The sequence below is a fragment of the Schistosoma haematobium genome, chromosome ZW (assembly GCF_000699445.3).
Source record: "Schistosoma haematobium chromosome ZW, whole genome shotgun sequence".
NCBI classification, from domain to species: Eukaryota; Metazoa; Platyhelminthes; class Trematoda; order Strigeidida; family Schistosomatidae; genus Schistosoma; species Schistosoma haematobium.
In genome coordinates this window covers 74,913,362-74,970,291 of record NC_067195.1, presented here as the reverse complement: position 1 = coordinate 74,970,291, position 56,930 = coordinate 74,913,362, and the positions used below count along the sequence as shown (strand labels likewise).

The 56,930-nt window shown below is 36.6% G+C and overlaps 2 protein-coding genes across 3 annotated transcripts; both read left to right on the top strand.

The window, feature by feature from the left end:
• The first annotated feature begins 14,666 nt into the window (after nucleotides 1-14,666).
• Nucleotides 14,667-21,491, top strand: MS3_00001266 (uncharacterized protein). The gene is made up of 2 exons (XM_051208735.1): nucleotides 14,667-15,038; nucleotides 15,071-21,491. Exon 2 carries the CDS (start codon nucleotides 16,223-16,225, stop codon nucleotides 17,297-17,299), a length of 1,077 nt encoding a protein of 358 aa, XP_051072468.1. The 5' UTR covers nucleotides 14,667-15,038; nucleotides 15,071-16,222; the 3' UTR covers nucleotides 17,300-21,491.
• A 233-nt stretch (nucleotides 21,492-21,724) lies between these two features.
• Nucleotides 21,725-44,227, top strand: MS3_00004381 (uncharacterized protein). Of its 2 annotated transcripts, XM_051212296.1 has the most exons (19): nucleotides 21,725-23,159; nucleotides 23,199-23,322; nucleotides 25,130-25,323; nucleotides 25,356-25,435; nucleotides 25,477-25,555; nucleotides 25,592-25,677; nucleotides 26,664-26,708; nucleotides 26,748-26,810; nucleotides 27,754-27,922; nucleotides 30,508-30,601; nucleotides 33,236-33,360; nucleotides 34,641-34,710; nucleotides 35,949-36,013; nucleotides 36,674-36,773; nucleotides 38,357-38,448; nucleotides 39,245-39,343; nucleotides 40,390-40,662; nucleotides 41,950-42,054; nucleotides 43,317-44,227. In XM_051212296.1, exons 3-19 carry the CDS (start codon nucleotides 25,141-25,143, stop codon nucleotides 43,398-43,400), a joined length of 1,812 nt encoding a protein of 603 aa, XP_051072467.1. In that variant the 5' UTR covers nucleotides 21,725-23,159; nucleotides 23,199-23,322; nucleotides 25,130-25,140; the 3' UTR covers nucleotides 43,401-44,227. The 2 variants fall into 2 exon arrangements, with proteins under 2 accessions (XP_051072467.1, XP_051072466.1); XM_051212295.1 differs by having other exon boundaries at nucleotides 21,725-24,326; nucleotides 24,372-25,323; nucleotides 40,790-42,054.
• The last annotated feature ends 12,703 nt before the right edge of the window (nucleotides 44,228-56,930 follow it).

Here is a 56,930-nt window from a genome sequence, read left to right as displayed (position 1 = left end):
GATGCTGTCCAAAGAAGCACGTATAGCACTTATAGGATGTGAATTTCAGGGAGCCAGAATCATCGAAGCATCTTTCAGGACAAAGAAGGAGGGAAACGCAATGAATGTTATTCAACGTTATGCACCCACCAATTATAGCAACGACGAAGATGAAGGTCAGATTTACGAGTGGCTTCAATCAATCAGAGCGAGGTGCTCAAGAAAGGACCTGACCACCTTGATGGGATATCTAAATGCAAAAGTACCAATGGACAACACCGGATATGAAGATATCATGGGACGACATGGACTGACTGGGAGGAAGGAACGAGCAAGGCAACGAATTTGCAAATTTATGTGTATTCAACAAAATGGTCATAGGCGGCACAATATTCCCACACAAACGCATACACAAAGCTAGCCACATGGGTCTCACTGGACCGGATTACACAAAACCAGATCGACCGTATTTGCATAACTAAAAAATTCAGAAGGTCGATAGAAGACGTGAGAACAGGACAGAAGCTGACATAACTACGTATCACCACCAATTGGTGGTTACCAAGATGAAACTGAGGCTAAAGGAGCACTGAACAACTGGGGAAACATAGTTCAATACAGCGTTCCTTAAGGATACTGTCAAACTCAAACAATTCAAGAGAGCTGTCAACAACAGGTTCCAAGCCCTACAAGATCTACTGAAACGAGAAGAAATCACCATGGAGGATAACTGGAAAGGCATCAAGGAAGCACTAACTCCAACGTGTCAGGAAGTGCTCAGCCTCAACAATCATCGTCGAGGCGTCCAAGTAACCCAGATTGAGATACGCGCAAAATCGAAGTTCTAAAACAACGATTTGTCTACAAAAGCGGTTCTTTATTAAATAATACACAAAATTTAGCTACAAGCCTCAACTTGTGAGGTGTCTAGGCGTTTAAACGCGATATGGAAACTATTGCGTTTAAACAAATGCAGAAAACTTTGGATAATGGCTACAGTGATCAAGATACAGTAATTATAATGATAAATACAATGATAAGTACAATAAACGTTATAAGTATGTGTGAACAATTCAGAACAACCCGTCTTACAATATAAGTTTGAAAATTGTTAGGAATACGACTGCTTACTGAATGTGAATGAGTAGTATAAAACAATATACAGAAGAGTAGAAAGGGAATGAGCGGGAACAATGTAAAACAAACTTAACACCGCCTCCCAAAGACAGCATGTCTTTCCTTACTTTCGCTGATTAGATATTAACGTAAAAACATCTAGAGGTGACAATGGTACGACTCACTCTAGCCACAGTCACTCTGAAAAGTCTCTCCATCCTCTACTTTTCGGTCGTCAGCTCCTTTTAATAAACAAATTTTACGTATGTCTCTAATAATTGTACCTTTCCACGTTCTGATCTTCGCTTGTCTCCATAGACCATCTCCTCCTGGGTCAAAACTTACCACGAGGCCTTTAGGCTAGTTATTTCGTGCATAGGTGTCTCCAGTAATCAAGGCTAGACCGTTAACTTGTAAATCTCGTCTTCTTTGTGCCCATTTTGTTCGCGTCTGTAAGAGTGGTCTACAATTAGGTATTCTTTCTACTTCAGTCAAACAGGTGGTGAGTGTCTCGTAGGACATAGATACTGCGCTCAAAAGTCTCAGTATGCTTCCTATTAATCTTTCCCATACTCGATGATGACTTGTGTAGGGAGTGTTGTGGTGCCATTATATGTTCCGATGAGTCATTTCATTAGCTACTCTACTATCGTTAAAGTCTGGTAATAGATGTTGTATCCCCTTCTCTAACCCAACTAAAGGAGACACGGATGTAGTTGTCTTAAACTTCTTATCGTCATCAGCAGACTGAATAAAACAATCATCTTTCTGACTCTCTGTTTCACACTTGATTCCAATAGAACTCTCAGCAGACGCCGTTACAGGAGATACAAGTTTCGTATTTGCAGAGAACTGAGTTGTTGTTGCTTTGACACTAATTGATGACTCGTGTAGTAGTATCACAGACTTAACATTATCGTTTACGTCAGAAATACCAGGGAGATCTCTTTCGGCAGAGCACATAACAGATGTTTTCGATGACATTAACTCGCCACTATCTGTTGGAAGAATTTTGTCTGGAGGAGAAATACATCTAAGGTCAATATTCACTACTGTATCGACACGAAAATCGTTGGCAGTTTTTAGAAGGTACTCATCGTCAACAGCTGGTAATGAAATAACTTGTCCTAAATCCATTAGATTCTCGTCTGTCGCTTTAGATACAGAATCAAAGGTGTCTATAGGTCGGTTACTTATTGAATCAGGTGGAGTGTTTCTTTTCTTTCTTTCTACAATTTTATACCCTCTCTTATCTTTTGATTTGCTATTAGTCCTTACTTCTTTAAACCATTAGTTATTTTCATAGCAGTGTGATATACTATATGGACATCTAACCCAAACAAAAGACTTTTCAACTATCTGATTTGCTTGTAACATGGAACTAGTAGAGACAATGTATTCCAAATATGGGCTTTGATTAAAGCAGTATTCATACTTACCACAAACGTAAGAGCCTAACATCACAAAAGGAGGGAGGGTGGCGTTACTGACCAGCAAACATGATGGTGGGGAGATAAATTCAATCCACCCATGTCTGTAGGGTAGAACATTTTGTTTAATTACGGCTCCTTATGGTTTGGTGGGATGTCACGAACTTATGGTATTGGTGCTGATTTATCACGCAAAATACCTTTTTAAATCGTGTTACGAACGTTGAATTGGTTTCACTTCCTATCCAGAAATCCTATTACAAGCAAACCAGACAATTCGCTAATATACGAAGCCTACTCAAGACCCTATAATACCTGAAAAGATGATACAAAAAAACGAAAGGGGCTCGAATAGCTTCGATAATAAAAGGAAGACAGACAATTGTATATCACAATACTCTTTCTAGCACTATATTTTATTTTATAATCACACATAATCCCATACTCTCAGCTCCTTTCCGAATCGCCTCCATTTGTCAGTTGTATGTCCACTCACATCTTGTTAACACTTATTTTCTTTAACCTATTAAAATGCTCTTCCTTAACAAATACCTTAATAAAAGAAAACTAGAGTAAGTAATCATACCTTAAACATTCCTTCATGAATATTGGCTACTCTGTCCCTCGTGTTTTCTTTTACTTGCTACCTCTTTCAACCCCCTTGTGATATGGAACGAAAGATTTTATCCTGCACCATCCTCAAAGTCTTAGACATTCCAAAGGGACATAAGGTTGCGACATTTAGAAGCTCCCACCTTCAATGGACCTATCCTTGACCATCAGTTGCACATTCGCAACACAACTTTCGTGAAGCGCGCCAACTGTAGTACTGATTAAAACCATCTACACTCATATCTTATAAATTATCAACCCAGCTATGTAATTTACCACAGTGGATATTGTATCAATTTGATCTTGCCTGTAAACTGGCATGCCTCATGTAACAAACTGTTATTTGGGAATAAATTATTATTATTATAACAGCGGCTGCTGCTACTATGAGTGAGCGTACATCATCATCGACTAAGGGTGATACATCAGGAGAGTGTTTAAGGATCATCTATGAACGGCAAGAAACGATTTGAAGAATTTTCAGGCGCTGCTGTGGTCAAAGAGAGGGGCGGCGTGGGTCCGTCCTCGATAGAACTCTTTGCTTCTAAACAGTTTATGAAGGCTGAGGTTTTACTGACTTTACCCGCTGGCCCAAATAAAGCCCACCCTAACATGGTTAGTGAAGCGTAAGGTTGTTGGAGCTTTCCGATACGTTGACCGATAACCCAGTGGGCTTGTGGAACGTCAACTCCAATTAACAACCCCACTCTGTCGCGTGTGTTAGTAGGTAGCTGTACACCTTTCAGATGTTTCCACTTTATCTGGAAGTCGGTCTGTGGCATTTCTGCTTTTTTAACAGGTAGGTTATCGACAGTGTATGCACCTTCGATTCTTATTCGGTTAGTCTTATCTAAAGGTTCAATTTCGAAATTAGCAAATTCAACGTTCTGAGATGACGCTCTAATTACAGAGGATATGTTTAATCGAGTTACTGTACCTGAAATTTCCACCTGCTTTGCCACACCACTAAGCAGTAGTGTCGTGTCTGATCCGTTATCTAACAATGCATATGTATCCACGTGTCCTGTGGGGCCATGTAACCTGACTGGTACAAATCTCAAATACGTTCCAGTAGAATAAGTAGAATTACAGCGTGCTTGTTTAGCATCAGGTTCTGTGTTGTGAAGAATTCTATGATGACGTCGTTTGCATCCATCGATTTCACACAACATGGGTTGTCGGCAGTCTGTTGCTCGATGACTGGGTTTTAAACAGTTAAAGAAACGTTTAAACTTCTTCAGTAATTCTAACCTTTCGTTGTGATTTACTGCTAGCAGCTGTGGGCAAGATGCGACTACGTGGGTATCAGAGCAAATTACACAATGAACTGTTCCTTTACTCGACAATGTATGGATCTTAGCTCTAATAGAAGCAGACCGGTTGTCCGATGTCGTTTGAGCTTTGTAGCTTCCACTTGCTAACTGTCCGTAAGTGATCGTGGCAACTGACACTTTCCTTTCTAAGAATTGCAACAAATCATCAAAATTGGGTCCTAGCCCCCTTCCTAAAATATCGTCTGCGGCTTCCGCCCATTTAAACTATACACCTCGTGGTAGTCGTTTCACTATTCGTTTTATATCGGCCGAACAATTCAGATCGGCATTTCTGCCCATGTGTGACAAGGCTATCTTACAGTTGCTCATGAGTCTCGTTAGTTTCTGTAGCCCCGTTACATCGTCTTGATTTAGTGGTGATACATTTAACAATTCTGTTAAGAACGCTTCTACGATGTCATGTGGTCTGCCGAACTGTCCGTGTAGAATATTAATTGCTTTAGTATAACCCTCTTCTTCTGTTAATAAAACACAGTGCTCTATAGCATCCTTTGCTATGCCCTCACAATAGTGTATCAGGTACAATAATTTCTCAGTGTCAACATTTACCCTATCTGCTATGTTAGCCTTGAATCATTTTATGAACGTCCAAAATTTCAGGGGACTTCCGTCAAATTTCGTGACGTCTATCTTCGGTAAACTGGCTGTCATAAATAGTGACTTGACACTATCCACGTGTGTTTTGAGTTGCATTTCATCGCTAAAATGTTCATTAGTGTACCGGCGACCTGATTGAAGAAAGGGAGAACAAGAAGACAGCGAATAACAACAGCCGAATAAGAACAGAGCAAGTAAAGCAAAAGCTGAATTCACTGAAGCAAACAAGCAATTGAGGAGGAGATTTAGAGCCGACAAGCAGAAATACGTAGAAGACCAAACAATGGCTGCGGAAAAAGCTGCAACAAAATGAAAAATCAAATAGCCATTTGGCACGACGAAGAAACGAACAGGAAAATATAATAAACCAGAGACACTGGTCAAAGGCAAAGAAGGCAAGCCAACCACTGAGATTCAAGAATGCAGAAAAAGATGGGTAGGACACCGTGAGAAAATCTTGAATAGGCCAGCTCCATTGAATCCACCGGACACCGGAGCAGCACACACACACACCTTCCTATAGATATCACTCTACCAACGATCGAAGAAATCAGGAGTGAGTAAGCAGCAGGACTTGACAATATACCAGCTGAAGCACTGAAGTCACACACAGAAGTAATCGCAAACATGCTTCACGTTCCATTCAGGAGGATTTGCGAGGAAGAACTAGTGCCTCTGACAGACTGGAAAGAAGAATATCTCACCAAGATACTCAAGAAGGGAGATCTGAGCTAGTGCGAGAAATACACAGTCATCACACTATAGTCAGTACCAGGAAACTTATTCGACAGATTGTTGCTGAACATTGGGAAAGATTCAGTAGACGCCCAACTTCGAGATCAACAGGTCGAATCCCATAAGGATTGGTCGTGCACAAACCAAATCGTGACACTACAGGTCATCGCTGAACAATCAATTGGATGGAATTCGTCACTGTTCATCAACTTTCTTGACCAGAGGGAAGCATTCGGCAGTGTGGATAAGAGAAGTTTATGGAACCATCTTCGACACTATGATGTACTTGAGGGAATCCTCAACACCATCCACGTTCCATACGACGGACTACACTGCAAAGTGGTGTATGGAGGACAGCTGACAGATGCATTCCAAGTAAAGACCAGAGTCAGACAAGGTTGCCTACTCTCCCCCTTTCTCTTTATTCTATTGATTGACTGGATTATGAAGACCTCCACATATGAGGGGAATCACAAATCACATCGTGACACTACAGGTCATCGTTGAACAATAAATTGGATGGAATTCGTCACTGTTCATCAACTCTCCTCACGTGAGGTCAGAGATGTACTTATGTAAGTGGGTAAGAGGTTAGTGATATTGACCACCAGTAATCATTTAGCTTCCAATAAATACAACAAATAAATTCTAGCGATCTCTCCAGACCGACTTGCGTAAGTTTATATTGTTTGGCTCTATGTTGATCCCGCGCATCTTATTCTGCTTTCTGTACAGACCCAACCTATTCATTCTTCCTAAACAACATTTTCATCTTGTAATTCATTTGTTTATGAACTCTGTTTCTATGTAAGCGTAGGTGTGTGCATCTCCTATCTGATTCATCACATATAACATATTTTTGTCTGATTATAGATATCAATTCACGCGTGGTTAAATCGGGTTGGCTCACACGCCTTCTCCATCACGCATCATTTCGCCTCTTCCTCCTCTCTTTGCCTGGTTTCTCCTATTGTTTGGTTGGATCAACATTTGTTTGAAATATGAGTGTGCAAAATACATTCTCGTATTTGACTTATTTAATTCCACTGTTCATTAACGCGGTTTAGGTCAATGATTATATACTTTGCTTGGCGATATGCATGAGCCGATAACGATAATCACGCGATACTATTGGAGTTGAATAAAGGGCTCACAAAAGAATATTGATCCAAATCAATCTGCATACAAAACTAAACAGCACAATGAATTATTCTGCTGTCGTGCTCCATATAATCATTCTTAGTTTGTAACAACGTGATGAGTATATTCGGTGTGCGTTTGACTACTAGCTGTAGATAAGCGTTGAGAATCTTTTTAACCACTGGAATTTTGATTTTATCAAGCAATAATTTACCTCGTACACCTTTCCATAAAACGAGACGCAAATATATTAGAATAAACAAGTGGAGGCAAAGGATAAAAGCTGTAGAATACGGCATTTGACACATATTATTAACAATATGTTGGGCAGTAAAACGTCTCAAGCACTCACTCAGCTACACAGTGAATATACGACGATAATTTCTTCCTACGTGTCGTGACAACTACCATCATTTCTATTTCTTTACATATATTTCATTTTGAGGTATAGTATTTTCATTGCTGATCAAGTGACCATGGCCAGAAACTTCAAATCTTTTATTGATAAAAGTGATATCGATGATGAAAGATCCGTTTATTAGAAATTTTCATCAATTGCAAGTTTTTGCATATTCAGTTCGAAAAGATCAATTATTTAAATCGTTTTTATCTTGAGTGCTATTAACCAGTCTAATTATTTATTATCTGTAAGAGAAAAACTTTTCATGATCATAAGTAATAGAAGTAAATGGACCGTTGATAAAAAAATTTATGTTAACTTGAAAGACATTAATGATTTATGAACAATTGAACAAGAAAATACTTCAACGTTTTATTTTGAAACATTGTTTCAGTAACAGGGCTAAAATATCTTTGACAAACACACGCCTATCACTCCGTTAATGTTTAAGAGAAATATGACAACTGGTTACAGACGAATTGAATATCCAATATTTTTATTAATATAATTAATATGTGTACTCACAGCAATGAAATCAATGTTTAGCGATTTACTATATGCATTATCAGTATAGATGCTTACTCTGTTTCCCGAATCCAAAACCACAGATAACTGGAACTTATTGTTCTATAGTTATGATGCTTTTAAAATCATGTTATATAAGAAAATTATTTGTGCATGTTAATTAAACAAGAGCATATTTTTCCACTTGGATTACTTTTATATTAGTCGTAGTATTGTTAAATGTTTAAAAACTAATTTAAGACGGGACTATACCCATTATTTTTATAATGTTCCATCTTCTTAATAATGAATAAACTGATCCCGAAAAAATTGAAACCTAATCATTAAAACTGAGAAGCTATTTACCAGCTTAAAGTCTAATAGAAAGAAATGATGTAAACAAGTGGGAATATTAACAATTTTATCATAGAACAATGAGAAGACGGAGTTGATCTGAAAAATGTGATGTATTTGCGCTATACATTTCGAACAATCTGGTCACACATACACTTGTATAGCGCAAATACATCACATTTTTCAGATCAACTCCGTCTTCTCATTGTTCTATAGAAATTTATAAAAGGGACTAATTGCTTTAAATTTTATCATACGTGGGAATAAATGAATGATTTTTAGAAATTAATCACTTACTTACGCCTGTTACTTCTTGTGGAGACTCATAGGCCGCTTACCAGCATTCTCTATCCAACTCTGTCTTGGACAGTCCTTTCCAGTTGCTATTTATTCTTTCGATGTCTACTTCCAGTTCCGAGTGCAATGTGCTCTTTGACCTTCCACTTTTCCGTTTTCCTTCAGGATTCCAGGTTAGTGCTTGCTTCGTGATTCATTTTGATGATTTCCGAAATGCTTGTCCTATCCACTTCTAGTGTCTGTTCCTAATTTCCTTCACAGTTGGAAGCTGGCTTGTTCTCTCCTACAGTGGGCTGGTGCTGATGGTATCAAGCCATCGGGCATTGCGTATCTAACGTAGACAATTGTTTATAAATACTTGTACATTTTTGATGATGGTTGTAGTGGTTCTCCAAGTTTCAGCTACGTACAGTAGAACTGTCTTGACGTTTGTATTGAAGACTCTGACTTTGATAGTGTTTGGCAGTTGTTTTTAGTTCCATATGTTCTGCAACTGTAGGAATGCTGTCTTTGCTTAGCCAATCCTTGCCTTCAAGTCTGCATCGGATCCTTCTTGTTCGTCGATGATGCTGTCGAGGTGTGTGAACGTTTCCACCTCTTCCAAAGTTCCTCCACGAAGTTTGATCGTGTTGGTGTTCCCCGTGCTGTATTTGAGGATCTTGGTTTCTACCTTCAATATGTTGGGGCCTACTGCTTCAGCGGCTGCTACTACACTAGGTGTCTTCACTAGCATTTGTTGGTGTGCATAGAAGAGAAGAGCTAGGTCATTTGCGAAGTCCGAATCGTCTAGTTGCACCCATACTCTCCGTTGTATTCCGTGCTTCCCCTCATATGTGGAGGTCTTCATAATCCAGTCAATCAATAGAATAAAGAGAAAGGGGGAGAGTAGGCAACCTTGTCTGACTCTGGTCTTTACTTGGAATGCATCTGTCAGCTGTCCTCCATACACCACTTTGCGGTGTAGTCCGTCGTATGGAACGTGGATGGTGTTGAGGATTCCCTCAAGTACATCATAGTGTCGAAGATGGTTCCATAAACTTCTCTTATCCACACTGCCGAATGCTTCCCTCTGGTCAAGAAAGTTGATGAACAGTGACGAATTCCATCCAATTGATTGTTCAGCGATGACCTGTAGTGTCACGATTTGGTTTGTGCACGACCAATCCTTATGGGATTCGACCTGTTGATCTCGAAGTTGGGCGTCTACTGAATCTTTCCCAATGTTCAGCAACAATCTGTCGAATAAGTTTCCTGGTACTGACTATAGTGTGATGACTGTGTATTTCTCGCACTAGCTCAGATCTCCCTTCTTGAGTATCTTGGTGAGATATTCTTCTTTCCAGTCTGTCAGAGGCACTAGTTCTTCCTCGCAAATCCTCCTGAATGGAACGTGAAGCATGTTTGCGATTACTTCTGTGTGTGACTTCAGTGCTTCAGCTGGTATATTGTCAAGTCCTGCTGCTTACTCACTCCTGATTTCTTCGATCGTTGGTAGAGTGATATCTATAGGAAGGTGTGTGTGTGTGCTGCTCCGGTGTCCGGTGGATTCAATGGAGCTGGCCTATTCAAGATTTTCTCACGGTGTCCTACCCATCTTTTTCTGCATTCTTGAATCTCAGTGGTTGGCTTGCCTTCTTTACCTGTTTTTGGAATCGTGCTCTGAGGCCACAGCTACGGAACTTCTGACGTCAGGAGCGAACTTTAAGTGCGCGTTTTCTCAGTCATAGTTCACACCATGCGCTCTACAAGTCTACTTTATAACAACTATAATCTTAAAAATTGTTATTGCATAAATACATAGCGCGACCGAAATTCTAACACAATTATGCCGAGATTGGATCTGGTGTGTAACGTGTACGCGATGCCACTTTTGAAAATATTTTGAAGACTGTACTCAGTATAATGCTAGAGCATAAACCTAATCATTGACACTCCAAAAAATCTGCACGAACGTACTGTTATTCGATTTTGTTGATTATATCTATTTAACGACCTTACTCGGGAAGCATACTGTTGTAATTTGTAGATCATGCCTGTAAAAATGGCATGTACCTGCCCTTACAGAAATACGTTATTAACATTGCCAAACGGGGCATCGGCCTCGTGACTTCTAAAGAAACTCGGCTTTCACCATGAGGCCGCATCAACTATGCAATTATACGGAACAGTCTTTCCTCCGAAACGCTCGTGGCAGATGAATTACGTACGTTTGTAAAACTGCTTGATCAAGCTCTCACTTGCACTGATCTAGCACGCACGAACACATCTGCGCCCCACTCAGACATCATAGGCTCTCTACATGTCTAGACCAAAATGGACTTCAAGTTCCGTTTACTTTATTTTTCCTACTTTGCAGTTGTATTATTTACCTTTTCAACTCCGCCTAGAGCCCCTCCAGGGATACTGCCAGTCCCAATCCCGTATAAAGGAGGAGGGTTGGGCATAGAGTTAGCGACCCCATCCTATAGAAAACTAACTCGCTAAAAAAACGTTAACCAGAAAAAATATTCAAACCATTTAAAATTTTCCCTGGGAGTCAGAAAGTCTTCATTTAGAAGAGTTATGACGCCTCAGCAGCAGTTGGTCTTAATATACACAAAGAGAAAAGAACGATTCTCCGGTACAACACAGCATGCACCAATGCAATCACAATTGACAGAGAAGATTTGGCAGATGTAGACACCTTTACATACTTGGGCAGCATCATTGATGAACAGAGTGGATCTGATGCGGATGTGGAGGCGCGGATTGGCAAAGCAAGAGCAGCATATTTACAACTGAAGAACATCTGGAACTCAAAGCAACTGTCAACCAACACCAAAATCAGGATTTTCAATACAAATGTCAAGACAGTTCTACTATATGGGGCAGAAACCTGGAGAACTACGAAGGCCATCATCCAGAAAATACGGGTGTTCATTAACAGTTGTCCACGTAAAATACTTCGGATCCGTTGGCCGGACACTATCAGCAACAAACTACTATGGGCGAGAACAAACTAGATCCCAGTGGAGGAGGAAATCACGAAGAAGCGCTGGAAGTGGATAAGACACACACATTGAGGAAAGCACCCAACTGCGTCACAAGACAAGCCCTCACATGGAATCCTCAAGGCCGAAGGAAAAGAGAAATACCAAAGAACACATTACGCCGGGGAATGGAGATAGACATGAGAAAAATGAACAGGAATTGGATGGAACTAGAAAAGAAGGCCCAGGACAGAGTGGGTTGGAGAATACTGGTTGGCGGCCTATGTTCCGTTAGGAGTAACAGGCGTAAGTAAGTAAGTAAGTAAGTAAGTAAGTAGGTAAGTAAGTAAGTATGTAGTTACTTTTCCACCTATTTCTTCACTTGAAGTAAACAGGTTACTCACTGGACCTATCGATGCTGTTCAACTAAACTCGGTCGCTAAGTGACACTCACTACCACCTTGAAAAGTCAAGAGGACCGCACGATCGACTGCCTAATACCAGTGGTCTTGCATCTATGGGACCTGTTAACCATCAACTGGTTAGGACAACACAAAATAACATCAGCACCAAGTTAGTGCGAATTTCTTACCGTTTATTCTTTATTACCTTTTTACTGTTCTGTACACTATGTTGACTAGCATCGGATGGACAAAAAATGAAAAGAAAGAAAAAATTAGGCAATAAAAGATATAGTCATTAGTATTCTTAACACTTCACCCTCTATATGCACACTCCCTTCTAATAAACCTCCTTCCTTGTACCAACCTTGACTTCCTTTCCTTCACGTGAGCTTACTCCAACTTGTTAAACATCACAACTCATTTTTCTTTATTACTACATTCTCTTATATGGAGCCTCTGACTTCATTTCACTCTAACAAGAGATAATATGAATTTATTCTAATTCATTATACCTCTGTCCGTTCTACTACACAATGTTAAGCAACGTTGTGCGTTCATATCCAAGTGCCTTGCTGCTCTTCTGTTTCTCTTTTTTTCTTCAGAACTTTGCTGTGAGGGCACATTTATGAAACTTCTGACGTCTGGAAGAGTCTTGACGTGCGCATCTCCTCAAGGTCACGGCTTGCAGCAAGCGCCCTACGAGTATACGTTATAACAACTGTAAACTCAATAAGTTGGGAAGCATTTTGTGAACCAACAAGTGTTGTAATTTATAGATCATGCCTGTAAGAATGGCGTGTACCTGCTCATACAGAAATATACTATTATTAATTCTTCTTTCAACTAAGAAGGGAATAGTTAACTGGTTTTATTTATTTATCCTGGTTAGCACAATTTTTAGAAAAGTTGTTTTCCATGGGATGGGGGTGCTGATGCCATGCCAAACCTTCCCTATTCACCCGGGCTTCAGACCGTCAGTCACCATAGAAGTGCTACAGGTGGAGTTACCACTATCTTACGTTAAGTTTATTGATGAAATGAGTCGATGATTTGTTAGGGTGAGGAGGAATATAATATATATGATACTCCATGATCACATCCAATCAACTCCTCATGATCTGAACAAGTTCCACGTTCTCGAGGACAATCTGCATTAAAGTGTATCCATATTCTCGTACCGATCGTTTTATAATTTTGACGCTTGAGTACACTAACAGAAATAAAAAAATTAGGCGACTCTAGTTACCAAAATCATGTACTTCGTTACTTCCTTCAAATATTATTATCATCCACCGAACTACAGACCTGTCAGTCTCACCAGTGTCGTAGTTAAATTATTGGAAAAAAATAGTCAAAAAGACCATAATGACATTTGTAGAAACCAACAAATTATTAAACAAGGAACATGTTTTCAGGAAAAGTTTATCTTGTACAAAAACCTCCTTATAGCAAGGGAGAAATGGACAAGGGTTCTAGACAACGGGAAGTCAGTGGATGTTGTCTATACAGACTTTAGCAAAGCATTTGGCAAGGTGCCAACACATAGACTGCTATGGAAGCTAGAAAATCTTGGTATTGCCGGACCTCCACTAAAATGTCTTAGAGATTTCCTAGTAGGTCGTAGACAGAAATAAATAATAAATTCGAAGTGCGCCACCTGGAGACCAGTATTTAATAGAATGCCTCAAGGTTTTGTCATAGGTTCTTTATATTTTATACTGTATGTAAATGATCTCCCAAGTATAGTAGAGTCCCCAATGTTGCTACACGCTGACGATGTAAAAATCTGACATTAAATAAGATGCAAATGCATACGCGCTTCAGGCGGATTTAAATATTGCGATTAACTGGTCCAAGGAGTGGCCGATGCCCATCAACACGGCAAAGTGTGTCTACATACCCTATGGGCTATAAGACGGACATTCGCCAAGTTAAATACTACCATGTTCACCACAGTATACACAACCTTAGGCTGCAAGCTCCTGTTTAAAAGGTGACTCGGATATACTGAAAAAAATACAGGGGGTAGCTACCCGTGCAATTGCGGAACTCTAGGGTTTTAAAAGCTAGACCTCATTACTCTGTCCTATCGCAGCGAGGATTTCACAGGTATTTGGAGTTTGACAATGCTTTAACCAGTAACACCTACCACGAATCGTACCCACCAAGTGAAATCAAAAGACAGAAGCGAGGAGGTTGGAAGATATATTTGATAGGCTGTCAACATATCGAGGATCGACTGATCTAATCTGGCTAGCGATTGCAAGGGATGTTGAGCGCGGCGTTCCCACTCGTGATCTGGTGAGGATGCCTGACCGAGCGCCCCCAGTTAGGTGAATCCATTAAAACCAACATGATTTGCATCCAATGTCGAAGACTTACAGGGCTATATATTTTGGGGATTTACTTACCACTACAGCATATTAAGAGGTGACCTGATTCTGGTATGTAGAATACTAAGGAATGATTTTTGACCTAACATATTCTCTCTTTTTCTTCTCAATAGATCGGAACTTCTCAGAGGACATAGCAGGTGAGTAGAAAGGCTTAGAACGAAAAAATATCAGTGGCATACGTGGTTTCCACACGGAGTCATCAATTCTTGGGACCTGTTACCTTGAGCAGATGTGTCCGCACCTTCAATTGAATCATTCAAAAAAAGACTAGATACCCAGAGAAGCATACTAGAAAGGGAGTAACTTAGGCCATAGGCCTTCTGTCCCTATTACACAATTCTGAATCTGAAGTTTTAACTATACTGCTTTTTGCTAACACGACCTTGATGTACGGTCAACATATAAACGTGGTTGTTTCTGTTCTTGCGAGTTGTAACCTATTATGAAGGATGATGTCTCTAGATTTTAATTATAAGGTTTTTTGAGTGTTTCGGCTTGTTCATTATAACAGCACTTCTGGTAAACGATTCCACTTACCTAAATATATGTAGGTGAACTAAACAGTATATACTATGACTATAGTCATAGTATTTAGATTCAGATTTGTGTAGTAAGGACAGAAGGCCTACGGCCTATGTTATTCCTATTCTAGAATGCTTCTGTGAGTGTCCAGTCTTCTCTTGAAAGAGTCAATTGAAGGTGCGGACACAACTGCTTCAGGCAGCAGGTTCCAAGTATTGATGACGCGGTGTGGAAACATGTATGCCACGGGTAATTTGATAAAGTCTCATAAACTCTTTCAGCCTCGACCACATAGCTTCAATATTTTTTATGTGCACTCTGGTTGTTGAGTGCACAAAGTGCTACTTTTGGATATAGACACGATGCACATAACCAGGCCTGTGCAGGAGTCTGTACGCTATCCAAACATCCGTACATATTGCAGTACCTGGCTGCAGCCGGTGTTACTGGTGCTTTCATTATCCAGTTCGCGATAATTTCCCTAATTTACCTCAGGAATTATATGTGAGGTTTTCATCACGAAATGACATCAGCTATAATGCCAGAAATTTATTTAGCCAAATGGATGAAAGGCTTTCGCGTTAAAACCCGAGATTTATTATCTTATACCTGATTGATTCGTTCACAAATTGTAGTCTCGCCATTTTATTTATCATGTTTTGTATAAAATCCCCTGTGAACCGAACGTACGTTAGCACTAAGCGACGTAACCTTGAAATCTCCAAAACGCCTCTGATTGGCTCGTCCATAAATTAGAGTCTCGCCGGTGTGGAATTAAAATCTGGTCACATTTACGATCAATAATTTTGAAGACTTCATGCCAAAAAAAATAAATGCGTTGTTTAAGATGCCGAAGATAAGCATGTAGAATAGACTACAAAACATTACAAGTGCCCGGACAAATATTTTACACGCTTTCTCTAGAGGCAATTACCCTACACCTAACTAGAACATACTTCCTGTTAGAAAATTCCCTCTTTTGTGCAGCTTTAACGAACTAATCTCACAAAATAGGCTTTTTGCTTGGTGGATGAGACAAGGCTGTTTCCAGGATCCCCCAATGCTTTAGATCAAATTTCCATGTTAAACAAATTTTGGTCAACAATTTCGTAGGGAGAAAAAGAACATGGGGTGAAGCACGTTGCAGGTGGAAATAAATGCAAGAAAATACTTACATTTATCGCGAACCTGGAACTAAACATGAAACAGTTAGCCTCAAAAGGGCAGTGATTTTTGTACTTGTTGTGATTATACTTGCTTTGAGTACTTATTGCACCAAAAGCATTCTTGGTCTACTTTAACTTAAAGTACTTTGATTAAAGTTTGAAACTTTTTGATAAATTTTGTCCTGAGTACCTTTTTTACTCCTGACTAACACTTGTGTTCAGATTGTGATCATTTTGTGTTTTTTAAACCTTTTATATCGAATTACAATGGTTGGTAAGACTCACAAATGTTGGCAACCAAATTGTTTGTTCCCCGTGGAGGAGGGAATGCAATGTGACGATTGTAAAAAGTGGTACCACAAAATGTGTACACGCCTAAGTCCGACGGCTTACAAAAGATGCTCGAAGCCTAACTCGCATTGGCTTTGTATGTTCTGCTGTACGGATAAAAAGGTACTAATTCGGGAGGCTATGGCCCTATTGGCTTTGGCCTGCAAGAAAAACGATGGCGGAAGCAATGATAACAAGAGCACTGACGGAGAAGAATGTGTCAGTGTAGTAAGTGCTGCTACCGGACCCGTTAAACACCTGACTGTGATTGACGGGAACGTGAAATCTCCGTTGACATTAACGAGGAATGAAGTGCCGCTTGATATTGACATCGGCAGTCATACACCTCTAGCCGAAATAGAAGATCCGGATAAAACTGTCACCGTTCCACGTAGTCCAGGTGTGGCTGTCCTGACTGGTGACAAATGGACTTCAGTAAGGAGAAAAAGAAATGGGAAGAAAAAGACTGTGGGCAAAACGCAGCTGGTCAGCAAGGCATTGGAAGGGATGTTATCAGAAGAAAAATCCTCACTGCGTGACAAGACAGATCTCTCTGAGAGATCAGTCATTTTTCATAAGATAAGAGAATCTTCAGATAAAGAACCAAAGGCGAGATTTGAACACGATCTCAATCATATTAAGACATCATTAAGTAAACTACTCCCAGATACAGTTTCAGGAGTCAGTATTTGTAAGCTTTGTAGAATAGGAAAAAAGGTGGATTCCAAAAGTCCTCCGAAAAACCGCCTCCTGAAGGTTACATTCAACACGGTGGAAGAAAGGAACCTGATTCTAAGTAATTCACGTAAACTGATAGGATCCGGAATATATGTCCGTGAGGATCTCAGCCTAGCTGATCGTATTAAGAGACGAGCTGCAGAAGCGGAAATAAATGAACGTTGCCAAAACGGGGAACGAAACCTTGTTCTTAAGGGTTTTCAAGTTGTAAAAGTTCGGAGCAAAACGATCCCCAAGCCACTCTGGGTGGCAAGGAAAAGCTCTCCACAGACTTAAAGGTATGCTACACAAATGCTCGCAGCCTACTAAATAAAATGGCGGAGCTCAAGTCAGTGGTGGATAAAGAGAAACCGGACGTTATTGCTGTCTCGGAAACTTGGTTAACGTCAGAAGTATTAGATAGTGAAATCCAGTTGACTGGTTTCATAACCAGTAGGGCTGATAGATTAAACTGTAGGGGAGGCGGGGTTATTCTGTACACGAAAAGTACCCTAACCATAAGATTAGCTGAGACAGTAGCACATGTTTCAGGGAAATTTGAACTGGTGAGATGTAAGTTGAAATGCCGACGGCAAGATATTGAATTAGTTGTATTATATCGCAGTCCAGAATGTGTAGCAGATGATTTTATCCTAGGTAAACTTAAGTCCTGGTGTAACAACGGTAAAAGTCTTGTAGTAGGCGACTTTAATGCACCACATATAAACTGGGTTAACTTAGAAGTAGGGTCATCCATATAGTCGTTCGACTGCAAACTGTTAGAAACCTCGATTGGATTAGCATTATTCCAACACATTAGAGATCCCACAAGATACGACTTATGAAACTCTTCCTCTCTTTTAGATTTAGTTTTCACACACGGTGATGACGTTGGTCAAATGGCTTTTCTCCCACCACTTTGGAGAAGTGACCATGCAGTCATCTTATTCAAATTCATGGCTGAGATTGCCTGTCAAACAGTTGTACCGGCCCGTCCCAACATATGGGCAATTAACTCCGCAGCATCTGCTGAAAACTGGGAAATTGACTCAAAGGCATCACTACAAGAGGTATGGACTCTATTCAGGCAGTTATACAATCGGGTAACTCAACCATACATATTCTGGACTGTCCCAAAGAAAAAGAAGCACGGACATCCCTGGATAGGCCGGGATATTCAACGTTTACTAAGACAAAAGAAGAAATGCTGGGACGTTGCCATCCGCCTTGGCACAGCAGGTAAGATGGAACGCTACAGATCGGTAAGAAACAAATGTATGACAAAAATTCGGGAAGCTCAAAGAAAATATGAAATGCAGTTGGCACAATCTGCACTCAAGCAGCCCAAGAGAATATTCTCGTACATAAACTACAGAACAAGGATGCATCATTGGATTTCCAACCTAATTAAAGAAAGAAGTGAATCTGAAATGATAGAGGAAGATCAGGAAAAAGCAAAGGCTATTGCTGACTATTTTGGGACAGTTTTCACACAGGAACCTCCTCTAGAAGAAGAACCAGACCAAAATAAATAGTCAACAAACCACCTGCTCACCGTGGACTTCGATCAAGATGATGTGCTTAAGACTCTTAGCACTTTAAACATGGAAAAGTCAACACGACCAGATGAACTACACCCCAAAATATTGAGACATATTGCACAATACATCGCGGCCCCACTGACTGTGATATTCAATATGTCACTTGACCAAGGTGTGTTACCTATGGACTGGAAGGACGCAATCGTCACTCCCATACATAAAACAAGTCCACGACAAGTTCCATAGAATTACAGACCCGTAAGCCTCACCAGTGTGGTAATTAAAATACTGGAAAGAATAATCAAACGGACCATAACGGCATTTATGGAAACCAATAACTTGCTGAACATGGCACAACATGGTTTTAGAAAGGGTCTATCCTGTACAACGAACCTCCTTATAGCAAGGAAGTTCTGGATTAATGCGCTAGACAACGGAAATTCAGTGGATGTTGTCTACATAGATTTCAGTAAGGCTTTTGACAAGGTGCCAACTAATAGACTGCTATTGAGGTTGGAAAACCTTGGTATTTCCGGACCTCTTTTAAAATGGATTAAGAATTTCCTAGTAGGTCGTAGACAAAAAGTAAGAACAAATTCCAAGTGCTCCATCTGGAGACCAGTACTTAGTGGAGTACCCCAAGGTTCCGTCCTAGATCCTTTACTTTTTATAATGTACGTTAATGATCTTACAAGTATAGTACAGTCTCCAATGTTATTATACGCTGACGATGTAAAACTTTGGCGAGTAATAACTGGAGACAAAGATGCTTTTACTCTTCAGGCAGACTTAAATAATATGATAAACTGGTCTAAAGAGTGGCTGATGCCTATCAACGCGGAAAAGTGTGTCTACATGCACTTGAGGGATACAAAGGTTAATAAGTACAACATAGGGGATGTGTCATTACCCGTAGTCCGGTCTCATAAGGATCTAGGGGTGACAGTGAGCAATGATCTTAAGACGACTGCCCTTTGCCGGGAGGTCGCAGCCAAGGTTCAGATTCAGATTTGAGTAGTATGCTTCTGTGAGTGTCCAGTTTTCTCTTGAAAGAGTCAATTGAAGGTGCGGACACCACTGCTTCAGGCAGCAGGTTCCAAGTATTGATGACGCGGTGTGAAAACCTGTATGCCACGGGTATTTTGTTCGTTCTTGGCTTTTCTACTCGCCTGCTATGTCCTCTAAGGTGTCCCGATCTAGTGGGAAGAGAGAGAATAAGTTGGGTCCGAAATCATTTCTCAGTATTCTGTACATCAAAATTAGATCTCCCCTTAGTCTGCGACAGGACAGAGTAAAGAGGTCCAGTTTTTCAAGCCGCTCTTTGTATGATAAACCCCGGAGTTCCGGAATTGCACGGGTAGCTGCCCTCTGTACTTATTCTAATATGTCCGAGTCACCTTTTAAACAGGGGCTTGCAGCCTAAGCGCAGTTCTCTAGCTTGGTTCTCACTAAGGATGTGTATACTGTGATGAACATGGTAGTATCTAACTTAATGAATGTCCTTTTTAAAGCCCAGAGGGTTCGAAACCCCTTGGCTGATACCTCTCTAATGTGTTGGAATAATGCTAATCCAATCGAGGTTTCTAACAGTTTGCAGTCGAACGACTATATGGATGACCCTACTTCTAAGTTAACCCAGTTTATATGTGGTGCATTAAAGTCGCCTACTACAAGACTTTTACCGTTGTTACACCAGGACTTAAGTTTACCTAGGATAAAATCATCTGCTACACATTCTGGACTGCGATATAATACAACTAATTCAATATCTTGCCGTCGGCATTTCAACTTACATCTCACCAGTTCAAATTTCCCTGAAACATGTGCTACTGTCTCAGCTAATCTTATGGTTAGGGTACTTTTCGTGTACAGAATAACCCCGCCTCCCCTACAGTTTAATCTATCAGCCCTACTGGTTATGAAACCAGTCAACTGGATTTCACTATCTAATACTTCTGACGTTAACCAAGTTTCCGAGACAGCAATAACGTCCGGTTTCTCTTTATCCACCACTGACTTGAGCTCCGCCATTTTATTTAGTAGGCTGCGAGCATTTGTGTAGCATACCTTTAAGTCTGTGGAGAGCTTTTCCTTGCCACCCAGAGTGGCTTGGGGATCGTTTTGCTCCGAACTTTTACAACTTGAAAACCCTTAAGAACAAGGTTTCGTTCCCCGTTTTGGCAACGTTCATTTATTTCCGCTTCTGCAGCTCGTCTCTTAATACGATCAGCTAGGCTGAGATCCTCACGGACATATATTCCGGATCCTATCAGTTTACGTGAATTACTTAGAATCAGGTTCCTTTCTTCCACCGTGTTGAATGTAACCTTCAGGAGGCGGTTTTTCGGAGGACTTTTGGAATCCACCTTTTTCCTATTCTACAAAGCTTACAAATACTGACTCCTGAAACTGTATCTGGGAGTAGTTTACTTAATGATGTCTTTATATGATTGAGATCGTGTTCAAATCTCGCCTTTGGTTCTTTATCTGAAGATTCTCTTATCTTATGAAAATGACTGATCTCTCAGAGAGATCTGTCTTGTCACGCAGTGAGGATTTTTCTTCTGATAACATCCCTTCCAATGCCTTGCTGACCAGCTGCGTTTTGCCCACAGTCTTTTTCTTCCCATTTCTTTTTCTCCTTACTGAAGTCCATTTGTCACCAGTCAGGACAGCCACACCTGGACTACGTGGAACGGTGACAGTTTTATCCGGATCTTCTATTTCGGCTAGAGGTGTATGACTGCCGATGTCAATATCAAGCGGCACTTCATTCCTCGTTAATGTCAACGGAGATTTCACGTTCCCGTCAATCACAGTCAGGTGTTTAACGGGTCCGGTAGCAGCACTTACTACACTGACACATTCTTCTCCGTCAGTGCTCTTGTTATCATTGCTTCCGCCATCGTTTTTCTTGCAGGCCAAAGCCAATAGGGCCATAGCCTCCCGAATTAGTACCTTTTATCCGTACAGCAGAACATACAAAGCCAATGCGAGTTAGGCTTCGAGCATCTTTTGTAAGCCGTCGGACTTAGGCGTGTACACATTTTGTGGTACCACTTTTTACAATCGTCACATTGCATTCCCTCCTCCACGGGGAACAAACAATTTGGTTGCCAACATTTGTGAGTCTTACCAACCATTGTAATTCGATATAAAAGGTTTAAAAACACAAAATGATCACAATCTGAACACAAGTGTTAGTCAGGAGTAAAAAAGGTACTCAGGACAAAATTTATCAAAAAGTTTCAAACTTTAATCAAAGTACTTTAAGTTAAAGTAGACCAAGAATGCTTTTGGTGCAATAAGTACTCAAAGCAAGTATAATCACAACAAGTACAAAAATCACTGCCCTTTTGAGGCTAACTGTTTCATGTTTAGTTCCAGGTTCGCGATAAATGTAAGTATTTTCTTGCATTTATTTCCACCTGCAACGTGCTTCACCCCATGTTCTTTTTCTCCCTACGAAATTGTTGACCAAAATTTGTTTAACATGGAAATTTGATCTAAAGCATTGGGGGATCCTGGAAACAGCCTTGTCTCATCCACCAAGCAAAAAGCCTATTTTGTGAGATTAGTTCGTTAAAGCTGCACAAAAGAGGGAATTTTCTAACAGGAAGTATGTTCTAGTTAGGTGTAGGGTAATTGCCTCTAGAGAAAGCGTGTAAAATATTTGTCCGGGCACTTGTAATGTTTTGTAGTCTATTCTACATGCTTATCTTCGGCATCTTAAACAACGCATTTATTTTTTTTGGCATGAAGTCTTCAAAATTATTGATCGTAAATGTGACCAGATTTTAATTCCACACCGGCGAGACTCTAATTTATGGACGAGCCAATCAGAGGCGTTTTGGAGATTTCAAGGTTACGTCGCTTAGTGCTAACGTACGTTCGGTTCACAGGGGATTTTATACAAAACATGATAAATAAAATGGCGAGACTACAATTTGTGAACGAATCAATCAGGTATAAGATAATAAATCTCGGGTTTTAACGCGAAAGCCTTTCATCCATTTGGCTAAATAAATTTCTGGCATTATAGCTGATGTCATTTCGTGATGAAAACCTCACATATAATTCCTGAGGTAAATTAGGGAAATTATCGCGAACTGGATAATGAAAGCACCAGTAACACCGGCTGCAGCCAGGTACTGCAATATGTACGGATGTTTGGATAGCGTACAGACTCCTGCACAGGCCTGGTTATGTGCATCGTGTCTATATCCAAAAGTAGCACTTTGTGCACTCAACAACCAGAGTGCACATAAAAAATATTGAAGCTATGTGGTCGAGGCTGAAAGAGTTTTTGAGACTTTATCATGGCTCCAGAGGTCGAGTAGTCTGTAGTCGTAAGAATCTAAAAGAAGCATGTTGAGCATGTACTTAAAAACCGGTCTGCAGCAATGCATAGCTTGACAACCGCCTATGAGCTTGAAGTGCTCATTGACTACTTCACTTATCGTGAGTGTCATCACTGCTTGTGGGTTTGTGCCAGAAGAAATCTTCATGCGGATTCAAAAAACTCTGCTAATGTTTAATAATCAGTGTTAATGGTATTGCAGCCAGGACACCTGTTTGTTCAATTAGTTCATCCCTGTTGGCCGAACTAAACACTGGTATATATCAGTTCTGATGCAATATTTTGTATTTTGAAGGATAAAAACGCATCCCAAACACTTAAATGGTTACTCAAAACATTCGAAAACTGCACTTTCTCAAGCTTTTTACTAGACAAAGCTAATTCATCTGTGTATTCTAAGTTGGTGATTGAGTTTCCAGGTAAGGGATCGGTTCCAGGAGATCAGTCATTTGTAACCTAGATCCTGAGACATGTGCATCGGCTGAAGGAATCATGCCACTTTAGCACAGCGAGATAAAATTGCCAAGTAAAATCCTAGAGTAGTAGAGGTTGTAACACTATCAGTAGTAACATAAAAGGTTAGACAAAGACAATATGATTCGAGAAAAGGGATTTGAACACTAAAAACTGCAAGACTTTGTTGAAACGCAGGGCCTAGGGAAAGAGAGTGAACGCATGTACGCATCAGTGGCTTTGTAGTATTTAGTACTATTTCAAGTCCACGTAGATTGTTTCAGCTTTTGGACATTATATACTCATATACCTTGTCAGTTGTTTAGTTGTAACCTTGACTGCCTTTATATGAGCGTATCTGTTCGTGTTTTTCTTATCATATACTCTGTTTGTCACATGTCTTCAGTTTTTTCTAACTATAAATGATGAGTCATGCTCGATCAAATCGAATAGGCTGAGAATCCTTTCTCCATGTTGCACTTACCGTCTGTCTGCGTAAATAAAACAAATTCTTATTAAATTTGTATTTAGCTTTTAACACAACCGTTGCCCAACAGGGTTAACCTAAGTCTGGTATACAATAATAAATATTTATATTTCGTGGTTCATTCATTGTAATTCATAATAAAGTTAGAGCGCTGACACAACCTATTCTAAGTCATGTCACTTAACGTTTCCAATCTTTGGTTTCGATAATCGCGCGGAGTCCAAACTATCTGTACGCAAAAACTTAACTCCGTCCAACGATCAGTGGTTTTATGATCTAGTGCCACGTTTTGTTTAAGTTGCCTCCAATCTTGTTTCAACTGACTCCTACATCAGCAAACGTTCTTCGTTGAGGTAGGCAGTGGTTTAACATACGAATGCTACCTCAACGAAGCCAATCTCATCCACCAATTAGCTATCCCTACCTAGTACCCTCTAAATTCCTAATTACGTGGTCCCAACAAACATGGACAGCACTTCAGAGGTACTTATGATCAAATACTAGTAACATGAGTATCTATTTTTAAAGGATATGTTTCAAAACAAAAAAGTGGAACGGCGGGTACTGCTGTTTAGCGAACTCGGCCTTTGGTTGGCTGACGGTAATATTGCCTACTTCTCAAGTTGGCGGGAGTCAACTTAAGTCTTTGAATTTTACCGTGATTCCATCAAATACCGATCATACAGGGGTGACAGAACTTCTCAGATAAGTGAAGTGGTCTAAGAATGCAACTACTTCTCTGTCATTAGTTAGGGTTTTGTTACATTTTATCTGAATAACTGTTCTGGCCTTGTGGGATATTATTAACCCTAACCCATTGGGTGTTACAGGTCTGTGCCTCCCCCCCTTGATCCATACAATCAGTGTCAGGGCTAGTAAAACTACCAGGTTGCAAAGTTCGGACCTGTGGCTTAGTGACTAAAAGTCAAACATGTATACCACTGAACCACCGTCCTGAAAGTGTTCATCAGTATACCAAGCTATCTGTGTCATTGCACCTTAAATACATACAATTGGTGCTTCCTAGGAGAAGTAAATTTTATTTGGTTTATTTACGCATTCAATGACCTCGTTCGTGCTGTTATTCAATAACTTTCCTCTTGTTTCCTCATATGATTTGTTTTGTGTATTCCAATGGTTTCTTACTGGCGATTTTTGAATTACACATAAGCAAATAAAATCCACGCTTTCCACGCCAGTCTGATTACCTCTTAAATCACTAATCGACGAATTCCGTCTTTCAGATAATTTTGTCATAATTTTCAATACTAAATCTTATTTTTCAGATTTTGGAAGTATGACTGGTTCACTCCAAAAAAAGTTAAATACACACTGGGCGAGGTCTGTTCCTGATAAACGACTTGCAATTCAGTTACTTCGAGTCACTCCATTTATTTTTACGGCAAGTCGATCAACTATGGGTAGCCTTCTTTGCTGTGACGTAGAGGAGCCTTTCGCTGTACTGTCTACATCTAATCAAGTAAAAAGTTTGCTCTAACTTGACGTTTATAGTATCCTAGGATCTATGATGGTAACTTATGGATTAGCGCGAAATTCATGTCCTATGTACGCGACCCTTTACCCAAGTGCAGGTATATCTACAATATTTGCTTTTCTGCTAACACGGGTTTAGTCGCCGTATACGCGTTATCGAAACATGCTTTTGGTTAATTAGAATTTTGAGCTATTCTGTTCAGTACCTTGAAGAGAAGGTTTTTTCATTACTCATTAATATGTTCATCTTTCAGAAGGAGCACTTTGCTTTTATTGAATCTTTTTCAATTATCCAGGAATTTCATACCAATGTAACAGTTTTCTCTCAGATGATTGGAGTGTGAGTTTTTTTACTGAACTATTAACTTGGATTTATAAACGAGTGACCGTATCATGTATATAGTCGTGTTATGCAGAAGCAAGGCAGATGGATAGCAGATTGTTTACTACTTTAATTCCATGAGTTCCTGTTCCATTAAGCCTTCCGCTTTATACATTTCTGATAACGAAAGCTCACCAAACGATCAACCGATAGGTCTAAGTTACGAACCCTGCGTCACCTTCAGTCCTTTCAACCATGTAATATCTCTAACCCTCACACTAAAATTGAGTGACTCAAAACCGAATACATCAGTCTGTACTTGGTAAACTCGTTACAATCATAATATGGCGTTAGTGATTTCTTGTCTCTCTGGTAAATTCCCTCAGGCCTAACAAGCTGGTAGCCGTAGGTCGCTTTTGAGTTGACTTTTAATTAGTCAGCAATATTCTATTTTAAGTATTGGGTTACAGAGATTGTTGAGTTTCATTAAAGTCGTGAACCAACCAGTGTTAGATCACCATTAAAAACTTGGATGCACTGGGATCTAACAACAATGGGAGACAGTCGCTCAATATGGATGCCGGCTCAGTAGTCTAGAGGTTAAGCGTTTGAGCGCGAGATCGAAGGTCTTGAGTTCGATTGCTGCGTGAGGGGTCGTAGATGCGTACTGCTAAGGTGTCCTATACTGGGACGAAACGGCCGTCTAGTACTCCCAGGTTTTTAATGGTTTTCTAACATTGATCGGCTCATGATTTCAGTGAATATTTAATTTTGTTTTGCGCTCTATAGATCGAACAGTTCGATTTGGTTTTGTCTTATTGAACTATCAGAATTTATTTCTTTAAAGTGTTAAACGATGTATCTGGTATGTTCCTGTTTTATAGTCAGTCGTTTTTACAGTAATCACGGGACACTTAGTTTTTAGATGTATCATACTATTTTCTGAGAGTAAAACTTTCATTTTATTTTGACTCCATTGAATGTCTGTGTACTAATTATTTTAGGACTGAAGCTATCGGCGACACGAATAAAAACCCTATTCTTCCACGGTAAGTTTCTATGTATCGTTATATTTACCTTCCTCTTAGTTTACCAGTGCGGAAAAAAGCCATGTCCAAAAAGAAACGTGTTGGTGTTAATAAAAATAAATGGTATGAACTATATTTAATTGGTTTCTGATGATAAATGTTTTCTGTCAATGAAAATTTGACTTTAATTTCCGTTAGTGGTTTGCCTAAAATGAATGAATCATACACCGAAATTATGTATTGAGATAGTTAAGGCGTGTTATATGTATACAGAGCAATTGACTAGCTATATCAACTGAAAACACTAAATGCAGCTTCGCCCGATGGAGTTTTACTTGCAGTATGTGTCATGAGTCGTGGGTTACGCACTATTTTTGACATACTCAGTCCTACTGAAATTATAGCTTGTTTTTGCTCTGGAATGATTTAAACCCAAACATAAAATGTATGTCACGGATAACTCCCATCGACCTTATCCTTAAGCATTAGTAACAGTCGATTGTTGGGAGCTACATTTGTGTCAGTCAAAGTCAAATTGTGAGTCGTACACACAACTCATCACGTGCCACCAGCACAATTTCCTGTTACGTTCAAAAAGTTAAATTGGTTACAAAACGCGTCGTTAAACAAGCCACTCAAACTTTGATGATGCACCAATAAGAAATACCCTCTAATGAAACCTGTATGGTTGAATCCTTGGTATGCACTGCACGAATAAATCCTACGAGCAAATATTTTAGGAAGCGGTTATTTTCATGAGTTGTCAGTACTGTGTGCCTTTATACTAAAACCTGTTACAACATCGTTCGTCTCACTAACGAGCTCTAACAACTTCGTATTGCGGAAACAGTATTAACTACTGGTTATATCACCTGAACGGGAGTTTTTTTGATTGAATTGTTGTCTCTACTATGCTCGTAAACGAATGTTTTAAATCAACTGGATTTATTTATCGTCTTAAGCAGCTATGGCCAATTCTCAGTCGAGTCAACTAAGAATACCATTTGCTGTGTTCATTTTGTTTTATAATTTTTTTTGTTGCCCTAATTCTTGATTTTATTGTCAGTGACTTTCTCGGACCATGCTCTAATATACCTCCGACAGAAGATCCTCCCCAACAATACTCTCCTTTAAGAACGTCGTTTATTGTTGATAGCTTGCCTGGTGTTTTCGCTGTTGACAAACCAACAAATTATGTGGTCACAAATTCCTCAACAGTTATTGAAAATAAAGAAGTGGGTTTTTATACAAGGTCTTTTTCACACTCAAATGTGATTTTCCATCTTGATGTTTATAGTTTTATCTCATATTGTGTCTAACAGTGTATTGGTGATTATTTTAGCAACATTATGAAAACTATCCATTCAATTGGTTTCCCTGTACGAATGTAAACAAAGATAAATACGAATTTTAATAAATGGGCCAAATTAATCGTATTTTGTTTCTTCTCAGTTACACTTGAGATAATTTAGGCTAATCATTAAAACAATTTACATAGATAACTCACTAGCAAATAACTTGAATAGACGAAATAAAAAATGTTATAAACAGACTTTTTAAGTACTTTTGTACTAAATCGATATGATTATTTTTGCTGCATATTACAATGTATAATATAAATTTCGATTTTTTTTAAAATCAACTATTAAATTATTACAATCTCCACAAGAAACCCTTCTGATAATAATCATTATGCGCTCACTAGTGACTGGCTTCAAGAGGTATTTTTTTGAATTATTATTTTTCAACTTCATCTTTCCTAACGATATAAAGAGCTGTTGAAGTTGATTTAGATTGGAACAACATATTGTTTTCGATTAGATCCTCATCAGGCTTTACCCTAATATACAGTAATATTTCTATGCATGTAAGAAAATTATTAAACCAATCAAGGCTACATTTTTCATCACTTGATTCATATAGGATATGAAGCCGACTTAAATACACTTTCAAGTTGTTTATCGTATCCCATTTAATGTGCTGTAAATAACCGAGAACATTGGGTTACATCTGCAGAAACTAACAATATGTATTGAAGAGAAATCTATCGTACTAACCTGATTATCTTGCTAATCAATACGACTTAATCCGATACAAACTACCCTAAGTTGCCAATGTAATATTCTTCGACTTCTTTTTTCTCTTCTGAATTGAACTTCTTGGGTTTTGTTCCTCACATAATCATTACTAATATTCATCTTTTATTTCTTACGTAACTGCAAGCTGCTGCTTCAGGACTGGTCTGCGTCAACACCTGAACTAAGGATAGGGAGTGAAGTAGTCGAACGCGTTGACAACTTCACTTATCTTGGAAGTCTGATCAGTCCTAATGAGTTGGTGTCTAACGAAATCTCAACACGGATTCGAAAAGCTCGTCTTGCTTTTGCCAACTTTCTTCACCTATGGCGAAGACGGGATATCCGTCTATCAATAAAAGGACGAGTATACTGCGCGGCAGTCCGTTCTGTTTTAATTTACGGTGGCGAAACATGGCTATTAAGAGTAGAAGGCACTCGTAAGCTACTAGTATTTGACCACAGATGCCTTAGAAATATTGCTAGCGTCTGCTGGTATCACCGGGAAAGTAATAGTGAGGTTAGACGTAGGGTATTAGATAATGATGATGGTAAATCAGTTTATGAGGTTGTGAATCTTCATCGACTGAGATGGTTGGGCCACGTGTTACGTATGGTCGAACACCGATTACCACGACGTGTAATGCTAACCGGTGTTCGGGATGGTTGGAAGAAAGTTAGGGGCGGCCAAACCAAAACGTGGCATCAGTGCTTGAAGTCATTAACTTCTAGTCTGAGCCATGTTGGTAGGTGCAGACTACTTGGTTATGGTCCGCGTGATTATCGTAACCAATGGTTAGAGACTCTTGATGATATGGCTGAGAATCGATCGCAATGGCGTCGGTGTATACACTCTCTATCTTCCCTTAAACTGAGAGATTAAAATCGCTTCATGTCTTTCTTTCTACGAACTAATTCTTTCTTCCTGTACTATATCCTCATTGCAATCTTTCTTTTATATATTACTACCTCTGAATTAACTGCTTTTATGAATCCGGTGTTCATCTTGTTGTGTTGATGAGGTATGGCAACTTGGACTGATGCATATATGTGCATTGAAGCTGACTGACTACGTAACTGTTATTAATATTCAACCTCGTAAAAAATTTCGTGACTTTTGCTGGTCGTTATACAACTTGTCTGTTTTGTAACTACATGCTTCGGTTCATTCATTAAGTAAATAGTCTTGGATATTATAAGTACTGTTATGTATGAAGATTTCTGTTATTTGATCAGTCGAAATGCTGAATATTAAAATCGATGACTAGAATACTAATCAATAGATGAGGTCAACAATATAATTCGACTGAAGGAATGGCTACTCACGAGACTGTTTAATTGAGTTACACCCCCGAATGATTGGAAATCAAAGACAAAACCACTAGGCAGATGAATAGTTTTCCATGTAATAAAATAACATGCTTATACACAGAGTATGAATGAAAAATAATCGTGATAAAATGTTATAAGTGATTGGGGTAAATCAATTTGTAGATCACTCATTATTTAATCAATGAAGAGCTGACTGTTGCGTCTAATCCTTGGGCATCGTATCAACCCCCTATTCTTGCTCTAGTCATCCATCATTGTCTTCATAAGGTTTTTCTGATTTATAGTTTTGTAATTTGTTCTATGACATATTAATGTGCAACCGTGTTGACTAGCTAGTTAGAAACAAGTCCCCTTACTTTTTGTGCTTTCAAATGTCTGAATTGAAATTCTTATTCTATTTTTTATTCAAACAGAATACCCCAATCACAGAAGCTACAATGATGCATTCAACCTCACCCTTTTCAAGAGACTCATCACTTTTCAAAGATCTCTTTGACAGCAACGACGGTAAGAAATTGCTGACATTTGTTTATATCTAATACGATGAGTACTTGAATTTCCACATGTATTTGTGGGAAGGTAGTTTTTCAATAGTACTTTCGACTGACTGCATCATGCAGTTATGAAAAAGTCACGTGTTTTATATTTCAGTATTTGTGTGGACAAATAGTGCAGATGTAGGGGCAAAACTATGTTGTACGGACGCCCTTAAGCGACTAATTGAAATCAAGATTGTCGATGTTAAATATTAGCGCGAATTTAAAACTCATTATGGATAACTTGTTGATAGATATGTTTTCGACTGGATTTTGTATTTTATGGGTATTGCTCTTCTTGTGGGATGAACAGTGCGATTCAGGATGTGTTAATGTTAGAACGGTAGGGATAATAAGTAAAAATAAGGTTGAATTATACCTGCGAATAACCTTCAAGTCCCAGCACTTATAGCCAGTCAGGCGATGCCAATGATGAACGATTTACGTATTGTGCTAAAAATTAGGATGTAGAGCTTGATTTTAGGACTTGCATCATAACTGACATCAGTTCGTGATAAAAACCCTAACTCTTTCACAAAATTTATACTCTTATTGGCTAGCATCCGATTTGTTGGTTTTAGGGTTACTTGTTAAATCTCGTAAAGCCGTCCCTATAGTATAGCTTTACCAGGCGAAGATGTGTGACTTCAGTAACTTCCATTCAAATTAGGCACGATCGTTATTTCCCATTTTTTTGTTATTCACAAAATCTATCATCTGATTTTCATTTTGTTACGCTTATATGTAAAATATTTGGACAATGATCCAGTTAAAGGACAGAGAAAAAGTTACATCAAAAATGACATTTTTGGCACTCAATATTCTTCTCCCCAAACTGTTCGCTGCTGATCAGACAATCTATTATAGGTTCGCCCATTATATTTTACCATTAAAGCTGTTTGATCATAGGGAAATAGTGATTTACACTTAATCTTAAGTTGACATAATAGGTTTGATAGCAAGGGCTTGTGTTAACTGATACAAATCAGAACACTTATGTGACCCTTGTTCAGGTCATTATAGTCATATTTATTGGTTATGTTGTATACGGCTTCTTGTAACCTCTCATCTATGTACATTTGTTATGTGTAGTTGTCTATCTTCGTTCGTTGATTTTACCCTTCGTCCATTTAAAAAGTGACTGAGGCACAAAATTATATAACGAATTAGCTGGTATTGTCAATTCCAACACTGAATTTACGCGATTATTCTGTTTGTCTGCTAATACGCTTGCCTGAAATACAATCTTCCCATCATGTTGAATCTATAGCTTTTAATATCACTGTTGTCCAAATAGGGTCAATCGAATTATATGCGAAACACAAACTTTAGAGGTAAGTAAATCATAGTCAGATATAAATACAAAGTTAATGAACGCTCATTTAAAATGAGAAATATCTTAGTTTCCCTTTTAGATTGAATATATGTTAAAAATAGTTAATATGAATTGTGTAGTGTAGATCTAAACTTCTGTATTTTTCCGCTGCAAATCTCTCCTTATGAGTCACCCTTTATTTTTATTACGTTTAGAGACATTATCTTATTCGTACGTGTCCTTGTTATATCTTAAATCTTTTTTGAAAATAAACAACAGGTTAACAGGGTGGACATCATTAGTCCATATTGTAATTGACTATTAATTTAAACTGTTTACGGGAAGTATAAACTTTCTAGTTGCGTGCCTCACGATAATTGTAGCCTGTGGTTTGAGATCTTGAATATTTTGGCTCAGTATCATATACGCTATGATAGATTCATTCCATCTTTATTTACCTCTAAATCTTGAAATGTTTTACTATATCATACTTTTCGTTCCCTGATCTTATTTAAGTTTTTGGTCAGCTAATTATTGCAATGGAGCGAATATTGGGAGATTTTTAACTTTTGCAACATTTTTACGGAGAACTCTTATTTGTTTCTTTATTGAATAATGACTAGGTAATTAGATTGTTGGGTTTTTATATTCCCTGCATTGTAGCTTCCGCTCGGACTCATTAACTATTGTTATACGTCTTCTGTTCCCAACTTATTGTTCAACTTTTCATCCGTTTTTTTAAAAACAATTATGATCTAGTCGTCTATAAACTATGATTTCTTATATGGGGTGTGGTGTAATCTGTGAATTAATGTATATAATTTTATGACTGTTTAAGTTATGGTAACTGGAAGAATGGATTATTGGATGATTGAGCAAAGATAGAAGGTTTACTTGCTCGTTGTGTTCTGGTGTCCGACTTAATGAGGGAATAGAAGGGTATGGGTTCTGGACCAATAGGAATTAAAGGTATCCCGATCACATCTTAAAGTTAGTTGTTAATAGTAAAAACAAAACATCAGTTTATAAGCTAGAAAGTATACTCGGGATTGAGAATTATCAACTTGATTCTGAATAATGACTTTTTTCTAGTGATTGATTAAGGTGTGAATACGTAAATTCAACAATTCTAACACTACTGGCTCTGTTCTGAGATTTACACGTTACTTTCAGCATTTATTTGAATGGTCACTCTGAATGTTTGTCGATCACCAGTCACGATAAGAGTATTTTACCACAATTACGTAGAGTAAAATAAATCTGCTAGTTGAATTTTTCATGTTATTACAGATTACTCTATTGAACTTACAAATCTCTCCAATAATTTTATGACTAGTGAAATATTAACGCCTTCTGCTAAGTTATCTCCAAACAATAATACAAATATAATCACTTCCGCAGTAGCACATTCTCAGGTAAGTCCCAATTTCATAAAATATCGTTGCTGTTCAAAATTTTATGTTTATTTCTATCTTATTTATTTTATTATACAATATATAGGTTGTTATACTTTTACGTTTTGTCCTGATTATTTTTTGATGTGTCTGTACAAATCGTGCTACTTTACTGTGCTGTCAAAAAATATTTGATAAGTATATAATCCATCCAAGGATTCTAACTCAACGACTGATTGACGTATATAATTCAGAATACAACAAACTTCATTAGTAGTGATATCGTTCAGAGTAAACAAAGTTTCGAAGAGTATCGACGAAGAGATTATGAAAAGCTTTTACAACTGCGGGAACAAACTGACAGACCTTAGTTGGAATGACTTGTTGGGACTGAAATGCGTTAGATATCAGAACTTACAAACTTTCGAAATAGATTAGCATAACTCTGATTTAAACTAAATATTTCAATGAGAAGTTTCTTTTTGGTGTTTTCACTTCCAAAAACTATTCATTCCGTTTTATATGAGATGAACAGTGTTATTAACAATTTTTGCGTTTTGATTTGTGAAACTGCAGTGTATCGGCATAAAATGTTTTCTTCATTTATCTGGCCGTGCGAATCCTTAAGATTTCGTCCTGAATATCACTGTCGAGTTGCAGATCAATATGTGTATTATTCAGTGCGTTCATATCTTTGGTAGGACTTTGGGTAGAGTACCGTTTGTAACTCTCATACAACAATTCTTACTCGAATTATTGTTGTACTGGAATCTAAATTAGCTTGTCACGTTGCATAAATTTTTGGTAGTAGGAATCCTTTGCTTAGAGAAGTTAACGCAAATTTTAGTGCTAGTCACTAATAACTTTCATTATTCAGAATGAGACATAATTTAAAAGAAAATTTAGGTTTTCTGAAAGAAGACTTATAAAAATCAAATCAATTATATAGGATTCTCTGTATATGTCTGTCATTATAGTTAGCCTAAATACTATTTTCGTTACCCGTGTTTGCAAGATACTTCATGTGTTATTTAGAGGTTGCTTAACTTTCCATAAGGCTTTCAAATAGGTTATTCATAGAAACTATGAAAATTTATACCTGGCAAAGTTGCAATTTGTATAAGCAATATTTTCTAACATGATTTGAACTACACTCCCGTTCACTCTACTTACCACTAGCCTGCATATTTTTCTGTCGAAATATGTAGTACGGGCTTAGATTGCTATATTTTTTTATTGAGTCGTACATTTGGATTTTCTGATACAATTTTAAGCTTTTTTTATTCCGAACTTTTAAGCAGGCGTCAGTTTCCGAGTCTCAAGACAATAAATCATATTCACCCAGTACTCAGTATTTTTCTGTTCAGAATGGTAAGTCATTTATCTAATTACTGATGTTATAGTTTTTAAATATCCATTACATTTGACTTATAAGTAAAATATCTTTGCTTCTTTTTTGACTACAACCAATAAGTCTACGGCTCTTTGTACAGTTCTGGTCAGGAGTCTTCATTATTATTATTTATTTTAACACATAGATATTGTTACAAGGAGGCGCCAAATACATATGCACCACACAGATCTCATTTGATATGTGTGAGGGCTGTGATACTGTCCGGGTGCCCAAACCGAAGCAGGTGGTTTTCTTAGGGGACCACACCCGGAGCCTCCGACCTGAACGTCTGATCCACAAGGCAGTGGGGCAACGTAAGGAGATGCATTCTCATGGTAGCCAGTGACCAACGATTGGTTCATACGCCATTTTTTCCTTCAGGATACTGGAACCCATGTGCACCATTGGTTTGGAATCAGGGTTTTCCAACTCCCCTAGGTGGGCCCTCCATGTCCACCAACCCGGTTAAAGCGCCGGACATCCGCTTGTCGTCCTCTCAATTTCGTAAACAACACTCCCGCTACAAAAAGGCAGTGAGTAGGACTTCCATAGCAGAGGCTATATACTCGTGGCCATGTGAGAGCATTTCGAGAGAGGGAGCGGATTCTCCCCACTCTCGGCCGTACCAGGGCATTTGGGGGTCAATGATTGATGTCTCCTCACTTCGATTGAATGCCAACAGAAAAATCTCACAGAAGGGGAAGTGAGTTTAGACGTTTCATATTTTGAAAGCCAGATGAAATCGCATGTCTCAACAGTACGCGGTAGGCGATAAATCACAAATGAGGCATGCTATTAGAAAAAGTGGTTTATATACCCTAATCAACGTCTTAGCTTTCATGTCGTTGTATGTTTTAGTCAGGACCAGCATATGAACACCTATAACTTGTGTTCATTGTTATAGAATTTTAAATTCAAGCTTTTTAGCCAATTACCAAAAATCGTTTCAAGTCATTTGAAGAAAAACTAATCGTAAAGACTTAACAATTTTACTACAGGTCAGATCTTAGTAATATTCTCTTTTAACTGAGCGAAGTTTCTGTAAGTGGTATGCAGTCTACATACACATGCACACATCTACTAATTACATTTCTCTTGAAATTCGAATTTAGGGTCTCTCAGATAGTAATTATAAAATTTTGTTTCTATACTATTATTATTATTATTTTATTATTATTATTATTATTATTATTATTATTATTATTTATAATATCAGCAAGCGATTTCTCAAATCTGAAAACTTCGATTTCTTCAGTTACGGAAATTAACTCTGATGGACAGGTTAGTGTTTGCTGTTAACATATGAGCTAATAATTATAATAATGCCTTATATTCATTTGTTCCTTGTTTGGTAGGTAACGTTAATAAAAATGTGAGAATTAACCCGAAATTCCATGTTTTTTCAAGGTTGTTTCTTTTTAAAATAATTTCTTCATATTTATTTATATTAAACACTAGAACACCTGGAATCTATTTAGCAATTTTACGTAAGATGTTTTGTGAATGGTTAAAATTGCTGTCAATTTCCTATGTATATAGTTATGATTAACCGTTGTTAATACTATGGTAGCTACTCTTAACTTGTACAGTAAATTACTTGTAGAATCGTTTTATGTACTATCAACGGATTGTTTTATCATGAAATATAGTTATGGTTGTCAGAGTTTCTTCTTTAGACACTATGCTTTGACATTTTGGGTGAACTATCAGTTTTTGTGGTTGTCTGTTTTTAGTGAATTTGTCCACCCCTTTTTTTTTTTTTTAGAAGGTATCATAGTTTTTAATTGATGGATTTACTATTGAAACGTAAAACTGTCTTTAAAAGTCCCAGGTGATAATGAACATTGAGAATTAAAGTGTAGTATGCATTTGTTTCACTCGAGATGCTTCATTATTGTGTTTAACATATGATTCTATTTTATTTCTCTCATTTTATTCCAGATAACCGACCCACTGCTTGAATCAACCTGTGGGTTGTGCAATAAAACTGATTTAAAAAATCACTCCATTGTTTCTAATACTGACGAACAAAATATGAATGGTAAATAGATCTAATATTTCTACTGTTTCGTATTATTTTATCCTTCGAAGTTTTGAGTACGCTTTATTGTATGGGTATTTCTTTTTAATATCTATTAACTGTTTGTGTCTGTTGACCGTTGTAAAGATTTTTCATGAGTTTATGAATCATTTTCTGTCAAGGTGTTTGGAATATGTCTGGCAGGATCCTAATCCTGTACTCACCCTGGATGGTGAGCAGATAGAATTAGTCGAGAAGTTCATGTATTTAGGTAGCTGCATAAGTGCTGGTGGTGGCGTGAGTGATGAGGTCGATACAAGTATAGTGAAAGCCAAAGCGGCTTATACCAATCTGGGCCATCTTTGGCGCTTTCGTAATGTCAGTCTGGCTGTAAAAGGTCGGATCTACAACGCGTCGGTGATAGCAGTTTTGCTCTATGCTTGTGAAACCTGGCCTCTCCGAGTTGAGGATGTTAGACGACTCTGTTTGATCATCGTTGTCTCCGAAAGGTTGCTGACATCCAGTGGCAACACCATGTCAGTAATGCAGAGGTTCGGCATCGTGTGTTCGGGCAGAGACGACAATGCAATATGTGTTACCATCTTGAAACACCGACTTGGGTGACTTGGACATGTTCTACGAATGTCTTCCCAGAGAATTCCACTTCGTGCATTATTTGCCGACGCTGAGACTGGTCGGAAAAAGTGGAGAGGTGGTCAGTGTATGACATGGTGTTGTGGTATGAAAGAATTCTGCAAAGGGCTGGCTTGTGTTGGTCCTTCACGACTCCCTGGCTGGGGTCCGAGAGATAGTGCAACACAGTGGCTAGAGAAGTTACAAGATATGGCTTAGAATAGAAGCCATTGGCGATCCTGCTGTAACCTTCTTTTACTTTCTTCATAAAAAAGAGGTTGCATCTTCCTTAACTGAAAGATTTCTTCTGGTTATACGTTTCCGTCTCCCCCATTATTATTATTACACTACCTTACACTAGTCTGGTCGTTATTGTTCTTCTTTTTTTTCTTTTACGCTTCTTACCTTCTTTTTTCCTTCCCATTCTCATTGTTTTGTGTGGCGCATATATATTTGGTGCACCCTTTTACCAATACTTATATGTTCAAATAAATAAATAATGTCTGGCAGCCACTTCCCACTCCCAACGTGGTAGTTTGTTTTGAGGAGGGTAAGTAGCTGTTGGACTTAGGGGTTTTATCCATTCATGATGTCATAGTCTTTGGAGTTGATTTATGTAAGCGGCTGCGAACCTTTTATTTGTCGCTTGCTAGACAATCGTATTCAATGGTTGGTATCATTGGCTTTCACACTGCACGTATGGTTCAAAAATCTTAGTATATAAACACATTTATTTCAATGGTTGAGATCATGAGTCAATTGAAGCTAGACCACCATGAAACGCTTGGAAGCACTGGACGGCTGTTTCGTCCCATTGTGGGAATCCGCAGCAGTGCGCATCCACGACCTCGCCTCACGAGATTCGAAGCCAGGACTTATCAGTCTCGCACGCGAGCGCTTAACCAATAGACCACTGAGCCATAAATATTTATTTGTCAAGTCACACTAATGATACTATGTTTTATTTTCAGGTCAAAGTGTTGATGTAACCATAAACGCAACATCGCCAACCCTTCATAAGGATCCATCTATTGTTAATTGTGTACGGGACTCAGTTGTTCAGGTTAGTTCTCGTCATTCATTAATTAATGTCTCGTTTTTATTATTGTGTTATAAATATGCTGTATGTCTGATATCTTAGATTTTAATGAATTTCCATTATGACAGTTTGTAGAGAAACTCATGACTAACTTTGATTAAAAGTGTTCTGATTTCATGGACCAAATTGATATTCAGTGATTTGATACCGCGTCTTTTTTCTATATATGTCTGACCCAATTATCGTCACACTTCTTTTAGTCATAGTCGGATATTTTCAAATTGCAGATTATGAATCTCAGTCGTTCTAAGTTCTCAAAGATTGTGCTAAATCTCAAAACTGTTTTACCGATAGTTCTATCACTGACGAACGTAGCCAATGGGTTTTTTGTGAAATTTCAAGATCTATTGTTAATCATTCTATCAACGCACATTTGGGAAATGGATAAGCACAGTACTCACTGTGTGATACACCACAGTTCTAAGCTATGGACACGTTAATAGTGAGCTTTTTTTTCAAATGATCATGGAATATATAGAAAAGGATGGACGTTGTGAATGTAGCACATCAACAGTATTTGTATTCTGACCAGTCTATCATTTCATTAGGAAATCCTGCAATGACGTTAGTTCATTCACAAGAAGTTACCATTTATTATTTGTATACTAATAGCCTAAATACGGTTCAAATTTCACCAATCTCTTGTCCTCGTTTTATTAACACTTCTATGATTATTGTCGAAGTTGAATCACAATTACACATTCTGATTTCTTACTACAAACATATCATTTTTATCATTATTGTTATTCTACCTATCTAGTTCGTTCAAGGAATAAAGAGGAAATTTTCGCCGAAGGGGACTTGGGTTAAACCACTAATGGGTCGTATTCTGAAGCCGATTTCTGGGAATGAACTACAGGTAAGTGATGTAAAAATCTATTTATATCTACTAAGCAGTAATCTTCAGTTAATTTTACCAATCAGTGTATGTTGTAATTCTATACGTATCATTTTATTACAAACTAGACTTTATTATCTTTCTTGCATTTTAACGGTATATGCCGAAATCATTATTACTTTCAGCTGTCTCTTTTTAATGTATTACATTGTACAACGTCGACTATATGAAAAACTGTGTTTAATAAATTAGTTAATAAAATCGTTAACGACCTTAACTTTGAACTTTTGTCTGTTTCTAGACAAAACATTTTTCTATTAGTAACAGAAAATAAACATAGATGTTCAATAGTGTATTAACCACGATACATCAAATAAGTTAAAGTCTAAGAGAAATTGACAATTTTCCCAGTGTAAAGATCTTTTTTTTTCTCGACTATTTGTAAAATAGTTTGTGAAAGAGGGACCTACCTAAAATAAGTTAGGCAACCTCATAAAGGTTAACAATTTAAAACTGGAATTAAGTTGATCAAATAGTGTGTAGTCAGGGGAATCAATTAATACCTATATAAAATCTGCTTAAAAACACTTTGATTGTTTTGTTTTTCATCCAGTTTTCATATTGTTACTGCCATCGTTTTAATTTTAAACTTGAGTGTAGATTAAATTAGTGAGATCAATTACTATCAAATAATCCAATTAAAAGCAAAGCTTGTGGATCACAACAATGGGCTCTTAAATAGTAGGAAGTAGGTTCAAACCCTACCTTATTCTCTCTAGGTTGAGGTGCCAGGTAGTCTACATTATATTACATAGAACTATACTTGGTAAATTGGTTATTGGACGAATATTTATTGGGTTACTTTCAATCACATCTCAAAGACATGTTAGGATTTGTCTCTGTGTCACAGTTTTATCCATACCACCTTTGCTAAATGGATAGTGAAGTATTGATCGACTGTCATTTTCGTTGCCAAATCTTATTCGTTTATAACTTTTCGTATTTTTTGTTCCTCATATACTGTAGAAATCCGTTTTTTAATTCATTGTTTATTATGTTTTATGAAGTCTGATGCTAAGCGTCCACGAAAATTCGTTTCAACTCATTCTCCCACTGCTTTGACATCTGCCATTACTGTTTCATCCCCTATTATATCGAGTATATCGTTGACAGATACTAATAGTTCACTTGGAAATCCGGGATTTTCTTCATACACACTTAATAGATCAAAATCTTATTCTTGTAATCCTGTAAATACTCCCAGTTCCCTGCCGATAGTTCGTCTGAGAGAACGACAGCGTAATCCACTGCATAAAGTAGTTTCCTCCAGTAATAGTAGCGTGAGTCTCCTAATTTTTATTTCTTTGGTACAATATAACCCCATAAAGTCATCAGTATAAGTTTCTTGATAATTTGGTTAATTTTTTATGTGTTAATATTCTGTTGATTGTTCTGTATGCTTCATAGGCGATTAGCGTTTGTGGTATAGATGTACTTGTGGCCAGTAGCAAAATTCAACACGCGCACTTTGTTCTGCTTGAAACTCGTCAGCTGGATATACCTGCATTCTACCAGTGTTGGTGTTCAAATAATGATATTGATATCCTGTGGAATAAGTAACTCAATGGATGATAACACTTTGGACGTTTGATGCTAAAGGTAATAGGTTTGAGTCCTGGCGTGTACATCAACATTTTCATGTACGTAAATCCAGCTAACGAGCTCCAAATAGGACTGAACGCACGTCCTGAATTTCACCGCTAGTCAGAAATTCACCTATTCTCTAAATATTTGTGAAAGGTGGCTAGACGGAGGCAGTCCGCACATGATACTCTTACAACGACTGAACACTTGTTAATTGGTGTTTAAATCTGACCTTAAATCACACTCGGTTAACTTTCTATGCATTCTTAGGCTAAATCTCGATTTATAGTTAACTTTATTTCCACTTGAGATATTGAAAAGCCAAATATGAAATTGGTTGGAATTTATTTTTTTACAGAAGCATTAGCAGACCAAGTGTATATAAGTCAGACCAGAATAGAATATATGCAAATTTAAATATGAGTGTATATGTGAATTATTTATTTAGTATATCTACAACCAATAAGAGAATATATGAAAGGAGACACTGGATATGCACACATTCACGCGTACATTGGAATATACATAACTGATCAAATATCTGAGCTACAAAAAGCAATTACTAGAAATACAATTACGTTTTTATCTGCCCATAGAAAGGTAGTTTTTATGTTCATATAGTTTAAAAGAGTTTGCTACAATACATTTATGTCAATAAAAACTGATCAAGATTCAGTCAAGATTATCAACAATGGATTAATTTGAATCCTTCGTAGTAGCGTTTTTGTCAGACAGTGAGTGTAAAACTGCCTTAAGAGTGTACAAAGGAAAGTCTGTAATAATTCACTTGCTTATTTTTTATAGACGGGAGTGCATTTTCTCTAGTGTCTGGATTCCTTGTGTATTCAGTAATTTCAGTAATTAATCGCTTGTCCACAATTACTCTACTATCCAGAAACAATGAAATACTCTGAACAATTATTCCATCGTATTTCCTTTTTTTCATCAGATTTTCCTTAATATATTTCGTTTTGAAACTGTAGATTTTAAAATCAACCTATTCCACTGAATCTCCGTCATGCTCTGTAACTAATAGTATAAACAAACAAAAACCACTGAGTAACTGTGAACAAAGGATTCTTAAAAGTGTAAGTTTTATTTTCAATGATTTTTTTTCGTTTCACAGTATCCTTTTGTGTGATTGCTAACTGTTTAGTAAATTGTTATTAGCCATAAATATATTCTCTAACCCATGTATTTTCCTGTACTTTGTGGAAACTCATATTTAGTAATTCTATTTCATACTATCATTTTGTTGATCTTTGTCTGCCTTAAATTATTCTTCATATCACTTGATGTTTAATGGGCTATGCTAGTGTATAGCACACATCATTATGTAGTCTCCGTCGTTCAGGTTCCGTAAACTCAATAACTAATACCCCCTATTCGAATTTACGCGTCTATTTGTATGAGCTTTTTTACCGTATTGTATATTGGGTCGATAGAAATATTGTCTCATTCATACGTCCCACAACCAGAACGGTTGATATGCTTCTGGTATGGATAAAGTGGGGAAGTTTTTAGGTTGAGATTTTATATTAGCTTGTAAAATAGCTCGCGTAATTGGACTAGGTGGTTGCTATAATGACTGGATTACACCGTCCATAAGTGTAGTTCTGTGCGTTTGAAAACGTTGTAGAATTTAGAAAATTCTATGCCAGAAAAATGTCTTCTGATTTATGATTTTCTATGTATGTCAGTTACTAGTTTAATCTTTATTGTTGTTGTCTTAAATATAGACAGTTCATCTCTTTGAATGAAAGCTAAGCAGAGCTTTGTTTTATCCTGGCTTACTTCTTTTAAATATCGTCTTTTACGTATTTTTGATGCTAAGCAGTAGTATAATTTTCACCTTGTTGTCAGTACTTGTATTGAAAGCTTTTATGATGGTTATGTACTATTCTTTACGTGTGAACTTCGATTACTTCATATCATGCGGACTCAAATAAAACAGTTGTTATTAAAGAGCTTATAGGTTATTTTCTGTACTTAGGCAGTTTAACAGTTAAAGAAGTTATTGACGTAATGTTTTTGTCAATTTATTGTTAATTAATAGACAAAATTATTATTATCTGATTGTATCAAGTTACCGTAGCTTACAGAATTACGTAAATAGTGTTTTTTATCACACCCACCAATAATATACTTATCAATTTGTGTCGATACACTGATATGTATCACTAGTTTATCGGTTTCATTTAGGATTTATGCATTTCACCTCCATATTTACCCTTCAAATTGTATTCTTCAGTTAATATTTGATATGAAACGTTTTTATATTGAATTTATGTCAAATTGAAAATATGATGATGTTCAACAATGTACCATTTCTTATATTTTCATTCTACAGTACATTGATTCAATTAATGAAATTCGCCGAATTCCAGTGAACGAAGACAATTTTTCAGAATTAAGGAAATGTTTTAACTTGTAAAGATAATTATTTTATTTTATATCCTAATTGATATTCTGTATATTTCCTATTTATTATCTCTTCTTTTGAAAAGACTATTTTTCTACCAGACATAAATATAAATGATAACAGTAATGATTACTAAAGTAATTATCATTGCTCAGACGTTTACTTGTGGTCTTTTGTATTACAAAACTAGTATATGTGTGATTGGGGAATGGTAGTAGTGTTCAGACTATCTTTTGTATCTTCTCGTTGTTTTCATGGTAATACATGGAATCCTCAACACATATGGTCACAGATTTATCAATGTCAATTCTCCGATGGTGATTGAGTTCAACTAGTTACAATCTTAGTGCGAACGTGGAAGCTACTTTTCTGGTCAAAAAGCATAAATTACATCAATTCGGCTGTTGAATTAAACGCAGGACTACCAGAGTAGGATCATGTAAATACATCATATTTTCAAATACAGCAGTATGGTTTGAATCTTCGAATGAGTAAGGCTTAAAGAAGTGTAGATATTGACCTCTTACCATTTTTATACAACACTACAAGACTGAATCAATTTTATGACCTGTTTCAACCCGATAGTTTGTAGTGGCGATTTGTAAGTATTAGTCGTCGGTTATTTCTAGAATATTGGAATTTATTCGTTCTTACAGTTATTCTTGTACAAACTTAGCCAACTTTACTCCTTCCTGATCTCAATCTATTCATGTAACAATGAGTGTGATGCGAATAATTATATACTGTTTAAGATCTTGTTGAGAAATGGATTTTGTTTTAATATTAGTGGGAATCTAGTTGGTATGACAAAACGATTTGTAGGAAAAATTTCTTTCACTGTATGAAAATAAAGTATTTTATGAGTATTCTCCGTTTTTATATTTGATTTGTCATTAAACATTCCATAAATCTGTCACAAACAAAATAATCAGTAGTGTTTATCAAATTGGTAGGAAACGTTTCTAGTTCATCTGAATAATTTCTGTAGCTTTTCGTTCTCTTAATGGCAAAGCTTAATTGCGAAGTTTAGTTGCTGCTTTTTTGGACATCATTAGTATAATCTTCAAGTAGAAATGTGACGTTTTAATTACTTCACCGATACTAGGTAGATACATACATCGGAAAGTATTTTTGAGTTAACCATCATATGGTGAATTTTAAAAGGATTGAGTGTTAAGATCAACGTAAATGCCTTGGATATGGGAAATAGTTGACGTTTTCGTCTTCCAATTAACCCGAATCGGTTTAAATGATTTTTTCTAATTAGCGTTATTTCGGCAAGGTTTTTTCCACGAGGTGAGGTTGCTGACCTCGTGCCCAACCCTCCTCCGTTATCTGGGGTTTCATTTTTCAATAATGAATACAAATTAATTTGTAAACATAACAATCCGCCTATCCAGAGTCGTTGATTCTTGGGCGATTAATATTGTCTACTCATTAGTAGGCAAAATACGGAGGGAGAAATAATTTCAAGCGAGACATCATAATCTTATTTTCCAATACATATATATTTATTCACTGTCAATGGGATGTTTGGTCAGCTTTGCCTATCTATCAGGTAAAATTCCATCGATGCTTTTATGCATTCCATATAGCAGTCATATCCATTGAAATTCTTAACCTTTTGTTTTTTTTTAATAGTCCACCTCTTTTAAACAAAGTAGGATCAATAGTCCATTGGAATAATGTTCTAAACAAATAACAAACTGTGAATAACATCAGTATGACATACATTTTAAGTCTGTTATATTTTTTTCATTTACAGAACAAAAATTATATATATATATATATATATATATATATATTTGAAAGTAATAACAACCTATTTGTTTTAATCAAATGGAAACTTTGAATGCCATGCATTTATAATTACGAATAGAATAATAATTGAAGGTTTGGACAAGGTTTTACTGTTTAAGTAAACCCTAGTTATAAATTTAGCTTTCCCAACGTATGTGTTTTGTATTGGTAATGAGTGAAAATTGAATATTTCAAGTTGATTATTAAATACGGTATTTCTGTTTTGCAAATATACACTATGACACTTAATATTACAATCTAACCTAGTTTAGGTGGATTTTTCTGTTACAGTACAACAAAAAGTTGTCAAAATGGGAGCATAGACTTCATGCCTTGTGTGAAAGCTGTGTTGATGATATTAATTGGAAGAGTTTTGAAAGCGAACTTTATTTAATTCAGTTAATTAAAATATACCTTACTCCCACGTAATGAATATGATTGTCATTGTATGCAATACAATCATTTCCAACAGTTTTATCAATTTCTTGACAATTCATTTGCGTCTGGATAAATTACTGTTAATTAGTTGGGAGAATTGTCTTTTCTATGCACCTTGAAATGAGTGAAGTATGAGGATTTCAATAGCGTTACGTTGAACATATTGTAACGAATGAATACTGAGTGAGCAAAACCGATTTATTGTTTTAAGCGTAATCAAACAGTAGTTTCGTAAATTATATACATTAAATACATCATTTGCATATCTGCCCTCAGTTATCTTTTATATACTTCATCATTCTTCTTATCCTGTTGTTCTTCCGATTGCTCTTCGTTTTGCCTCTTTTTAACTTCTGCTGGTCAGCATTCTATTTTCAATCCTTACTACATACTACTTTCGTCTGTTTTCATAAGTAGTGCAGAACACAATATGTTTGAATCACAGTAAGCTGTTACATTACATAATGAATGAGCGACATATAGCGAGGTTGAAATGAAGTGACCATGTGTACTGAGAAACTTATAACCGGATATATTTCTGACTTGTTCTGTAAGCTTATTTAAGATAGTAAGAAGGTGCAAAACTCTGTTTTTGGAAATTAACATAAAGTGACTCGGGCGTTTATATTATCCTGACTTGCTGCAAGAGAATTGATTCAACACTAGGCTATTTGACATTGATATGAAACATATTTCTATACTTCTAAATCACTGGCTCGAAAGGAAATCCAGACACTGATAATGAATGTAAAAAAATTGTGTGAAAATCAGCAATAATTCGCATAATTATTTAAACGAAATAACATAGATATTAGGCATTCCGATTCCGAAAATTTAGAAAATTCATTAGTTCAGTCAGTCGTAGGCAGCGTAGAAATTGGGACATATATGTACTAGTTCAAAAGTTTAAGCCATGATAGGACACCGAGTAAATGGTTTTTAAAACGTTGATGAGTAATTTAAACCTACAATGTACGGTTAAAATAAATATGAAGTGAAGGTAATATGTTGTTTAAAATAAAAAATAACACGTCCATTATTGACTAGAGATAAAAGCCATTTGTTGCATAGAATGAACTATTTGCAATGACTAAACCTAAAAATTATATTGGAAGTGAATGTTTCTAAAATTTCTTTTTTCAACCCATTATTCTTCTAATGGTCATATATGTTTTGTGAAGAATCACACCAATTTTTCATTCATTTTATTGAAGTGATCATAATTATAGGCAATACTGTACAAGAGAAAGATAATTGTTTTTCACTGAAACTATGAGACGATCAGTGTTACACCACCATCGAAAACGACTGAATTCAGGACCTTTAATCTTGCGCGCTAACACTTATTCTCTAGACCACTAAGCTGGTATCCAACGATGGTACTGTCTAACCTCAACCAATCCACGATATTGTGCGACCATTTTCCATTGTCTTTAGTGGGCATCTGCCTCACCCCCGATATTGATGAGCTACACTGGTCACGGCTTCTCACTAGAACTCTGGAAATCTCCTCTCAGAGCCTGTCATTAGTGTGTACATGATAATTTTCCGTATGGAGTCGTGGAAATTGTTGAGTTTCATTGAAATCTTAAATATATTTAATCCTGGAAGCTCCAGATTAGCACGAAACAACTCTCCGGTGCTTCCAGGTTTTCAATAGTGGTCTAACTTATATCAGTTCATAATATAAATGAAATTCAGCAAGCTCCACAACCCTACACTTATAACTGTTTTTTATTGAAATGAAATGCTTTATTTACCTATTATTTGGACAATGTGTGTAATCTTCAGAAGCAGTCTAAATATTACATCGTCTTCTCACTACTTTTTTTATCCTTACATCATCTGTTGTTCATTGTATCCACGTTTTTTATGGTTCCACAAAATGCTTTCTTTAAACAGCAATGACACTAGTAATAGTGATTATGATTATACTTGTAAAAAAACAACTATATAACATTTATTTCATTACTTGTAATTATATAGATTAATATATTATGGCTGAACAGAACGAAAAGAAAACAATTTAGTTCTATCATTTTTCTGAACAGGAATTCTTTAGCTTGATTGATTTGTCTCAGAATCGTTTTAAGTTTCTTAAATTCGACCATTTTGAGTTCATTTATTTGTTTGCAAATCAGTATGCTAATTGGTAGCGTGCTTTAAAAAATCAGTTTAATCCATGATTTAATTGATTGAAACCATTGGGATTTTAAATGGCAGTAGGTAAATGCCTAGGAATTAACGCTTCCAGTATGAATAAGTTTCCTTTGCAAATTATTATCAGTTTACGAATCATTGGATATCTTGGAGAACGAGACAGGTGTTTTCTTCTTAGTTGGAACTTATCGACAATGCTTTGTTATGAATATGGATTGTATCGAACATATGACCTTCGTCTCTCTATAAGCATAATAACTTTAGACAACGGGTTCTAAAACCTTACGGTTATATTTCCTATTTCAGTCAATTGGAAATAATACACAATCCTGATTCAACGATATTTACAACAAACTGTCCCATTTTTGAAATTTCTTGTTTGTTAATTTAAAGATAGATTTAATTGCCAAATAGTACTAGTCCAACCATTTATATCATACACCAAGTAGATTAACTAGCAATAGAATTTTGTTTATTTTTAATTTATTCATTATATTCACTAGGATACTGGAAGATTTATTATTAATACTAATGGAAAAAATGTTCCCTTTGATATTAGTAGTATGTGAATTCAGCGACAAAAAGAAATGAATAAATTTATTTAGTTTTCTTGCGAAGTCTTTAAATGTGATATAAAAATGATATACTTTTTAATAGATTTCAATCCATTGACAGAGTTCATCAGTACAATTATATAGCCAAAAAGTATTTTTGTTTTGTTTTAAAATATAATTACATTTTATCCAGTGTATAAGTTTCTTGCAATATGTTTGTTTTCACTTTGTCACTTATCTTGGGAGTCTCATCAGCCCTTGTGGTCTGGTGTGTGACTAAATCTCAGCACGAATACACAAGGCTCGTCATTTATGGTGTAGGCGAGATATCCGTCTACCAACCAAAGAACGGGTTTACTACGCAGCATTCGTTCCTTCCTACTTTATGGCAGTGAAACATGGCCAGTAAGAGTAGAAGATATTCGTAGGTTACTAATGTTCGATCATAGGTGTCTTCGAAACATTGCTCGTATATGCTGAGACCATCGAGTGAGTAATTCAGTTGTTAGGAAACGGGTGCTAGGTATGGATGGCAAATCAATCGATGACTTAGTGAAACTTCATCAGTTGAGATGGCGGGGACACGTGTTACGTATGTCCAACCACCGACTGCCCCGACGTGTGATGTTTTATGGTGTAGGAGAGTAGGTTGAAAGAAAGCTAGGGGCGGCCAAACCAAAACATGGCACGAATCCATCAAATCACTGACAAGTGGATTGAGCCATGTTGGTAGGTGTAGACCACGAGATGATAGCAACCGATAGCTAGAGACCCTGAATGACATGGCTCAAAATCGTTTGCAATGGTGCAGGTGCATCCACTCTTTGTGTTCTCCCAAATTCTAATCTCAATTTGTCATGTCCCTTTTTTCCTCTTTCTAAATTTATTTCTCTGGATTATAACATCTTCAATCCCTAGTCCTTCCGATTACTGCTTATACTCTCACTACCTTTACAACTACGGAATTCGAATCGACAACTGCATCTCTGTTCTAATGTGGTATGGCAACTCGAACTGATGTACGTACGTACGAAGTTCTACATTGTTACTGACTGACTTACTTCGTCAATAAAAAAAGTGAAAAATGATAAAAAAGCACGTAAAATAATTTTGACCAATAATTAGAAGATTGAAAAAAATATATGTGTTGTCACAGATTACATTTTCCTTGACTGAATTCATTCAAATAATGATTCCTTTCTCTATCTCGATTAACTTTACTTGCTTATAATTAAATTTTACTTTAATCTAATTTAGAGTTCTAGTTTTAAATAAAGCTCACTGTATTATATTGAACTCAAATAAGGACAATAAGAGAGTGGAAGATTATTGTGTAGAAGAAAGCCTTTATAAGTATACTATATATATATAACTCGTGCTTCGTCGTTTCATAAACCACTCTGAAATTAAAAAAGTGCTTAAGCCACAGAAAATAGGTTCTCTATTGGGTCTGTTCTAATGCTTCTAAAAAATAAAAACATAGTGCAATGAGATGTTAAGTTATCTGGATCATGGTTTAAATCATATTTTGATCGATAGATGTTGATATGTACTAAGGGCAGGCTAATACCATATTTCTTGGTTTAATTGTGTCAATCATTATTGATTTATTTAATTAGTCGTGTCTCTGAAGGTGTTTGATTTGATTTGGTGAAGAATTCATAGGTTCCTTACAGTATTAACCTAAATAGTCCACGAATGTATAACTTTTCTTTAAACCTATTTAGTCGTTTCATATCCCCTCTGATTGTACTTAACAGTTTACATATACATACAGAAGGTAATATTCTTGTTCGCACCGCTCAGCATGTCTCACGACGACCTGTTTTCAAAAATGTGATTGCAGGTCATCTGATTGATAGTGAACAGGATGACATTATTTCCTGGTCTATCGAACTAATAAATATGCAAACAACTTTGAATTAATTACTCTTAGACTGTCTCTACTAAAAGATTGGAACCGAACTTCTGTATTTTGAAGAATATAACTGTATATCTCTCATCACCCTTGTGACTTCCATTTTTAATATTCGTTTGAGGCATAGCTTATTTCGTGTTTTTAACTTATGAATTATTTTTCATCTTTTATGCATCATTCTGAGCTTTACTAATTTCATTCTGTTCTTCTACGGTTATTATTACGTAACTTTTGACGTTAATTATCATTTCCATTATCCAGAAATGTTTATTATGGTTATTCTATTAATTTTCATTAACATGATATAAAGTATATAGGTCGTTTTTAAATAATAATTACTATTATTTTTAGGTTATAAGTAAAAGACCAACTATGAAGTAAGTGAATTAACTGTCTAGTATAGTTGATTCAGAAAATAACTGAAGTAAAATAAACACGATGAAAAGTCATGTTTATTATAAGTAACTATTTCTAGTCCGCTGTATTTATTCTTGAGAATTTTAAAATGTCCCCGTCTTGTTGTATCATATATTACTTGTACTATTTAAATCTACGGTTTTATTCATGTATGCTGTTTGTCAAATCAATCTGTCTTGTTTATTCATGAAAAGATACAGTTAAATGCTCATTTATAATGGCTTTTTGAATAAAATGTGTTGTTTCAATTATATCGCTAAAATGTATATAAAAATATACAAAGTATGATCAAGTTGATTAACTATTTCGATATATATTGACATCCTACTTTTCAATCCAACTAAATTGAATTGTAAACCGTTACACGTATATATACATATATGAGGATCCTTTAGATTTTGAAAGTTTCAACCACACAAAGGGACTTAATTTATGTTCACAATTGAAACTTGAAGTAAAGTCTTTAAATATTTGTTCGTAAACAAAGTTGTTAGAGGTTTGAAAAGCTAAGTAAACATTCGAAATGACAATCAGCTTAACTATCAATATTCATGTTATGACTTGTGCCAATCTTAGCACTGTGCTAAACTAATGACATATTGACCAGTATGAACAGCCTAGCATCCTTATTGGGCCTTTTTCGTGCCTAACCCTGCATGTTGAGTTCAGAATACCAACATCAGCTTCCACTATGTGAATCATTTATTTCAAACATACCTGGCAAACCAGACCCCATTATATCATAAAATAGAAAATAACATTTGTACAAGATCTAGTCAAAATGTGGCTATGAACGCGGGAGACTGTAATAAATTAACTGAGTATAACTTAAGAATAGTAAATCGTATAATAATAATCTAGAGGTCAAAAGAGGAATATAGATATACATAATCTAGTTACTGAATAGTTATACAACAGGAATATATATATTATTGATCCATTAGTAGTTTTCAGAAGTTTCCCATAATTGAACCTTCGCTAGTATATAAACAATTCAGACATTATCGGCGTGACAAATTTTGGTGTATTATGCCAAAGTTTGCTATATCCAATTTAGTCAGTTAAAGTTATAGAATTTAAATACTTACAATTGAATAAACAACGATAATTTAATAGTTGATTGCTTCCTATGGGATAAAATCAAATTCCCAGAATAGATATGTTACACAAACAGAATATTTATCAAATCATAACCATCAGTCAAGATAACTTCCCAACACAATTTTAATAAAACTAATAATTTAAATTTACGACAAAAACGTATGTTTGATATTAGATAAAATGATTGAATTACAATTCTCATGTGTACTAAATATTAATTTGATTCAATAAGATTTGTCGATTTCCTTCTACATATGTTAACATTTAGAAAGTGTTAAGGGTATGTGAAATGAGAAAAACGTCTCTTTTCAAACGAGAATGAATCCTTATAATTTCTTGTTTCTGATATTAAAAATGATGTATGGTTTAGACATTCCGTGTTAAATGAATCGTATATACATAATAACGACATGGAAAATTTATAGTGATCTAGATAGCTAGAACAATGAGTATATATATTTGAGATAATTCTCTTACAAAAGTCATACTGATTAAGTTAAATCTTAAAGCATAAAGTAACAAGATAAATCACTATGAAATGATGGGAGAATTTGCTGTACCAATAGATGTTTAAGTTATTGTTTTGATCTATTAACAGAATATTAATAAAAATAACATATTTGTAATATCCCGATGGGTAGGAAAATAAATCTTGAAAACTTCTGACGTTTCGTGACTCATTGTAAGCCATCTCTTCAGAGAATAAATAAACAGATTAAATTAACCCAAGTTTAAATAGTAAAGCGAAACGAAGCAATAATATTTAGTGTGATCAATCAAAAACATGTCTAATCAAGTTAATATCATGTCATTTTGGTCAAGATAATTTATGTGAAGCATGTTTGTGTATCTGTATGTGTGTGCATATTAAAGGATGGGAAAATGTGACATTTATGTTGCAAAAGGTTAGAGTTGAGTTTGTATGTAAAATAATGGTGTGAAATATAAATAGAATCATTCATGGTAGCTTGGATAAATGGTCCAAGTCAGATGGACAGTGAGGCCTTTATTTCTATTGAGAGCAGTAGGATTAATTAATATATGGAAAATTTCAGCTAATAGCCTTTCCTTGTAGTTGGAAAAGCCTTCTTGTATTATTCTGATATTTGTAATATAGATTTGATGGTTATTGAAAATGTCATGGATTGCTATTGCTGAGTTAATCTGGAGCTTTGCTAGTTCTACAGGATTATTAGGTGGTTTCCTTGTGTACCCATTGATGTACATTGGCTAGAGTCAAGATTGCACGAGATGACTCTTCAGCATAAAAGATATCACAATCGATACATCCTAATTTATAGATGAACTTTGGCGTTTCCCTTCACACAAACTAAAGCATGTCGGAGGATGTTAGTTGTTTTTTAGTATTCTTTGACTTTGTGTTATTTTAAGTCTGGAGTTCTGTTGTACCATAGCGGTATGGTAAAACCATAATACCAATCTATATTTCATTGGGATTATTACTTTTTCGACCCTTTTGTTGAAAAAAGTAACAAAAACTACAACTTAACATTACCAATGGGAGTTTTGAATGGAGACCTGGTGTAAACCTTTGTTTGCTATTCCATCGTTAATGAATAGATTTGTAAATCTGATGCTATTTTATTTTATCAAGTTGACCGCTGTAAGAAACTTGTGAAACACGAGCCTCTCAGCACCTAGTTCATACGTAATACATATAAGTGATATAGTACACATCGTTATTTTCTTGGAAAACATATAGACTCGGACTCTCTTACAATCTGTTCTAGCCACCATTATGTGTCACGGCAGTTGATAGGTGAGCACGCGTTACACATATCTTAACCGTCCCTGCGTCCAACCTCATATTTGCTTACTGAAATGCCCTATGATGCAAGTAATGCCTCTACCAACACTAGTAACTCAAGGGTACCCTGTATAGTTCCGTACACCTACGCACTCGCTTAGCTTTTTGGTGAGAATATTACTACAGTCCTGCTAAACATTCCATGACTCTCCTTATCTCCATTAAAGCAAATAAGTCTGTATTTGCTGTATACAACAATTTTATTTTTCAAAAGTAAGACATAACAGTTAAAAATTGGAGTGAAATGGCAATATACAGCAGATGCACATGGCGCGACTTGTCTACGTCGATTACCTGAAACAGAGAATACAGATATTAGCTTAACAGGCGCATTTAAAAATATCAATGTCTATTTTGAAAGAACATGTAGACTTACTGCGCGAGAAAATTATGCTGGTACTATGAATGTTATCGAACTCGAGTTCCCAAGGGGCGTACGAAGCACTCAACCTGGAAGACAGTTATCCAAAAATAATTCGAACAGGAAGGTGGAAAGTTGCAGGTACTTTTCATCGCAAGAGTGAAGATATTAGTTCCCGGTTGACATCATACCTTAAAAGAAACATAACTTTGATCGATAAAAAAGTGAGCATAATAACGATTAATTACCCTGATCACGGCCCTCCGGCTTCCTTTTATGGCCAAAACAGCAAACACACTACACACTAGTAGCGAATTTCCGGCTTTTCAATGTTAAGCTTGGTTTCACGCACGACGTACGAGTACGACCCATCTATTATTTCTATATGGTATGTTTTTAATAACAAACCCTCTGCAATCTCCGACTTCGTCTATGATTGTCAGGTGCCTTTGTCTTTTTGGACACATTACTGATATCCCCTACTGCTGGGCACTCAGTATTAGTTCAACTCGTTGATGGGATAGGGTTGTCCATTACACTGAAGAAAATAACAAACCGGAAATCGTTTTCTTTCACTGCTCCCGATAACATGACAAATGACAGTTAGGAACGAACATGCAGACAGGTAGAGTCCCAGGCAGCAGCAACATTTATTTCAGCTAAAAAATAACTTTGATTCTCACCATCTACAATATAATACTCAAAACAAAATGGAATAACATTTTATAACATAAAACAAACGAGCTTGCCTGAAGAAATACATTGACTTGATTAGCCGCAGGGAAAACCAAGAAAACAAAGCTGATTGAATGAAAATTTGCGACAACACTTAGAGTATTACATTAACCGTAGAATTTCAGCACTCTGAAACATTAAATTATGCAGTCACGTAAAAGAAACAAACAAAAGATAATAGAACGAGGAAAACCGACAGTTACTGCTCACAAAGATGGTGGATATAATAATTCCCCCTTCATTCTTATTGGTTGCTAAGCAGACTGCCATGATTACGAAATCGAGTCAGGTTTAATTGCAGTTTGTGTTTTTTTCAAACGGGTATCAAGGAGCTAATATTCTGAAATAATCCTTCATTACTTTTTTTCATTTGTAATTGGAGTTTTAAGATTTTTGAAATTGAATTTCATGTATATAATAAGATTAATAAAATAGGGAAAAACTACAATTTTTACTTTGTACTTTGACATGAAATTCAATCTGAAAATAAAAGTTTATTAGGAAATCTGACGTAATTTGAGGAGGAAAGTGATAATAATACTATCAAATTCATGAAATCTTGTATTAATTCACTGATTAACTTTTGATTAAGCAAAATTGTCTATAATAATGATGATTTACCTTTTACGAAATTTTCATGAAATACACAATATTACTATCATTATTCTTTATACATTTATACATTTTATTGTTAAAGAATAGTAGACATTTAATGCATATTAACTTTATACACAAGGATATACTTGTTTAATTTAAGGAAATCATATACTCAATTCTAAATGTTATAAATTAACGATACTATAATTTAGTTGACATTAAATTGTAACAACCTTAATGACAAAATAAAACACTATGCTTAAGTAAATAGCCTAATTAGCATACATATAAAGTAATATGAAGACGCAGTTTGACATTCAAAACAATCCAATCATGCACGCGTTGACAAATTCACTTATCTTGGAAGTCTGATCAGCCCTAATGGGTTGGTGTCTGGCGAAATCTCAGCAAGGATTCGAAAAGCTCGTTTGGCTTTTGCCAACTTACGTCACCTATGGCGAAGGCGAGATATCCGTCTATTAATAAAAGGACGAGTATACTGCGCGGCTGTCCGTTCTGTTTTAATTTACGGCTGCGAAACATGGCCATTAAGAGTGGAAGACACTCGTAAGCTACTAGTATTTGACCATAGATGCCTTAGAAATATTGCTAGTGTCTGCTGGGATCACCGGGTAAGTAATAGTGAGGTTAGACGCAGGGTATTAGGGAATGATGGTAAATCAGTAGATGAGGTTGTGAATCTTCATCGACTGAGATGGTTGGGCCACGCGTTACGTATGCCCGAACACCGATTACCACAACGTGCAATGCTAACTGGTGTTCGGGATGGTTGGAAGAAAGTTAGGGGCGGCCAAACCAAAACGTGGCATCAGTGCTTGAAATCACTAACTTCTAGTCTGAGCCATGTTGGTAGGTGCAGACTACCTGGTTGGGGTCCGCGTGACTATCGTAACCAATGGTTAGAGACTCTTGATGACATGGCTGAGAATCGATCACAATGGCGTCGGTGTATACACTCTCTACCTTCCCTTAAACTGAGAGATTAAAATCGCTTCATATCTTTCTTTCTACGAACAATTCTTTCTTCCTGTACTATATCCTTATTGCAATCTTTCTTTTATATATTACCACCTCTGAATTAACTGCTTTTATGAATCCAGTGTTCATCTTGTTGTGCCAGTGAGGTATGGCAACTTGGACCTATGCATATATGTGCTCGGTCCTACGTTGTAGCTGACTGACTGACTGAATCATGCACAAACGTGTCATAATATTTGTGTATAAAAAGAAACACTAATAAACATTAATTAGGAATAAAAGTCACAAATAAAAGTGTTAACTGAAGATATAAACAATATGAAATAATATAGGAAAAATCATCCTATGAGTTAAAATAGATTGGAAATACATAGGTTAGGTTTAAGTTTAGTACAAATTGTTTTTATTCCCAAAGGAAATGCTTGAATTTTCTACTGATTAAGATTTCCACAACTTTTCGAATTTGATCTCGTAAATTTCTATAAAATGCTTTACAAACTTTTATCAGGTAGATCCTATGATCTATTTTATTGATTTGTTTCACTATTTAAAGAGTATGATTTTTCAATCATTGTGCTACTATTTTGAAACTACTTATGTACACATTATACCATTCGTAACTGTATTGTTCGAT

Bases quoted from the DNA above. Each gene is read 5' to 3' on its own strand.
- MS3_00001266 (XM_051208735.1), top strand. From the start codon at position 16,223: ATGGTTGGTAAGACTCACAAATGTTGGCAACCAAATTGTTTGTTCCCC.
- MS3_00004381 (XM_051212296.1), top strand. From the start codon at position 25,141: ATGACTGGTTCACTCCAAAAAAAGTTAAATACACACTGGGCGAGGTCT. The intron at 26,709-26,747 runs GTAAGTTTCTAT...CCTTCCTCTTAG, and splicing joins AAAAACCCTATTCTTCCACG to TTTACCAGTGCGGAAAAAAG. The intron at 27,923-30,507 runs GTGGGTTTTTAT...TTATTCAAACAG, and splicing joins CAGTTATTGAAAATAAAGAA to AATACCCCAATCACAGAAGC.